This window comes from Epinephelus moara, chromosome 17 (genome assembly GCF_006386435.1).
Source record: "Epinephelus moara isolate mb chromosome 17, YSFRI_EMoa_1.0, whole genome shotgun sequence".
In the NCBI taxonomy this organism is placed as follows: Eukaryota; Metazoa; Chordata; class Actinopteri; order Perciformes; family Serranidae; genus Epinephelus; species Epinephelus moara.
In genome coordinates this window covers 22,388,501-22,440,841 of record NC_065522.1, presented here as the reverse complement: position 1 = coordinate 22,440,841, position 52,341 = coordinate 22,388,501, and the positions used below count along the sequence as shown (strand labels likewise).

General features: G+C 42.2%; 1 protein-coding gene across 1 annotated transcript; it reads left to right on the top strand.

The window, feature by feature from the left end:
* Nucleotides 1-4,455: 4,455 nt before the first annotated feature.
* On the top strand, nt 4,456-28,198 carry nat8l (N-acetyltransferase 8-like). Its single transcript, XM_050067120.1, has 3 exons — nt 4,456-4,993; nt 6,327-6,491; nt 26,041-28,198. The coding sequence occupies exons 1-3, from the start codon at nt 4,690-4,692 to the stop codon at nt 26,406-26,408; spliced, it is 837 nt and encodes a 278-aa protein (XP_049923077.1). The 5' UTR covers nt 4,456-4,689; the 3' UTR covers nt 26,409-28,198.
* Nucleotides 28,199-52,341: the final 24,143 nt, after the last annotated feature.

Sequence of the window (52,341 nt, the reverse complement as noted above, 5' to 3'; positions counted from 1 at the left end):
CAGTCAGTAGAGTCTCAGCATCAGTTACAGTTACGACTGAGCTACAGCAGCACGGCAAGCAGCATTAGCAGTGTCCCGGTACATAGCATTAGCAGCCAGCTCCTCCTCAGCTGTATCCCGGGAGCAGCGTTAGCAGCAGAGAAGCCGGACTTGCTCGAACGGTCCGCTGGAAAACCGAAGATTCAGATTCAGATTCAGATTCAGATTCAGAATACTTTATTAATCCCCGGGGGGAAATTGTTTTTGTTCCAAGATCAAGGATGCGGCGACGCGGCCCTGCCACGGCAGCCGCCCGTGAGCAAACAAATCAGTCTCCAGCGTGCCGCTGTCCAGCAACCTCGAATCTGTAGGGGAGGGGGGGCGGACACGACTCGCGGCAGTATTTTGGAGTGCAGTAAACGTTTTGGCCACATTCTTACATATGGCGCCTTTAAAGCATGTTTTGCTGCCTCTTGCAGCAGCTGGAGTCAGAGGTAAAATAACTTAATTCATTGGGTCGACTGGAACGTTAACTTATAATGATGCTCAATGCATGAATTGATGACATGAATCCATCAACACACATTAAATTTCACTTTAAAAACTTAGACAATCACTTTAGTTTTTATATGACATGCACTTTTAGTAATGAGTTGATCTTCAAACGTTAAAATATTAATTTCAACCAGATTATGTGAACTGCGTATATTCTAATGCTCACTCAGTGAGAGAAAGGAAAAAAAAAAGCGTTGTGGAGCGTTGTTCCTGTGGGCTCTGGCATCACTAAACCCCTGAGCTTGCCTGAGAAGGACTAAATGCACAAACCTGCTATTTTTAAAAATGGGGAGAGACTCTCACTGCAGCCTGTTCTATTTTGTTCTGAAAATGTCGGTGTGCAGCATCGTTCTGTGGACGATAAACAAGGTGCAGACTTCCATCTGTGTCATCGATAATTAGGAAATACAGTGAGTGCTGGACGGAGCAGTGAGTGACAACAACCTCACCCAAATTTAAGAATACAGTTTACAGTGGAAACGCTAGGGTCTAGGTACCATGTCTGAAGGGTCACTTTTAGTTCCAAAGGTACCATACCGGAAATGTTTGGTGGAAATGGGGCTTTAGACTCTTCTGGAAGTCAACCACTATTTATTTTCTATTGGAAACTATCAACTCCAAGTTATTGGCTGCACACAAATCCACCACAGATAAAACCTCATGTCTCTGTTTCATTAGCAGACACACAGAGTGAGCAACACCAACGATGCATCCAAAATCACATACTATGCACTACTTACTCAATATGTGTGCTTTCATTCAACATACTGTGGTGTGAATCAACAAAATGCTGAGTTGTAATTACCACATCATGTCCTCAGAGCCTGTATGCTGGTTGGACACACATAACCATGGCAACCCGTGCCAGACTAGGCTCTACTGGTGATTTAAACACAATTTTCAAACTGTATTACGCTTAGCAAAGTGAAATCTTACATACTTACACTAGAATTGAAGCATTATTGACATTACAGAGCTGCCTTGGTTGCATTTAATACTGTAATATTGCAAGAATAATATAATGCATATGCATATTATAAATAATATGCAAGTCACATACTTCTGGTGTCACTAAGGTTTTAGACATACTAAAAAGAATCTCACAAACTGTTTTAGCCTATAAACAGGATATTAGTCCTCCATTCCTGAAAACTGGGACAAATCATGTTCTGCCAATATATATATATATATGTATATATATATATATATATATATATATATATGTATATATTTTAAGAATTTACATGTATGAAATAAATGATAACTTCTTGAGATGTCAACTCTGTCAGATCTTACCTCTGACATCCATCATATACGTTACTAAAGAAAAAAATAAATCACTGGGATCACCTGTAAAATATAATTTCCCAGCCCAATTGAACCCAAAAAAGTAAGGTTTTGTCCCATTTCTCAAGAGTGACTTTAGTATGGAAATTTGGATGCAGCCCTTGTCGCTACTGAACGCCACCATCTTGGTATACACAATGGACGAATATGTGTTTCATCATGTTTCAGTGCCAGCTCAAATACCACCACTTTCGAAAAGTGACGACTGCCAACGCAGTACTTATGCCCAACTTTTTACGCCATCCTTATCATCCATAAACCCCTTGTAACCAATCGATGGAAACCCCTCAGTATAAATAAGAGCAGTCTGTATTCATATTCAAGCATTAAGGAGCCTCAGTCTGCTTCACTTCACCCTCTCCAGTCTGTCAAAATCACAGCATACTTCCAAACACCCGCTGCTCTCATTACAGGTCTAAAAACACATCACAATTATAACTGCACAGTTTGAACACAAGGCCCAACCAGAGACTGTTTATACATTCTCACAGAGACATGCGTAAAATCCATCAACCTCCACTATAGGGTTTTTTCCTTGTGTTTTATTCATATATCACTCAATTGTGTTCTTTGTTGTTGATGTGGAGCTGTGTCTGAAGATGGAAATAAAACTATGGGACAGAATAATGTTTTGGTGGATGCTGTATTATCCTCTAAATCATGGCACAGACTTGTTACTGCAGTGGAAATAGAGAGGATAGCATTTGTAGATATCATAAATATGTGTTTGATTGTTTCATTGGGGAGCATTTCATGAGTTGTTGTTTTCCAACATTTGCTCCTTCATCCTCAAAAATTAGATGTGTTCACAACTTTGCCGTTTGTGATCTCTCATTTCATGGTTGCGACATTACCGACGGCACTTGAAGGCTGCACTGCCAGGAGTCAACCAAAAAGGAACACTGCGCATGCTCAGAGCATCCTCCACCCGGTCGGCATGGTGAGATCCGCTGCAGAGCAGGTGCTGATGCGAAGACACCCATCTTTCGACGCATTGTTTTTTTTTTTTTTTTTTGTAGAGGGGAAATGTCCGGGCTGAGCAGAGTGTGTGAGGACTTTTTAACTCTGCGGGTTATCAGCCTGCCCTCCTACTCATCCTCCTCCTCCTCCTCCTCCTCCTCTCCCGGCGGCTCCATGCAGGGAGGAGGGGGGAGGGGGATACCTTAAGGAGGAGGGAGTGGGGGTGGATGCAGCCTTATCAATAGCAGGTTGCCCCGCGATGATCCAGTTCAAACTAGTTCTGCTGCTTTATATATGCGACTGTGAGGCTGCACACTGCCACAAAGAGCTTACAGACAAAACATATCTTCATCTCCTCCTCAGTGAAAATACTAACTCTAGTTTCCTTACCTACGGTGCCAAGTTTAATTGTGTTGCATAATATTGATTTGAGTATAATACCGCGTGGCAGTGATGCGCAATAACGCGCTGCAGACTTTATTTTATACTTAACTAGCCTATAGCATCCTATATGTTCATATTATTACCATCTTCCTCACCTTTGACGGTTGGAGAAACTACTGGAAATGTCAACTAAGCCTCCGTCATCCCCTCATCATTATACTGAAGCTGTCAAAATAAAAGCACGCGCAAATCATGGCAGCACTTTTGTTCATGAAAGCTTGACTGTATAATAACAGTCACGGTTAATTACAGGGAGTGTCGGGGGACAACAAAGGGCCAGATCGAGCATCATCATCATCACTACCGCCGCCGCTGCCGCCACAGTCGTGCGTAAAGCCGGTATTGTCGTCGCTGCATGGTGTTTAGGGAACAGTGCAAGTCGCTAACAGATGCGCTAATGGGAGGTTTCAGATGCGCAGCAAGGCGAGATATAATCTCCGTGTTAAGACTGATGTATGACAGCAGCAGGGTGACAAAGCGAAGGGAAGCCGTGGAGGAATCACTGCAGTGCAGCAGAGCTGTCAGTCAACAGGCAGAGGAGGTGGTGCACACATAAGGGCGACTACCAGCTGAATTTAAGGCTTTTATAGTGTCCCTTTAATGTCGATTCGTATCAGGATATGAGCCTGTGTGTCTCACATCAGGATCTTTGTCATTCCCTCATCCCCACAGTAGCCAGTTTATCTGCGCAACAACGGAGATGTCCACTGATCTGGCGCCTCAGACACAGTCCAAGGCGATAATCTAACTATGTTCACCTCAGATTTAATTATAACCCTAAATCATGACTTATTTTAAGCTCCAGTTTTTATTTATAGACAGCGTAAGAGCTTTTTCTAAGCTGCACTCGCCCTGTTATTTCCTCCTGTTTGACGCATCGCCCCCGCTTTACCTTGCGCTTTTGTGCTGCGTACCGCATCCTTTCTAGCCATGGTATCTCAACAAACCGGGGCTCCTCCACGACATTATGAAGACAAACCTGTTTCAGAAACAACCCCTCTACGCAATCTCACCATCACACCCCCTTCTCATGGGCCCACATCCTCAAAATACACACGAGCCTGCTCAGATGCGGAGAGAGAGAGAGCGGCTGTGTCTGCCTCTCCCTCCTCCCTCGTCCATCAGCATTTAACGGCGCACCGTTTCCACCAATCTGTGCAGCGAGAGGACCACCCCAACCCCTGAACCTGAATCTACCCGCCCTGCCCGCTTATAAATACTGCTTGAATCACACCGGCAAGTCTTGGTCGTCAGAAACGCTCAGGGTTGCAGCAGAACATCCCCCTTCGTCTTATCCCCCTCATCGTTTCTCTGTTTTTTAAGAAAATCTCACGCCATCATCCATTTTCACTCTCATTCTTCCCCCCTTTTTTCCGAACTGTAGTTGTTTTTGCGGCCAGTTGCATGCATTTTTCGTCTCCCAAAATGGTTTGCGAGACTAAAATTGTTGCGGACGAACACGATGCTATACCTGGGACCAAAAAAGAGTCGATCATGTGGAGCTCTCCTCCGTCCAGCGCGGCTCTGAACCCCGCCGAAGCCAAGGATGTGAGGAAAGATGCGGTTTTTATCCGCGAGTTCGAGCGCGGGGATCAAGAGGAGGTGCGGCGCATCTTTTACGAGGGTATTATGGAGAGGATACCCAATACGGCGTTTAGGGGGCTCAGGCAGCAGCCCAAGACCCAGTTTTTATATGCTCTTCTGACAGGTAAGTACCACCATTACCTTGCATCTCGCATCCCGGATTACTTATTCCTATGTTAGCTCTCAGACACACTTTTCTAACCCTAAAGACAACTTCACCATAATCCCTAACATCCAGGATTTATGTCCAAGCGCACATCGTATTGTAGGATAATATCTCTGCGCTTTCTCTTGGTGTTTGCAATGTGATTTATTTAAAGAGGTTGTCTTAAATCCCACACATCTCTCAGCACAAGCCGGCCCTGTAGGCGATGCACAGTGAAGTTAAAATCTGTTGCAGCGCCACAGTGTGCCGACGCGGCTCCCTTTCCGCCGGCACACACCGGCATGTTGCTCATCATGCAACAATAGGCATGGCCAGGCGCATGGTGCACGTGTATAACCGGCGGGCCTGCTTGATGATGTGATGACATGCCGGTGCCGTGAATGAATGAGTGAATGAATTTGAGGATTGGCCCACGGGGTGCGCGCACGTATACCCACATAAAAAGCGCTCCCCCGAGCACCCCCTCCAATACACACACATTAAAATCCCCCGCGGTGCGTGTGCGCGCTCCCCCCTCCGCCTCTGCACAGCAGCCAATGCGCCAGTCATGCACTGATCTCGTTTGGCTTTTGTTGATGTTGCCGGCGCAGATTAACGCCTCATGTATCGTGACCGGCGGCGTTACGCACGTCAAAATCTAACAATCTGTTAAATACTGAAAATATTGTTTTGGTTTTGGCATGAAAAAGTAGCCTGCTATGTTAATTTGGCTGCAAGGCACACAACATTAAAGTCCTGCCTGTAAACACCCCCAAACAAATTCTATTTCAGTGCGGTCTCTGATGATATTGAAAGTTACAATGCTTCATCAAGTCACTACCCTCTACATTACCGCGCTGCTGTTTGACACCACGCTGGGGTGCAGTGGAGTAAACTAACTACTAGGTTATTGCATGCCACGCAACAACATGCTATGCAGCATCCAGCCTGCTTGTTTGTGTTTCACTGTGCGCCCCCCAGCGTCACATCCGACTAATTACTCCAGTATGGCCTGAACTGGTTTGATGAATTCAACACTAACATGTACTGAAAGTTTTACCCTGTCAGATGTCATGCTCCTGATGTGCCTTACTTCACAGTTTGATGAATGCTGCTTTGCCATTTTGTGTCTCTCTTTGAAAATGTTCATATTGTGACAGAATTTGATGCTTCACTTATTGATGCTTACAAGATGTCATGTTGCCTCTGCTCTTTTGTTTCTGTGTCTGTGTGGGGTCAAATTCCGCCAAAATCAAACATGTGATTCTCTTTTCTGACAGGTTTCGTTTATTTTTCTTCCATTTCTCCATAGTAATGTGCTTTTTCGTGACCAAATCCGTCACGCTGACCTGCTGCACGCCCCTCATTCTCATGGGTGCGCGCTACTACTACAGCAGGAAAGTTATCCACAGTTATCTGGACCGTGCTCTGCACACGGACATGGCTGACATAGAGGCGTATTACATGAGACCCACAGGTAAGACGAGGGAGAAACGCAGCTGTTCTTGCTAATAATGAGATAAATTCACATTGTCTACTTTGTCAGTTGGCAATGCTCCTCCACCAGTGTTGATTTTATAAAGGAAGGTATGAGGTATAAAAGCAGTCATTCCTGCTTTAAAAAGTTAGGGCCTGACTTTGCTGCAGCTGGAAGGATAAAAGACAAACACCCTGAATAACTACATGAAAGGCAGTGTGACTTACACATACTTGAAACTGTGAAACTAGCTGAGAGTCTTCAGGCAATCCAGAGGCAACTCATCAAATATGCAGGTTCTCTCTTTGCTTCCCTTCTCCTGCACCCTCCTTTCCCACCCCTCCTCCTCCTCATCTCTTTCTCCTCTCCTTCCCCCCACTTGCTTCCTCTCTGAGCTCCACTTGGTCACGGCCAAGGAGGGGGGCTATTGATCGCGTGGGGGAAACTGCTGATACACTTTCTGCAGTACGCTCGGTGTCGGCAAGGCTAATTTCCTCCACTAAAGCTTCTAATTGGGAAAATCAATCCACCTCTAGTGTCAGCTCAAACTAATCATTCCCTCCAGGAGTCAAGTTTTGGGTGTGAGCGAACCACAAACACACTGCCCCTGTGACTTCTTGGGCACATTTATCCCCTGTTAACCCAAACCACGTGGCCGATATAAAAAGCAGGTGTTAGTTAAGCCAGTCAATTGCCCTCCCATTGTCTCTTTCTTTCTGACAGTGTGCCCTCCGGCCTGGTAATCCACTGCATGCACAATTGCAATTTAGCATTCCCATTATTGCTGCAGGGCCGAGATGGTTTAGAGGGGGTCAGGCACCACTGCTCTTGGACAATGCTAATGATTATATCCATGTGAACTGAATGGGCCCACGGGGACGGACACCTGGGCACCAACGTGCAGTCCTGATGGAGAGGCACCTCTCATGTCTCTGTCATTTGTTGTAGTGTGTGTGAAGTGTGTACAGAATGGCATGTAACATGTGGGAGTGTGTGACAATGTGCGGAGTGCAACACTTAAAGGCCCTGGAGACATATTATCTCCATCAGCTCTTTATTCTCAGTGATGGCGTCCCACATGAACACAATATTTTCTTCCAAAGTTAGAACAGTTTTTGGTATTTTACTCAGGGGATCTCTACTTTGTTTTTCTGTGCACTTCTCTCTGGTTTGAAGTGGGCGGGGCTCAGTTGGAAAAGTGATGTCATGTACTTCCATGTGCCATTTAGAATTTAGCAGCATTTGGATCAAAATCTGATGACAGTTGAGGAGTCTTATGTTGATAACTGAACCAATCAAACCTGACCAAGCTGAGTTTTTGACTTTTGACTTCAACTGTTGAAGGGTTACTCCATTTTTTTTCCAACTTGGACCCTAATTTTCCATGTTTTTGTGTTTAAGTGACTAATGGAGACAACAGTTTCTTAAATTGGCTGCAGACCATTTGGGGCATGTTCACAATGTCAATGTACGACCACTAAAAGTATTTTTTTTGCCACTGACAGGCTCAGATTGTTGTTCTGTCTGACAACATTATGGGAAGGATCCCTACAGAGATAGACCTTTCTGTTTAAGAGTAAGATCCTTTTTGTTTAACCAGAAACAGCCCTGAAGTTGCTAATGTCAAACCTCACCAGACTCCATTTAAATAAACAGTGATTTTAGTGTGTATAGAGGCAGCATATTTTCACATCTAACTGAGTGAATTAAGGGTTTATTTTAACCACACCAGAGCTGATGATTGTTGGAACAGTGTTAAGACAAACCAAGACATTTTTTGTGAGTTTCATTTTGTGTCTGTCAGCTTTGAATTAAGTTTGATTGACTATGATAAAATTACTGTTTATTTAAATAGAGTCTAGTGGGTTTGGTGATGGTAATTCTGGGTGTGTCCCTGGTTAAATAAAAAGGATCTTATTCTCAAACAAAAAGGTCTATCTCTGTAGGGATCCTCTTTAGAATGTTGTCAGATACTTCCAATCACAGTTTGAGCCTGTCAGTGGCAAAAACAAGCACTTTAAGTGGACGTACATTGACGGTGTCAACATGCCTCAAGTGGTTACATTACAGCCTGTTTCGCAGGTGCTGGCTGCAGCATTCTCATTCAATACTGGACCATTTTAAAAAAAATTGTTGTTCCCATTGGTCATATAGACACAAAAACATGGGAAAATAGGGTCCAGGCTGAAAAATACCAAACTTACTCTTTAATAAATAATATCAAAGGATTTTTCCCCAAAACTTTAACTTTGATTTTTAGACATGAATATTTAATGTAGTGAGAAAAAAGTATTTGAAACTGAGCTTTCCTGGATTTTAAGCTTTTAATTTGTCAATTGGAGAACCAATGGGAGCTCCAAAATCAACCAGGAAATCCTTTTGCCATTTGTTAGCTTGCTAGCACTAATAAAACAAGACGACTGATTCAAAGGAAACGTGTAAGAGTGACATTCCTGAACGCGAGGTTGAAAATCAGTCTTGTACTGTACTTACTTGGACAAGATATCATAGGGTATCAAACAACCAAAAAAACAGTTACATACAATTTGGCTCAGCAAACTAGCTTCTATCACACCAAGGAGCTAACTTAGAGATCCAGCAGAGCTAGTATGAAGTGAATCATCTAAACTGCACTGAAACAATATGTTTGGTTGTGTTTGCTCATCTGTCAAACAAGCAGAGCTGCAAACACAATCTCAGATCACAGCGTCCAGTATGAACACTGTTTAGGCATACTGTAGGAACAAGTCAAACAAGTTGGAAATTGACTTGAAATGGAAAGGAATTATCTCTGTAATACTGAGGGCAGGCTGAGGATGAAAAGTAAATACGGATAACATTTAAGATGAGCATAACAGGTCTCAAGTCTTTGCACTCAAGTCCCATGTCAAGACAGGCAAGTCCTAAACTTTGAGTTTCGAGTCCCAAACAAGTCAAATGCACTTTTCTCCAAATGTAATGCCATTTAACAACAAGGCAATAATCAGTTAAATGTACAAAAACCACAAAAACTTTTTAAATTTGGTATTTGTTGCATCTTTGTCTGTAATTCTCGACCTGTACATTTTGCATGCTTCCTTACATTTTTTGTTTACTACCGCATAGTTTCTGTTCGTGGACAAAATTAACTTTGGTATAATTTTTTCCAACTTGCACTCAGTAACAAAGTTAGTTCTTTGTAGTTCTCTCCTGCAGCTTGACTGAATGCTGTTTGATTGCTTCAAAGTAAATCTGGTGAATTAATAAATAAACAGTATCAATTTTAGTTGACTCAGGAAATGAAGGGAAATTAGTTGACACGTAGCCCACTTTTTAAATAACATACTTTTTAATTTTGGGGCTTGGGGGAAGGTATGAAGTAATTTTAAAGTCAAGAGGCTGAAGTAAAAGTGAAGTCGAGAGTCATTGGTGTTTCAATCCTAGTCGAGTTGCAAGTCTGTTTTTTTAACATTTTGTCAAGTCTAAAGTCATTGAATTTGTGACTTGAGTCAACACCTCTGTATAATAGAAACAATAATGACCAGTTAATGTCTGTTCCAGGTGGGAGGTGTAGGTATGAGAGGGAACATTTGGGAGTTTGTGTCTGAAAAAGTTTTTGAAAGGAGGCAACTTGAGGACTGTGTGTAAGATGTTTGTGTGTGTGTGTCTTTGATGGCATGAAATGCTTGAGGCTTCATTAAAAACATAGTTTTTAAACAGTGTTAGATGTCTTGGTGTGACAGATGATCAATTGGAATATCACAGAGGTTAAGGAGGTTTTTACAGGGAGTTGAATTATGCGCAGAGGTCTCTTCCTCTCCAAAACAACCATTAAAAACACTGATTAAAGCAGTTTCACGTTAAGAAATCAGTGTTTTTCCAATGCTCTCATTACAGAGGGGCAATTAACTACGAAGGTTAAGGTAAATTAGAAGTTATCGAAAACGATTCTTATTTTTAGGTGATTAAACACCAAAGAAAACATACTTATTATGTTATATTCCATTTCTGCCAATGTATCCCCCTAAATCCTACACACTGGGCCTTTTAAGACAGGGAGGAAGAGGGTAGAAAGAGGGAATACATTCCCTCAGTTATCCACTCTTTACATTTTGTTTTTGTGAATTGAATAAACCTTAATAAGTGGACACTGACCAGGGACTGCGTGGATAATAAAGGAAGACTAACTGAGCTGATTGGAGCCACATATCCCTGTACACATGGAACGACTACACCAATCAATACTCTTACCTCCTCTGTGTGTGTGTTGTGATCACTCACTCTGCTGCCACTTAAGGCCAGATGTCACCTCTTTCATTTGTCACATAATAAAGTGTGTGTGTGTGATTGTGTGTGTGTGGAGGCAGAGGGGCCGTAAAGCACAGTGAGGGAACAATGGCTGGGGGTATAAATATATACGGCTGTACAAAAAGAGATAAAAGCTAGTTTTCTGACATGGCTTTGTGCGGACATTGATCCTTATTGAATTTAATTTTGTAACGCTCAGTTTGAAATGAAATATAAGTGTTTGCAAGTGAGATTTAGTACAACTCTTCATTTCTAAAAGTCCATTATTCAGATTGAACAGTTCAATAAAAGCTAATTAACCCAATTAAAATACAACATCTGCTGGCAGAAATCTCTTTGTACACTCCGACTCCTCCTTCATTCATCCAACTGTCTTTCCTTTGACGCGATAAACCAATAATGACTCAATGTGGCAATCAATATGTCCACCAATGGTCTGTTAACAGCTACAGTGCCTTTGCTGAAAGAAACTGTGAAAGAAGATGAAATACTTTAATTGACTGAAAGTATATATCTCAGAGAAAACTGTCTCCTCCTCATACAGCACTCATCTAATCTCTTAGCACTTTTGCACTGAACAATAATGTGCACTTATATTAATCCATGTGGATGTGTCATCAGATAAATGGGCGCATGATTCAGACAGAACTTTAAAGAAAAATCTGATTTTGTCACACTTAAACTAGTACTGAGTCATATTGAAACTAGTGGAACTACTTGGAAGAAAACCACAGCTTGTGTTGCATTTGGCAGCGGCTGGCTGTGTAAAGAACTTCACTAAATTCGGCTGATCAGCCTATGCACACTGTGGTGATCGAAGCCAAATAAGATGCCTGTCTTCGGGTTGCCTGTGTGCCAAACTGGACTCCATCTGTTAAAATGGAGTCAATTGTGCTGACAAAACATTACTTGTTTGGTTCGTTGCAGTTTTGTTGTGTATAGAAATATATTTCATATTTCAGTTTCTAATTTAAAGGGACAACAGTCCATCCCAACATCCCAAATCCATATTTTACCTTATCTTTTTTACCTTACCTGTAGTGCTGTTTATCAGTTTAGATTATTTTGGTGTGAGTTGCTGAGTGTTGGACCTTCTTGTGAGCACTTTAATGTAGGAACTATTTTCTTTTTACTGGACTACAACCCGCAACTGCTTCATTGCACAGAAGGGAGCATAGGGTAAGGTATTGTTTAAGAAGATACAATACCAGTACCCTAAAAGAAATACCAATACCAATAAAGTGCTTCATCTGATATTTTTTTCTGCTTCATTCAACACCCATCATGTGAACGGAAGCATTTGATTAATTACTACAATTACTTTCGAATGCTCAGCATGCTGAACTGCCAACTCTGCAAATACACTGTGCTCAACATCACTGTACCACAGACTGTATGGATTGTAGCTGCAGCAGTAGTGAACCAATCACACGTAGCATTAAATTGAATGCTTGCTGTGATTGGCTGCAAGCAAAACCATACAAATAGTCATTTTTTCTAGACCTTTGTCTTGAATTCAGGTATTGTTTGACTGGAGAAGTTTCAGTACCACTTGGTACCACTCTGGTTACTAAGGTTCATACCTTAAAGGTACGGAGTATCAATACCGGGCCCTAAGGAAGCAAATATCTCCTCAAGGACAAGAGGCTCATGCTTGTGACAGCACGAGATGTTAACAGTAATAGCATCCTGGTTGGCTGAGCTGTAATGAGCTCAGTGGTGCTAGGTGAGCTAGCAGTAGATGCACGCTTTCTTCTGCATGGTTGGTGGGTGAAGTTACATAGAAACAAAATAGTTCCTACATGAAACTGCTCACAACAAGGTCTGTGGATTATCTTGAGTAACCTGGTCATGATTTCTGTAAAGAGACACTGCTGTTGAGTTTTTCAGATGTATGTTTTGGCACTTTGAGCACCACAAACTGAGTGCCATCTAGTTCCATTATACTGGAGAGAAGGCAGACATCTCTACAGTCGTTATCGCCAACACTCAGCAACTCACACCAAAACAATCTACACTGATAAATAGCACTACAGGTAAGAGGAAAAATATGTATTTTTGATGTGGGGGTAAACTGCCCCTTTAAGTCTACCTCTTATGCAGACACTTTCTAGGCAAGAGCAACAAACACCAGCTTTGTGAATGTGATTGCTTATGGCACTTTCTCGGTTGTGCTAACTTGCACCAGTGTTTCTCTTCGTATCGAGGGTCTGATTCATGTCAGCACCTATCTCGTCAAATAGTGTTGTTCAGTTATCTCACAGGAAATGGATGTTTATGAATTACAGCTAACATTACTGCGACTCTCCGTCAACTAATCCCAGAGGGCCAAAAGGACGCCGAAAGCCGGTCGTATTTTAAACAGCTTTTCTGCAAATCAGCTGTAAACACAGAAAGGTTTCCTCACATGTTCAAGCAGCAGGTGGACGACGTACCTCCCTCCCTCACACTCTTAACTTGCCCGATCACTATAGGTCACTCTGAAGCAGTTTAATGCCTAAAAAGTGAATTTAATATAATGAGGGCGACACACTGAGCCAAATCCTCCCTGGCTGTAAGAGATACCCACTCAGTAATACTGGCTGTTTAATGAGGCTTCATGACCACTGCAGGGTCTCATCAACGCAGGAGACATTATAAAACCCTGCCGGTCAGGCTCATTGTGGCTGTGTGTGTGTGTGTGTGTGTGTGTGTGTGTGTTGAGCTTCCTCCACCGGTACCTGCTGTGCTTATTTTAGCTCTGAACGACAGAAGAGGCAGTCAGACAGAGGGAGAGGGAGAACGCGTGAAGGAAGGGAGCTGGATAGAAAATGGGGGCATCTGGGGGAGGAGTGTGTTCCTCAGCTACATGATATATTTCGTGTGTGTGTGAGAAATAAACAGTTTGCTTGTTAGCACACAGACAAAGGGATCTCCTGGGTATATTTCTGACTCCTCAGCGCCTCAGATTAATAAAGCATCCTTCTTTCTATTCTTTCCTCTCCTGTCCCTCCCTCCTGTTGCAGTTTGAGCCAAAGCATTTTTTCTCTGTCTCCCACCTGTATCGCTCCTTCTCCTCCTCTTCCTCTCTATTTCTCATCTGCGCCGAAGGTGCAGAGGAGGTGCTGCAGTGGCCAACTGGGTTATCCATCATCCTGGTACAGAGGAAGTGATGTTTCCTCCCAGCCAAGGAAACAGCCTTCAGTGTCTTTCAAAAACCTGAAAGAAAGGTAGAAAAATGTAATTTACTATCCTTTCGTTCATTTATCAGTGGCAGCAGACAATTACATCACCAGGGGAAACAGCGAGCCTGGCTCTCTCTAACTCTCTGGCAGAGAGTGAATAAGGGTTTTTCTCAAAATGCCAAACTATTCCTTTAACCATGAGGCTAATACGCAACAATAGATTAAAGCTGAATTATTAATTCCCTGATAGTTGATGCACATAATTCTCGATGATCACCACTCCAAATTCATACAGGGTAACTTTGTTAATATTCAACCTGGACCCTATTTCCCCACGTTTTTTTTTTTTTTTTTGTCTTTGTGACTAATTTTTTCAATAGGTCCAGTATTAAGCCATTAAATTCCCAGCCTGTCACAATGTTAGCCATGTTGCCCTTTACGTCACAGGCTGACTCTGCTGTTCTCAGCCTGAACATACTGAGAAATTGGAGAAGTCACTAGTCCATAACTTCAGCTGTACGCTTCTGGTACATGAACACGTGTATCTTTGTCGTCTGTTCAGCGTTTTGAGGAAGCAGAGCCACTCATTAATAATGCATTGCAGTCTCACTACCCTTTTGTTTCACAATCTGCTAAAATCAATACTGAACAAAGACAGTCACTGCAAAGAGTAGATGACGTGTCAACTGCAGCTTCATTAATTGCAGCATTGTGCATTTTCTCACTATCTCTGGTGACCAATCACAGCGCTTGATCACGGCAGAACAAGCAATCTAAAGCCTGCTATTGATAGGTGTGTGATGACTTCTTGTGAGCTATATAGATTAAAAGTGATTTCTGCAGTTTGAGCCAAATGAGCTTGGTCCTGATTTACACAGGAGCAGCAGAAGTCGGTCTGGGTGTAATAGGTTAGAGTCACATTTTGCACATTGGTGTAAAGGCGGGGGAGGGAGGGGCTCAGGCTGTAGTGGGAGCAGTCATGTGAGCAATGGCATACACACAGTAGAGTGTAGCATGTGTGTAAAATGTGCACATGTAGCTGCATGCTTGCATACAGACAAACGTGTGGATGCGCTGATGGGTAGGAAGGTAGTAAAACCAAAAGATGATGAGTTCCTCTGAGCTAATGGAGATGTAACAGGAAAGGGTGCATGATGTGTGAGTTAAGTGTGACACCACGCAGGTCAGTGCATCACTCTCCCCTGCACATTGGATTTAGCTTAAAGGCCAAGCTGTTGGTCAAGGCCTCTTCAACTGTATCCAGGCTTTAACACATATTAATTATTCATTTTCTGTAATTGCACGGTTGTGTGTTTGTGTGCACATCTGGAGAGTGTGTCCTGTGTCTGACGGTCACCTCCGTTCATCCTCATTTGTCCGTGACGGAAGAAGAAACTGCTGATGCGCGGGGTTACACATGACAGGCTAATCCATACTCTCTGCATGCTCTCTGACCTGAGGTGTGTATGTGTGTGTATGTGCGTGTGTTTGTGGAAAGGCATGAGGCAGGGTGCGTGTGTACATCAAAATAACCTGAATCTATGCTTTTCTCTTGTAGCAGCAGATTCTTGTTCACTCCTTACCCACGGGCTGCAGCTGCCTGTCTAGATGCTGTGAAGCTAAAGCATCCATCGAGGCTTTTGGGACATGAATATATTAAAGGGTGTGTTTGGCATTTTCAACCTGGACAGTCTTTCCCCATGTTTTTGTGTCAAAGTGACTAACGGCAGCAACAGTTTTTTAAATTGGTCCAGTAGCCCTCTCGCTCGATACTGGACCGATTTAATAAACTGTTGTTCTCATTAGTCAAACAAAAACATGGGAAAATAGGGTCCAGGTTGAAATATACCGAACTTACCCTTTACAAAGCTGCTTCTGGTCCTATAGGAGGCCATGTGACAGTCAGCCCCAACAAAGCATATTATATGTGTCTCTTTTACAACACAAGACACAAACTATGTGGTAAAAATTGATTGTTGGGATAGAATTGAGTGCTCTATTATAACCCAGTGTTGCATCACATGTATACTACTGGAAATATCACCACTAGCAGCAATGCCTACTTGCTGTTTAATGGCTGGTTGAGTCAGATTAATCATGCAATGATGCAACAGTTTCAGCTCCTGAAACATAAATCACTGGTGCTTAATGTGCCCTGCAGCAATGATTCACATGCTGTGGAGACATATAAAATAACACATAAAAAAAAACATAAATTCACTGGTTAATTAATAGTAGACCACTAAACACAGAGGACAGAGTCAAGCCACTTATGAGCTTTCGTCAAGGCTCACACCCACAGGGTGCTCGAGACAGAGAAGTCAACGACAGCTCAGTGAGGCGGCGTCTAGACTGAACGCCTATCGAATGAATTAGGCCTCTAGGTTTCATCTGAAGGAAAAGAGAATAATCTCGTTAGACACCATAAAACTATCCCTGTGTGTGTGTGTGTGAGTGTGTGTGTCCGATTTTTCGGCTCTTATACGGGGTTCATATCACAACATCAGCCGGTGTTTAACAATCCCACACACATGCACAGAGCCATAATATCCTCGTGAAGTAGTTAAAGAAATTAGATCTGTCACATTAAGAATACAGTAATCATATTTTTGCTTGTGTGAGAATCGTTACGAATGATTTCCAGAGCTCTTCCTCTCTTTCACTCGCTGCCTTGATTTATTTCTTGTCTTGAGATCATCTGTATTCTTCAGGTCCCCTCCCCCTCTGTAATAATGGTAGATTTTCTGTCCTCCCTCCCCCCGTCGTGTTTGCATGCCCTCGCAGTAATAATGGATCCTTTCAGGCTCATCACTATTACTGTTAACACAGATGCCTCGCCTCCCTCCTCCTCTGCTCACTCACTCTTTCTCTCAGAAAGGACAGATGAATGACTTGTTCTTCTTCTTCTTCACTGTCCCGCCTTTCCTCTCTTTTTCTAACTCCTTTTTCTGAGTGAGTAAACTCATTCATACGACTCTCCAGCCTCAGTTACACACACTTAAACATGGATGGCGCACTGTATTAATACTATATTAAGCTCTGCTCTTCAGCAATGAGCTGCTGTGTTGGAGCAACAGGGGGCTCAGTGACTTGCTTCAAAGCACAACAGGAAAATGTTGAGGTCTTTTTGGGCTTTTTCATTTCCTCTCCAATCAATCTTGTGGTGACATGAAGGACTAACAGCTTCCCCCTCCTGAATTGTATAAGTACTAGATGGAGGTAGATGGGAGTGGGAGGAAAGATATGAAAGAGAGAAATTAGCTTCGTCCAAAGATATCAACAATTCCAAAACCTTACAGTACGATTACAACTTGAGGTAAGGATGGACATTTTGATCTTGATATTCTTGGCAACTCTCATACTTCCCCCCACAACAGACAGGTAGAATACTGTCTCTACCCATTGTTCATTCTTATGACAACCTGCCAAACTCTCAACACACCTTATTTATGACAGAGGACCCGTCATGTCTATCTAGAGAGGAAAAATCTAGTCTTGATCATCCCATTCTCTCTGTATCTGTGAGGCTGTACTTAAGCACAGTGATGCTTTGAGCTAAATGCTAACATCAGCCAGCATGCTAACTTACTGAGAGTGGTCATCATTTCAACTGGTCAACATGTATTAAGATATTTTTGAAAACAGATATTTTCCTCTATGTTTTGACGTCTCGTCCACATGCAAATGGAGTTTTTTTTAATACTCTGTGTGGGAAGCATTCACAATGACGTCATCTCCTTAATTCACACGTGTCAGCTGTTGCTTTGTGCGATGAGTATGCGACAGGAGCAATTACAACAATAGTGGATTACTGGTTTGTCAATGTTTTGTCCACACTGCTTGGTCAAATGACCACTTCACACTAAACTTAGCTCTGGTGGACCACCTAATGAACAAACTAAGCCCTCCTCAGCACCCAGTGTTATTTGATCTCCCAGAAACTATGGTTTTGAATCAGGCTCGGTTGAAGCAGCAGATGGTGGGACAATTTTGAAAGTGCTATTGGTGTCAATGAGGAGCAGAAGGGAAACTTTCGCATGCCCAGAACATCACTGGTAACGTTGAGTGAGTTCAACGATACTTATATCTAAAGAATTAATGGTTATTAGATCTCTGTCGTTTTGTAAAAGATAACGTTCGCCTGTACCCTACACTGTCTTCGTAATAAGAGAAGACTGCAGAAAACAGCTAATGATGGCCAACTTTCAGAGTTGTTTTGCTATGTAGTGTGTACGGAGGGGGGAATGTCCCTTTTTAAGAATATCTGTATACATGTCAACAAGGTCTAATGCAGACCGGGAGCAACAAGCTAACGTTAGTCCCGCTCCTAGCAGCAAAAAGCCTACTGATGTAATGTTAGCACGAGCAAAACCACCTGCAGCTACCGCCACCGCTAGTACGGAGAAGACCATTAACGAACCACCTTATGACCCTACCGATACAGCCACCAACATGAGATTAAGAGCAGTACTTGCGGGGCATTGGTAGCTTAGTGGTAGAGCAGGCGCCCCATGTACAAGGCTATTGCCACAGCGGCCCGGGTTCGACTCCAGCCTGTGGCCCTTTGCTGCATGTCACTCCCTCTCTCTCTCCTCCTTTCATTAGTTTTGCAGGTATATAATGAAAAACCAAATTATCGGACAAGCTGAAATTTTGACCTGATGACAGCTCTTGATTGAAAGTTAGTATAATTTATCCTGAGGATAGTTTGTGCACCAGGGCAAACTTTACATCAGTTGTTGAGACATGACGCTAAAAACCACAAATAAAACCTGCTGGTGTCGCTAGAGGGAAAGTCAGGTGATCATCAAAGTCATTAGGATTCACCCTCTGAGGACCATGAATGAATCCATCCTACAATTGTTGGGATATTTCAGCCTGGAACAAAGTGTTGGGCCGACTGACCGACCGATTGACATGGTCATCCCCAGAGTCATGCTGCTAGCATGGCTCAAAAGCATTAATTAATCCATTTCATATTCCAGAGTATCACACAAAGATGCAGTTAGGAGTTAAGTGCCTTGCCCTGGAGAGGTTTTATAATGGCTGGTGAGGAAAACAGGGGCCTAATTAGAGTAACTTCCTGTGTCTAAAATCCCAATTTATGATGTAATTTAGGATTTTTGATATCACAGAAACATGTTTCCTAACTGCATGTAGGAAAAAACGTATCTTAGAGCTGGAATTTAACTATTACAGAACAATTTCCCAAGTGAGGAATCCTAAGTTAGGATGGTTTGGACCCTGCCCCAATGGCAATGACAATGAAGATGGGAAACAACATGAACTCCAAAATATAATGATCGAAAGGCAACTTTAACCATATGATGACGATTTAAATTTCCCAGAACATGCACTAATGGATATATATCGACTGCTAAGACCATTAATTTTGAGTCTGATCAATGTGCTATGTCAGGCTCTGGGGAGGCCTATAAGAAGGTATTGGGCTCTGCTAGTGGTTGACTGAAGTTTCAGATTTGTCTTTAACATCCTTCATCTTTCAACTCCATGTAGCTAAAATTGAACACCTGTCTTTTTTTTTTTTTTTTTTAAATCCATGATAAAAAGCTCGCTAGCCAGTGCCAAGTGAGAGCTATTGATATTATGGCTTATTCACCTTGAGTAGCCTACTGGTGCACTCTAATTGAAGATACAAGAAGTCTTGTGTACAGTCTAAAGATAGATACAGGCATGAAAAGAGGAGGGTCGATTGATGAACCGAATGTACAGTTATAGTCAGGATTCTTTAAGATGAGATGAGATAGGGGGTCTGAGACAGGATAGGGCACAGTCATGAGTGTAGGAATTGCTTCTGTACAGTAATAGGAATACAGGATATTTACTATCTTTGAGACCTACGTTCAGGGCTGTCCCCTGAAAGTTGGAGATTTGAATCATCAGTCAGAGACAACTCAGTCAACTGGGATTGCTTCAAGTAGAGCAGCTGGTTTTTCTTTCGCACCATAAGGCTCTCAGACAACGTTATCTTCTGCTTTTGCTTAAAAGTGGTGAATTTATAGCTCACAGCAACATAATGCGATACAGTCTCTGGCTTTTGTTTGATACTGTATCTAGTGTCAGCAAAAAATGCTGTACACTTCTGATCTGTCATTAGCGTAGTTGGCTTGTTTGCTATATTACATAAATGTCGCTGTCACACTGAACATCATCGAAAATTTTTAATGAACAGCCAAGTCTGATTTGACTGAGTCAGGTACAGCCCTGCTCAAGTTAAGATTGGACAAGCAGTAAGATATTTTTCAATAATGAGGCCCCAAGAGAGTGTCAATCCTTCAAGTGCCTTACATTTCCCAAGTCAGTCTTGGGATTCCAAATGGCGACCCAATATGCTGCACACAGTATGCCTTAAAGCACCCCTTATTTTTGATCAAAGATGACATTTCAGTTGTAGATGTACAGACTCTATGTAATTCTAGAGCATCTTAATCTTATATATATATTGACTTTCGGAGCATAAGATTACACCTCCTCCTCTAACTTTCTCTCTCTCCCTTTTGTTCTTTCCATTTCTCTCTGTGTCGGCTCTATCTCCAGGAAGTGCAGCTCCAGGCAGGAATAATGATAGCTCGCTAAATCCATGTAGTTTAATAGTCTGATAGCAGCGTCAGCCTCAGCAGATGCGATGCTCCTTGAGCAGTTATGTCAGGAAGCTTAGAGGTCAATATACCCTGCTTAGCTTTCACAAGAAAAGCAGAGTCAGAGGGGGAGGAGGGGCAAAGAGAGCTTTTTTCTAGTGTTGTTTATTGTCCCATGTCAAGTGTTTTTGAGACACAGAGTTAAGTAATACACACAGTCAGATGGGCGAGATAAGCAGAGGGATAGTTGGTGTGCGTGCTTTCCTGTGCTGTCCTCATTACTGGCACAGGCTCAGTTCAGACAGATGGTCAGGAGGGCTTTATGGAAGTGTATTCCCCCCTCCTACGCCAATGCACACACACGCACACACACACACAAGCATAATAATACGGACAGAGTGCCACAGGAGTTGACACTGTAGGTTTAGCATCTGCCTATGATGAAACATCATTCCATAGAATAAACAAAGGCCACGAGACAATTGACCATTTACAACTTTGTAAATCTGAGTCATGCAGACAATCTCTTTAACAGTCATCCATCAAAGCTCCACATAATTACCTTCACACTTTGTTGGCTCCCAAATGGCAGCAAGAAATGACTGATTGATCGCCTTTTTTTTAAGGGTGAAGTACTTTCAGAAATGTCATTGTTTTCTGCAAGTGCATAAATTGCCCACGTGGGTGAAAACAGTAGCCATCTGGGGACCAAGAGGGGAGGTACTGTAAGAACATGGCTGTTGGAGGAAACTGAAGAAACCATCATATCCCCCTTACATACTGGAATTGGCAATAAAATAAAGGGTGTTTTCGTTTCTTGAAATGTTCAAACATTAGGCTAATTAGAGACGATTTTCCTGCATAGTATTCACGATTGAATCAAAAGCATTCATGGTTAGAAGGCCTGTTTTGTTAATCAAATTTACATCGAACTTTGGAGTGCTGTACTTTGTTTTGTTCAGAAAAACGAGGACTTTCCAATGATCTGGGGAGCTTCAACTCACAATGAAAAAAGTTGTTGTCTTCACTGTTAAAGAACCTTCAATGCCGGTTTATTTTTAGGTCAGGATTCCTTCAGCATTTATAGTTTCAGGAGGGTTTTACCAGGAGTCAAATTTTCTACAGATGTTTCCTTGTCCTCCTTTAAATTGACCCAGTAATGAAACCCAGTCAGGCTGTTCTCATGCACTGTTTGTAAGTAAACCTACAAAAAGTAATGCACCACAATTGGTATATATCGCAAGTAATCAGGAGCCAGTAATTTGTGTATAACCCACGTTACTGGAAAGGCTGCCTTCACGTGACCAGTTTGCTAATGGGCGTAAAGGAGGAAGGAGTCTCTCTTAAGAGTTAGGTTGGGGTGGTGGACTGGTCAAACAAACACAGGACTTTCCCCCAGGAGACCGGTGTCTGGATCAGTGTGAAACCAAGCGAGCTTTGAGTTATTTTAAGGTAAATTTTCACCATGTTTGTTTTTCTAAACAAAAACAACATAACTTTACATTAAGTACATAACTTTAGAACATAACGTCAGCCGTGGGGCGCTGATTCGTTAGATATCATACGAACCCTTATGGTTGCATTATTGTAAGATATTATACAAACTGTTGTATGAGGGTACTCTGGTACCCGGAGGTCAGGGGGAGCTGCTAGCAGAGCTGCTGTTAATGTAAGCTCAGCCTTTTTTTAGGTGCTCGGCTTGTTTTTCGGGTAAGATTCCTTGAGTGTTTATTGTTTACGTTTTTACCATGAGCCGAATAATCTGCAGAGGTCTCCTCCTCTCCAAAACAAACAGACCCCCCTGATTTAAGTGATAAAAACACTGAATAAACCAGTTTTACATTAAAATTTCGCCGATGCTCCTCAGCTGCCTCAGGACGTCCAGTGACTTGATACAATTAGAAAGTAGTTGGCCGGGAATGTTTAAATGTCTGGCTGTCTGGCTGGCGCTTATGGAAAACTCAGTAAACTGCACTGTCATCTGACCTACATTTCCTCAGAGTCAGTGAGCGAGACAAAATTTTGAATTGCTGAAGTTTTCCTACGAGTGTCTGCATACCTGATAGCAGAATTTGATTTGGCCAGACAGGGTGAATCTATAAAGTCTCAGCTAGGCGAACAGGATGCTCTTATGTGTGGTTTCTAGTTATTGGGAGCATTATAACACAGTTAATACAAAAATTCCAACTCCCCATAGACATTAGTGAAACACTGGTTGCAGATAGTCTCCCGGGGATGCCAAACCCCTGTCTAGCTTTCAGGGTGGGGGGGTACTCGGGTTTTCCTGTCACCACAGCAACCTACATATGACAGTTGTTTGATTCAGTAACAGAAGCCTGCGGATCAGCTTAACACAGGCCTGCAGGGGCATCAAATCCCTCCTAACACACAGGACTCCAGCAGAAGCATGATGTTAATGTCACCATGTGTTTGTGTGTGTGTTCTTGACACCGTGTGAGAGTGGGAAATACAACAGGAATAAAGGAGAGAAGAGGTTATGTGTAAAGGCAAGGAGAGTAAGGACACAGAGAGAATTAGGATTCAGAGCTCATGGACAGACGGACACAGATTTTTACGGTCAGCCGCTGCCAGTCACGGAATAGTCAGATTACTTTATCTATAACAAACAGATGGCATTTTAGTACAAAACCGTGTCACCACTGCCAACACATGCCATAAATACTGCTGACATTGATGGAGAGGCGGTTTGAACATGGTTACGTAATAAAAAAACAGGAGGTCGAGAGGGTCATTTTCCTTGAAAGATTATGATCAGTAAAGGAAATTAAGCAGGGGCACGCTCCTAAGCCCTACGTTTGTTTTATAAACTGCCTGATTGAGATTCAAAGGGGAATTATTTCAAAAGAAACATGTTGGTTGGTGACCATAAATAACGGAGGGATTCCAAATGTGTGTAAATTGTCTACCTCTGAAGTTAAAACAAATGCAGACATTTAGGCTAAAGACATCTGCAGCTAGTGACACGGCCGTAGAGCTGCAACATATAATGATCAATTGACAGCTACAACCCTGATTCCCAAAAAGTTGGGGCACTGTTTAAAACATACATAAAAGCAGAACGCAATCACTTGCATATCCTTCTCGGCATAGTGTAGAAATAAGTACTCAACAAGTCTTTTTAACTTATTTCCAATGCAGCTAACTGAAATTTCTTTCATACTTGAAGAGGCTTGTGATTGCAATGCCAGCTTCAAGACACTTCCTGTATGAAGACGCTGATCTCTCAGTGTTTAGACGAGAGTTTGGCCCATTTTCCACACAGACGGTCTTTAAAGTTCCTGCCGGTGAATCTTGAGAGAAAATTTCACTTTCAAGACTTCAACAATTGGTGTCCTCAGTCCCCAAATGCTTACTGACTGCTTGTAAAGAAAAAGGTGATGTAAGACAGTGGTAAACATGCTCCTGTCCCAACTCTTTTGGTTCAAATTCAGAATGTGTGTACATATATTTACAAAAAAACAATAGAGTTTATCAGTTTGAGTATTGAATATCTTGTCTTTGTGCTGTATTCAATTGAATATAGGTCGAAAAAGGACGTGCAGATCATTGCATTCTGTTTTATTAATGGTTTACACAGCTTCCGATCTGGTTTCGATATTTCTCTATTATAGTAAACTGAATATTTTTGGGTTGTGGACAAAACAAGACCTTTAAAGACATCGTCTTGGGCTTCAGGAAACACTGATCAACTTTTTCTTATGATTTTCTGACATTTTCTAGACCAAACAAGTATTTCATAAATTGAGAAAATGATAGGCAGATTAATCAGCTGACAAGGGAAAACCTAAACTCTTTCAAAAGCAAAAAGAAAAATAATTCACAGCACAATCATTCAATGTCAACATCTTAAAAACTGCAGCATGAATATCGATCAACATTAAAATGGGAAGATATTAAAGCTCTCAGTGATATTGTGGTGGAGGAGCATTGTCTGCTGACATTTTTATTTGTATTGGTCTAACCTTGTTTGTCTGTATATGTGTTAGTCTGTTTATCTGTCTGTCTGATAAATCAACTCTGTGATACAGCAAATACCTCTACAGTATGAGCTGCTGTAAAAAATGTTTTTTCCCTGTCTATGTGGCTTTAACGTCAAAATATGAGGTTTGTATTAAACAGTGAAAACAAAGCCATATTTCTTTATCTAATCCCCCAAAATGTGTCTGTCTGCTCCAATACACTGTGATCCCTTAGTGACCAATGTGTAATGCCTTTCATTCAGCACAGAGTGGCCAGTGCCATTAAGCACTGGTCCAACACTGGTCTCTGCCCTCCTCATTCATCGACTCCCTGCATCCCTTCTCCTACTCTCTCTCCTCTCAGAGCATTCATTACAACATGATACAACATGCTGCTAATGGAAACACAGGGTGTTCTCATTCGACCACCGTTGTCTTTCCATTTGTTCCTTTCATCCATTCACCCAACATGATGCATGTTTGGTTAAATAAGCCCTCAGTGATTTGTGTTCCATTATATAAGGGCGTGAATTTCTCCCTAGTAGCAAATGTTTTACTACAGAAACATACTTGGATTCAACATTTCCAATTTCCCCAAATGTGGTCTTAAACTTCACAGTATATTGGTGCAGCTGACTGTGAGGGTCTCCATTAACTCTTTGTTTTAACTGATTTATAAATGGACAGTACAGCGATTGAACTACTAAACAGCATGCTTAAAGGCCTTAGGCCCTGTTCCTTACCTTTATATCTTAAAGGAACAGTTTAACATTTTGGTAAATATGCCTATTCACCTTCTTGCCGGTAGAATGAGAAGATTAACACCACGCTCGTGTCTGTATGCCAAGTATGTGGCTACAACCAGCTTAGCTTAGCTCAGCATAAAGACAGGAAACAGTCTTGGCTTGACTGTCAAGAATCCATCAACCAACACCTCCAAAGCTCATTAAGGCCCCTTTCCTACTTGACATATAAACACCAGCTAACATTTAGTTTTTTGATGTAATGGGAAAGGTTATAATCGGCCTTCATTCCAGGGGCTAATGACTCTGCAGTAGTTACTTAGGCCAGTGATTGCAATGCATCATCCAGGTGAACACACCAATTTTAGCTCCTTTGCCAGTGCAATGCAATGACAGGCTGCCACAAAATAGCATCCGACTCCATCCAAGCACCACTTGAACATCAATACAAATTAGTTGGCACCAAGTTTAAAAGAGAGACAGCTTAAGTAAGAGAGTAAAACAAGAAACTGATTTTGTCACTGTTGGAGAACTTGACTAGCTGTTTCTCCTTGTTTCAAGTCTTAATGCTAAGCTAATCTAACTAGCTGCTGGCTCCAGCTTTGAAATTACTGCACAAACATGAGAGTAGAAATCCTCTCATCTAACTCTCGGCAATATTCCCCAAAATGTTGAACTATGCCTTTGGGTGTTTATCTTTAACTCCAGCCTTTGCAGTGGTCTGCTCAATCAAACCAAGTCAATTAATCAAACTTATTGTGTCTTGTTTCTGTCAGGCTCCTGTTTCTGGGTCGCAGTGCTTGACGGACGTGTGGTGGGGATCGTGGCGGCACAAGGCCATGAGGATGACAACACGGTGGAGCTTCATCGCATGTCAGTGGACTCACGCTACCGCGGCAAAGGCATCGCAAAGGCACTGGGTCGTCGTGTTCTGGAGTTCGCCGTGCGCAACAACTACGCTGCTGTGGTCCTCGGCACGACGGCTGTCAAGTTGGCTGCCCACAAGCTGTACGAGTCGCTGGGCTTCCGCCGAACAGGCCAGAGCGAGGACTACAGGCTCCCCGGGATGACCCGCTCGCCGCTGGAGAGGCTCTTCTTCCAGATCCGCTACAGCCGCTACCGCTTGCAGCTCCGTGAGGAGTGAGAGGTGACAGGGAGAGGGAGAGATGGAGAGGGGGAGATGGAGAAAGAGAGGGACAGAGAGAGAGAGAGCAACGACCCTCCTTCACCCGAGAGCCCCGACCGCATCCTCTCCTCTGACAGCTTTTATTTATTTTGTGTCATTAGAGATAACTTCGAGTACTACTTAACACTTCTACTATTTCATCTTTAAAGTCACTAACGTTTTCATTACTATTATGCTTTTGTTGCTGTTGTTTTTGTATTATACTTTTACATTTTAAATAAGAGTTTTGTTTCTTTTCCTCTATTTTATTAAGCTATTTTTTGTACCTTTACCCCTCCCCTTTCACTGTGGGAGAAAAAAGATATTGGCTTTTATAGAAGACATCCAACTGGCACCCCAACTAGGCACCCTCCCCTGCCCCTTTGGTTTAGAGATCATGTGACTTTGATCAATACTCCCCTTCATTACTACTCCACAATGCCCTTTTTACCCCTCCCCCATTACCTCAAGCCCTCCCCTCCCTCCCACGTCTCCTAATTTCCCCACAGCAAAATTCAACAGACGGGTTAGACTCAGGAGAGTGCAATGAGACATTTGCATTCTGAGTCATTGGGGGTGGACAGAGCAGTGGATGGGTTGGGAGGGGCGGGTACTGAGAGTAAAACACATAAGAAAAAGTGGCGGGGGAGCTCGTGGTACACACTGTCTTTTATAAAAGCTCTTCAGTGTTACATTTTGTGTGCACGTTGTGGACAGTGTGGTCGTGCACACACAAACCAAGTCATTTGGCTTTTAGCCAGTCTCTCAAGACACCATATTGAAGCACAGCGAGAGTGTGTTACTGACCCCCGTAGTGAGAGAGAAGGATGACAGAATGGTTACCGGAATATGCACTGTGTATCATCCTGAATCAACACAGTGCATCTTCCTGACAACCCCTCCTCCTCTTCACTGTCCTCACTAATTATTTGATTGGATCTCTCTGCTTCCTTTCTATTGTTTTATTAATCCCAGCTTTTCTCAGAGGGCCTCTGATTGGTTGAGGGTGACAGGAGGGCGGAAGTTTCTCGCTGACAGATCCCATGATACAATATAGCTGCATGTCAGAGCTTGTGTGTGTGTGTATGTGAGTATGTGAGAGTATATGACTGTGTGTGTGTGTGGGTGTGTGTGTGTGTGCTTGATGAGGCCATGGTTAGACATTAGGCCTCAACAGTGTATGATGAATTTTTTATTTTGCGTGAACAGACGCGCACCTTTCTTGCTACGAGTCAAGTGTTATCTAAGTAAACATTACTACTTTCTATGTGTACTTATAAAATGTTTACTGATTGAAAGGTACATTCTAACACTTTGAATATATTTGACTAATAATTTTATAACTTTAAACACATATTACCACATTGTAATATGCAAATTTTACTGTCAAAACTACGACAACTACAAGTAGCTAAAAGTAGACCACACTCCACATACTTAATCCAGGTTATTGGGGATCAACTTGGGTAAGACATGACTACTAGCAATACTTGCAAACCTACAGTACATAACTGAGCACAAACAGCAAATAATTATTTAAACCAATATATTGGCATTAGTATTCCCCCTCCCCCATGTGTTTATATTGTGTATACAGTTGAAAACTCATGTAGCGAACAAAAAAGTTTCTCCCATAACACCTCTCTCCATCTCCATCCTCTGACCATACAACCAGCAGTTGATTCAACCATCCACAACTCTGAGCCTAAGTTACGTCATCACACCATTTGTAAAAAGTAAAATATAAAGAAAAATACAACAAAAAAAAATCACATAAGATGGAAAAAAAGACAGAAAAAAATTGAATACAAATGTAATCGTCATGAAGTTAGCAATGACCCTCCTTGCCTTGCCACCCTCCCCCTTCCCAAACCTCCCATTCACGAATCTGTCTGCAACCCTGGGCTAGACCCCACACCCTTCATCTGAACCCTCCACTGACCTTTGACCCTCCCTGTCCCAGGCCACACCCATTTCCCCCGCCCATCTCTGCATGCGCCACAGAGCCTTGCTGCACTGCTTTTATTATTCCATTTGAAGCTTGTTGGACCAACCCTAGACCCCGCCCCCTTACTCTGATGTCATCTAGGCAGTGTGACGTGCTGGGACAGGCCAGTGTCAGGTTGCAAGGCTGATGTATGGTTGTATGCAGAAGACACAGGCAGCGAGAGAGAAAATGTGCGTGTGTGTGTGTGTGTGTTCAGAGTTGGTGCAGATACACTCACCAGCTGCAGCACTGTCTGGATGACATCATGCCTGCCAGCCAACCAACTGTAGAATGCAAAAAGCAATGCAAGTGTGGCATGCCTCTGTACCCGGTGTGTGTACGGTGCCTGCCCTGGAAAAGTGTAGAAGAAAAAAAAACCAACTAATTTATATACGATATATATAAATATATACATAAAAAGAAAATAAGCTTCTTTTTTTAAATGAACATATAAAAGAAATGTGTGTTTCTTTGTTTGGAAAAAAAATTGTATCATTTGCATGAAATGTGTCTTTGAATGCAAAAATAACTTTTAGGGGAGAAACTCCTAGCACATGGCATACAGTGGAACCATAGACTTGTAATTTTTTATCATGGTTTATTTTATTTTAAGGGATTATAATTCTCTAGGAGTGTGAAATTAATACCAGCCGCAAGTAGAGTTGTTCTGATACCAGTATCTCTGATACTGCCTACTGCTGGATTGGGTATCGGCAAGTACGTGAGTCTATGCACCGATACAATATCACATGATATATTTATAATCTTTAACCCCCCTGAGGTCGTCAGTATTTTTTGGAAAATCCTCGCTGTGGTCTAGAAACTTACTTTAATTGGCCTCCACTTTATTGTCATAGTAAAAAAGATATGAAAGAGGGGAAAGAAGGCAAAGACCCCCAGCAAAGTGCCCTGGGATGCACCCCGTTTTTCCATTTTTAACACATTTTATTTGGCTTCTTGACATGGAAATGGGTTGGTAGTATAAAGCTGTCTTGTTTTTTGTAAACCACAGAGACACCAGACCAGTACTCGTATTGGCCGATATGCAAGTTCATTGGAATCGGTATCAGTAAGAACGAATTTGTATCAGAACATCTCTAGCTACAAGCCAGTGCTCACTCATCTTAAGGAGATGGTTGCATCACACTCTAAAGGCCTCACTGAAATTGCAAGCGGCTACTGATATTCAGATTTATCTGTCACTGGCAGGAGGACAAAAAAAGTTAATTTCCTTCCTTGATCACAGTGGGAGTCCTCTTCGATTAAACCAGCTTGTGGTAAGGGTCCCAAACACTTTGAAGATCATCAATGGGCATTGGGCGAATGATGCAAGAGATAAACATCTATTCCCATGCAGTGCGTAGTGCAAAATCTTTCATCCACCAAGTCCTTTGCTAAGTTTATCATTTGCAGATAGAAGGAAACAGTTTTTGGGAATCCTCTAGGATGGGAGTCAGTTTCACTATTCATCATGTGAGTGGGACGGGACAAGAAAAAAAAAGCCAACGGGAGCGGGTGGGATGGGAATCGTAATAACAATAGGTCTGTTTTTATAAATAAATATGCAGTTTTAATATGAATGAAACTGTGCAGTAGAACCTGAAGTCATCTAAGAAAAAGATGGTGAGAACATAAAATTAAAATCATTGCAATATCCCCCAAACGAAACATGAAAAGGGATGGGACAGGAGCCATTCTTCTGGGATTGGGACAGGAGTTTTTGTGGGAGTGGTAATTTGCAGTGGTCAAATGTTTAGATTTTGCTCCAGGTGACACAGGTTATTCCTGTTTCCTGTCAAAAGTGTCTTCAAACGCCATACTGAACCTCCACCTGTGTCAGCTACATGCCTAAAAATATACAGTACACACCTCTTTCTTTTGCATCGAACTTTGGATTAAACCTTCGACAACATATTTTTTTATATGTAGGGATGTACATTCAGAATCCCAACAATGGACAAAAGTTGATTTTAGCTACTTAAAGCCATTGAGATGCTTATGTATGTCAGCTCCCATGTTACTAAGGCTTCTTCTTCCCCTTCCCTTCCTTTGTTTAAACCTCGTCTAGCGGAGGTTTAGCTACTGATGAGTTCTTTGTCCTTTAAATCAGAGCCAACTTAAGATTTCTCTATAAAATCCTACAAAGCAAAAGCAAGGCACAAATGCACTGAAAGCATCAGACAGTATTGTTGTAAAGAGGCATGTTTTCATAGGGCCAACATGTGGACGATGCCTCGCACCACCTTCATGCATCTGCTTTGAACTTGGTTGTTGCTGGAGAGTCAAAAGAGGACCAGACTGTGTTTTGTGACGTTTCTGGAGCAACAGCCACCACTGGCCTTCTTACAGTAGCTACAAACGTCCTACTAAGCCAAGAAAGACATTAGGTAACAGGATACAACAGCCAAAGTAAAGTATGAACACTATACTAATTTTTTGCTGGTTTGCTTGGTCTGTCTTTACATAAATCTGGCGACAGCTTTGTGTGTTCCACCATCTTGTGGCGCCACCATTACTGCGGTGGGAAGTTGCAGTGTTTGCAGCTGCGTGAGAGCAGCAAAGGTTGTGGATGCTGTAAATCATCTAATTGATGACAAACTTATTGACTGTGCCAAATAAAAGTCGCAACAGCGACACATTAAACTGAGAGTCACCAGTTAATTTCATAGTCACATTTCAAGTTAGAGGGTCTTCAGCTTCTGTTCTGTAACATATTTCCCAGTGAAGTGGAATATTTGAGTGGTTTACAGTAACAAAAGGGATTTCATTTAAGTCTGTCACATTTGATTGGACCACTAAAAAGTAGTTGGGCTTAGAATTTAGCACGATACAGAGCTACAGCAAAGTCAGCTGCTGACCAGACTGTTGGCTCCACACACACCTCCCTCACTGTTAGATCAGGATGAGGACGAAGTAGAGAAGAATAAATTAAACTTCCCCCACAATATGGAGACTGGAAATAAAAATGATTGGAAATGAAAACAAAGGTTTTGCCTACTGATATCCAAACTAACATATCTTTTCAGCGCTCTCCATATTGCTCTGTGCAGTTTTATATGACTGGTGTTGCCAACTAGTCGCCCAAAGTCTCATTAGATTTGATGAACTTTTGTAACCCCCCTGAGGGCAGGATGAGTCATCAAACATTTTAAACTGTTTTATCTGATCTTACAAAGTGAGAAAAGACTGTGAAATTGATGTAAAACATACTCTGATACTGATTTATTGACATTTATTTGGCATATAAGAGAAGATAAACAATCAGTTTACACAGGAAACAATCAATTTAACTGAAACACCAGACAAATTATACGGGTCACTGCCCTAGAAAAAGCAACTAACATTATATTTCTCAGTGACGCCAAAGTTAGCTGTATGAGGGAATTTGTTCTGTGGGACCACCGCAGCCCCTAGACATTAGCCCACTAATGTTAGCTACGTTAGCTAAGCAGTGTTAACTTAGCTGCTATTACTTGTTTCACAGTTAGTTGAAGTCTAACACTACTGTTGGAGCAGCTGAAAACTGCACAGGCTCTTCCAGATATTGTCAAAAGTAATATTACACAAAAACTAAAGGTAAAAATAGCCATCGCAGTAATGGTGACTTGTTTGCTTGAAGTGCTTTGCCAGATTCGTCTGTAAAGAATCAGACCACAGAGCAGACAATAAATGCAGTTGTGCAAACTAAGTGTCAGTGGTGCTGTGGCTTTAGATTTTCTCACAGAAACACAACAGCAGAGACACGTTTGGAGTTTTAAATAACTTATGTCAGTGTGTTTGGGTCCTCAATGTTTGATTCAGCCCACTCGTCACACTAGACTTGTGTGAGGTCTGAAGGTTGAGAGTGAGAGGTGGGCTCTGCTGAGGTGGACTGTAAAATAAACTTGTCAAAGAATGTGAAGTCTGTCAATTCTGAGCCATTTCTGCTGCTGCCAATCTCAGTTTTTGCCTGATGAAATTTAAAAATGCTCCTTCATGTATTTTTGGGAAAAAATTCTTATCCTTACTGGTATATATTCTGAACAAAGGTAATATCTTTCAAACCGCCTTTGCCAAGGCCTTATGCACTGGAATCAAACACTGGAGTTAAAATATCTTGTGGACTGCATGGCTTAAGGTAGTTACAGGGTGATTTTGAATTGTAAAGATGAAGTGCACTGACGACAATGCATTTATTTCTCGTCTGAGCAATGTCTGTTTTCTACTTCATGTGAATGCTATGCCCTGTGACGTCTCACCTCCCATTTTAAACTGGTAACGCATACTTGATGTTAGAATGTAGTAATTAAACTGTATGCAACTTCTACCAGAGTGTAATTAGTTACAAACCATTCCTCTGAAATGTTCTGCTGATGTACAATCCAAAAACAATCCCACACTTTTTTTTAAATTTAGTTTTCTGTGATTTGTTTGAGTGTGAGTGTGCTGTCCTACTGGTTGAGGTTTGAGAAGGTATGCTGCATAAAGGCCTCTCGTGCTGGAGAAGGCTCTTATACTTTAGAGTGCTTTAGAACCCAAAAATGATCATCTGATGCTCTCTCTCTGATGGCAGACACAGAGGCACAAGCTTCAGTAGTTTTTAAAATCCTGGTCACATTTAATTCTGGCTTTTAAAGTAACCAAACAGTCAAAATATCAGTATTTGTCAATATTACATTCAGTTGATCTGCTGGTGAAGGAGCATAGAAGTCAAAACTGCACAAATGTACAGATCCTGTGGGTGTGTTACTCTGAAGGTGTGTGTCCATGCTCGGCAGCCTCGGGGGCGAACACTCACAGGCATGAATGTAAACTGCCAACATTTAAGGTCTTAGAAAGATTTTTATGTTTTTAATCTTTCTTGGTTGCTTTTTTACTTTACGAATGAGATGAACAGGGGAAAAAAAGGTGAAAAGCAGCTATTGGTTCTTTCATTAAGTGACTAAACCACTACATTAGACGTTAGACATTTTGTGTGATTGTAAATAGCCGTATCTCTGCCTATTGTCAATGTATTATTTACCGCAATCTGTCATCTTTGCTGGTTTTAACCGATCCTAATGGAGTTCATTTTTGTCTCAGAAGATGGCTGTCACCCGGAATGTTCCACCTAACGAGGAGGGCGAGGGGTGAGGGAGGAATGTGCCACATTGGCAGTTAAATGGGGGGCTGTGTGTGTGGTGGTGGTGGGGGTGCGGCGACAGAGCTCCACAGCATGGACTCCCTCTCTCTCTCTACCTCTAGTGAGGATTTTGCTCCACTGTGGCAAACACAGGACTCACTCTGGACTGAGGCCACAGGTGCCAAGAACACATAAGCACTTGTAGCACAACTGTGTCTTGTTTTGCTAGTTTTGATTTTTTACATTTCCTATGAAGAGTATGGATAAAGTTTCTCTTTCTCCTGTATTACTGACTGTATGTATCATAAGCATATATACAAGACATGATACGTTAATGTATAATTCATGCTACGACCCATGGCTAATTTTTGAGGTGAAAATTTGCCAAAGGTGACAGTAACTGCTGCATTTTTATTCCTTATGTGGCTATATTTTGTTCAACACAATCCTGTTGGTATTATTTGGAAAAAAAAATCCTGCCCACGTGCCATCTAATCAAGCAATAAATACAAACAAACAGAAAATCACAAAATAATGACACTATCAACAATGATTTTATTAAAAACATGAAATGCTGCATTGATGTTATATTCCTTATACTGTACCAATTAGTGGCAGTGATGCCATCACATTATCAGCATTGCAACATTACCACTCGTTACATCGGAGCCTGGAGGGGTGTTTGATTGTAAAACGTTTCTGTTTTTTTGTATTTTTCTTTACAAAGAGGTGTCAAAGACGTGTTTTTTAAAAGTTGAAGTACACAGGTGTACCTCTGCATATTTGTACAGATGTCAATAGGAGAATAGGGGGAAATGACAAGAGAGGGATGATGGATGCTAAAGAACGAGCAGTTCAAGCAGACAGGGAAAAGATGGCGCAGCCAAACTCTGAAAGTGCAATCTGCTGAGCATATATTTAACCTGGAAGGCTTCTGGTTAACTTGTAACTGCTGAGATGTGCACTGCAACTTCTCTACCACTGCTCTGTCAGTACAATTAAACATAATCAATTCTAAACATGCTGCAGCTGCCAGAATCTCAACTCTCAATCATGTTGACTTTTCTCACAAGTGAGATTCAAAGTCTTTTTTTGAATCTGCAAGTTAGTTACTGTAAAGTTGTAAAGTATATTTTACTGTAAATAGCATCTGGGGGTCATTTTTACTCCTTTTGTAACAGAAACTGTGGATTTAAAAAGATTTAAAAATATATTTTAAAAGATATTTACAGCACTAATAAAAGATTCCACAGTAATGCAGGTGTCTTCATCTGTATTACCTCATAACAATCCTGTACTGACTCATGGCTGCCACTTTCAGGGGCGACGGAGCACGCCATCTTAGCCTTGGTGTCTCTGTCCCGCAGTGATGGGTTCAGACACAGCCTTCCTTGTCCCGCCTGTCTGCTTGAACTCTCAGGTCACCAGAGAGAGCCTCCAACACTGCAGCAGCTCTGCAAGCTTGTGGCACACACCAGCCATGGCCATGAATGTCAGTGGCCCTGGACTGAGCTATTTAGCTACAGCAAGCTGCTGCAAAATGTGCGGGGCTCTCTCTGCCCTGGAGCCCTGTCATGGCTGTTGTCTGTTGCCAGGAGACCGACCCGCACAAAGCACAGCAGGGGATTGATATGCAGCCACACTGTGGGGAGGCAGGCAGGTCAACCAGCCGGCCGTGATAGAGGAGTGGAAGAAGGGATTGATAGATAGATGGATGACATGGATTTAGGGGGGGGGGGAATTAAATTGTAACTGAGGGAACTTTGGAAACCTGGAGTTTGGAGTGGGGTGCTCTGGCTACAGTGAGGAATTTGAGAGTGGAGGCCCTGAGGCATGTAAAGTAGAGCAGGGAAAAAACAGTGCCAGGGGCCCACTGGGTAAGAGAGGCCCCAGGAGGAGGAAGAGAGGAAAAGCAGGGTTAAAATTAAAGACAGAAGAAGATTCTCATGTACAGTAGTAAGGTCAAGCGTGGTGTGGTGATTTAGCAGATTTAGTGATTCCCAGGGAGACAGTGCTGAAGATGAAGAGGCGTGCCTGTTGGTTCAACCGGTCTGCCCGACCTCAGTGAGACTGCAGTGACAACCTGGTTTTTATTGGGGTCTATTAGCTTTCAGTTCCCTTTCTGCCATTCCTTTGGAAGACCGCTGTATTACCGCACCGGGATTACTCTTATTATTGTGATTATTAACCCTTTCTTTTATACTGACAACACTTGGAACACTGTATAGATGTAAAGATGGGATTTCCTGCATTATGATTGAAACATGGATGTACATATATTGTATCAATTAAAATGATGATGCATTAAGCTTTTATATGTCGCAAAAGTGATGTGATTTTTTTTTTTTTTTTGCCAAGACAGCAGAGCAGAGCAGAGAGGGGAAACGATGCACACTGAGAATCATTTGAGATAACAATCAGATTTCATACAAGTGTCAGCAATCACGGCCGCGAGGATATGTGCTGCAGTGTCTACTTACACATCTCACAGTTGCCATGGCAGCGAGGGGAAGCTCATGCTGTTGCCCTTGACAACTGGAGTCTTCAGAGGGACACTCGGCTCCTGTTAAGAGCACAGGTCATTGAAGCGAAGGCATCACTCAAGTTAAATGAGCATAATCATACCCTCATTCACACCTTTGAAGTGATACTAATGTTCAAGAAATAGAATAACGGTCAACATACAGTGATTCTCCATCAGGTATGTCACAATTATCCTCTCCAAAATAAGTCTTATTCACAATATAATCCTGATATTCATCAAAATATGCTTAAAACTCTTCAAATGGCACTAAAACATACTGGAATCACTACACCTTACATTTAGTTAATAAAAAACAAGTAGGATTCAAATTTGGTAGAAATCTTAACAGCCAGGATTTTCAACCATTTGAAATGGGGCCAATCACCTACTTCATATTGCCAGGAAGTCTCATGATTGAGATCAAAATCTCTTTCACAAGTGAGACCTGCCCAAGGTAGCAGCCGTGCAAAATTACAACATATTAAAGTACAACATATCCAACATGATATACAGAAATTCACAGTGAAACAGAAGAACACCTATTTAACATAATGGCTTCTTAAGGCTACATGCCTCGATCACCTTATTCTTTATGATGCCCTTAAATTCCACAATGGATTTTAAAGTTTCTAACTTTACATCTTTTGCATCATAGGAAAATGCAGTTTTCCCCGGATCTGTCAAAACCTGTTGTACATTAAAAGCAACCAACAAACTTCACAGCTCAACAGACCATTTTAGAGCAATTCCAAACAAAATCTTAGATCAGGAGTTCTCAGAGTCTTGATTACTTATATTCGATTTGATATGAAATATGCCGATGCTTGATTAAGATCTTTTGCGGTCTTTGAAGTTGGTGTGTATGCTGTCTGTCTTTGCAGAGTCTCTTTTATTGTTGGCTGCCCAGCAGTCTCTTTTAACTGCTGAACACAATATTATAAATTATAAATGATTTGTGTAAGGACCATAGACTGTAAAATAACAGAAGTAGCTACTGTGATGTCAATAATTGGTTTGTGGTCTCCCGTTTTGAAGCATGGAGTCCGGCATTTCAGTCGTCACCATCTTGTTTTACTTGAAGCAAGAAGTGACCAGATTTGGACGAGAGGCTGGAGCTGTGGGGGAGTGAGGGGTAGATCTCACTGAGAATCCGAGGACACTATCGGCTGACAGCCTGTCACTCAAAGTTCTGTAGGAACTGACTCGCTTCTGGAGCCAGCCTCAAGTGGCTATTCAAAGAACTGCAGTTTTTGGCACTTCTGTGCTGGCTTCAGCTTCGAAGGTTGCTGCTTGGTAAGGACATTCAAGCTAAAATACACTTATATGCTGATGACACTGTCATCTATACACATGCCTCTCCACAGTTCAGGTTGTACAAGAGCTTCAGACAGAATATCAATCATTGGAAACTGCTCTGCTGAGTTTCAAATTAGTTTGATAGCTCAGAAAACAACATTTACGGTATTCTCAAAAGCTCGCTCACAGTAGCTTGATGATTTTAGCATAGTCATGTCTGGTGGTAAATTATTGAAAGGATGCCCTTGTACAAGTACTGTGTATTTTGTATAACTGAATTTCCCCTCAGGAATTAATAAAGTATATCTTCTTCTATTTTTTTATCACAACCTGCCATAAAACAGTATTGTCCAGTCCTTATTCTCCATCATGCTTTTTTTTTTAATTTAGTAATGAGGAATATTAATAGGCAGTTTGTAATAACTATTCTATCCCTTATATGATGTACTACCACTAAGCAGAACACAAATAGAGGAGTTTAGAAAGCCTTTAAAAACATCTTTATTAGTTTTGGTTTTACCTCCAAACCTACTTCGAACACCCCTACTCCATAAGTGCAGAGTGCCCTCTAGAATTTGCACATTGCACATTTTCACAGTCTCACGCTCCCCTCTCAAAGGGGGGAAGGCCGTGCACCCTTAAACCACAGAACAATGAGAGAATAGAGGGGCAGATTTCCATAACACTGTCCATTGCTTTGGCATTGAACTGCTCATACTGACCTGGTGAGAAAAGCTTCCCTCACATCAGCACATGGAGAACACATTCCTGTCAGTCAGTGGGTTCAACCGGAGAAGTGGAGGGCTGGTCCTCTGAAAAAGAAGTGAAACTAGAGGAATGTAAATGCATGACAAGACAAAGTGTTGGCAGATCTGCTGGGTATCCCACATGCCACCTTTGTACCCACCGAAAAAGCGACAACTGCTATAATTAGCAGCCAAAATGAGGTGACATTTTAAATAGGTAATAGGGGTTAGGCTTTGTTGAAATGTCACAAAGTGTATGGTTCTACCTAGACCCATTTTGTAGGCTTTAAGGGTCTTAATTGGAGGACAGTACAAAAGGGGGCCAAAAGAGTCTCGCTGCGGCTGCCAGAGACAAGGAAACTCGGTCAGTGTGCCTGGAAGCTGGTGACTGTATGTGAGTGTATTCATGGTGGCTGCGTGGATAAAAAAAAAAAGTGGGCGTGCGTGTTTCTCAAGTGTGTGTGTATGCTTGTGTACGAGCATTCAAGGAATGTGTGTGTGACAGAGGCACGAACAAGACAAAGGGGAGAGTGGGCTAGAGCCAAGTGAGCGGATAAAAGATGAGCTGGAGAGAAGCGAGGCGCTGGATGCACACGGCTGAGCAAAATTAGATCATCTGCTTTGAATCAGCTGAATGCAACCAGCAGAGATGAAGCTCATTAGAGAAAGCACCCCTGAAAATATCACATCATTAAAATGCTAAAATATCTGCTAAAGACAATGGACTTTTTCTAAACTTTCGATTGCTCTTTTCCGTCTGAAATTTCCCTCTTAAATCAACACTGACAATTAAGGGTGACAGGAATAATATCAGGAAACAATGACTTAAACTCATTGGTAACGTTTGTTGAAATTCAACCTTATTATGCTGCTTCTATTTTTCTACACTTCAGTTAATAAAAGCATCGGCTTTACATTGTCCTAAAATGTAACACGCAAATTAGTTTGAAGACTTAATTAGGGATTGGTGTGTAGTCTACATAGAAAAATCCTGCACGTGGAGATGAAACTGGCTGAGAAAGGTCATTGGGTTTATGAGGAGGGAACCTTTCGGAGACGCTTCTCAGCAAGATTTATTCAACATGAACAAAGCGTAAAAACAATAGATACAAGGAGGTTTTCTATTGAACACAGCATACCATATTGCAAGTGTAGCTCAACCGTTACGCCTTTTTAAAAACCATATCAACAACAAATTTTATGAACCAATAAATACCAAGCACTCTCTCAAAGATTCACCTTGGCAACAAGGCAGAGAAAACAGCGTTGGTCTTAACAAGAGAGTGTGAAAACGGAGGAGGAGAGGAGGAGGACAAGGAATCTTTTTTTTTTTTTTTTTTGCAGGATGGAGGAGAGCGATCCAGTCTGTGGCTCCTGCCGTTGCCCCCGGATACGGATGGAGTGAAAGCAAGAGCTGGGAGCTGGAAGGAGCTGCAGCTGCCTGGTTTCCATGGCAATGTGGATGCAGGACAAGCGAAGAGAGAGGGAGGGACAGACTGAGCGAAAAGAGAAAGACGATGAGAGAGAGAAACTCGGAGGCAGAAATATGAGAACATACCAAGAGGGAGTGCGAGGGAGCAGAGCAAGAGAAGTGTATTAAATACAGCAGCGTGGTAGTGGAAGAGGCAAAAGGGCGGGGAGATGGAGAGAGCAAAAATAAGGGAGGGAGGAGGAAGCACTCAGAGAGAAGGAGACACTGGAGGGATGTTAAGCTCAGACATGGATCCCCAAGACTTGCCACTGGAGACTGCCACCTTCAGGGGGACCTGGAAAACACACACACACACACACACACACACACACACATGAAAAGGGAAGGGTGTCAGTGTGTCAGCATACATGTGTAGATGTCCTTCTCAGCGGCCTACTCCGATCACCTAACTGCTGCCTGACAGAAAAACAGCCACAAAGCTGATGAAAAATCGTTACAAAATACTTAGTTAAATAAATCTGTTGCCCTGTGGCTTGTTGTCCATATTTTATTAGTCAGTAATCCACTGAGTAAATATTTGTATTATCGAAAAAGCAGTTACCTTCTCCATGAAGCTTCTGGAAATTAAATTTGGAGAAATTTGGATGAAATCACACACACATACACCCCCACACGTACACACACACACGATCACGCATACAAGCAAAGATGCATAGGAAATGAAACATGCTTCTTTTGCTTAGGCTTGTTAATTTATTATGAATATTTATTGTGTTGTGTTCTATAATTACACACTAAAAAGCTGAAAAGATGGATCACTATGTAATAGTGCCTAAGAATGATTTCTGAGTGTTAAAATTGTGGGTTGATGGGTGAAATATCTCCATAATATCTTCCACTGTACTTAAGAAGAAAGTGTTTCAACCACAGCATTTGCAAGTAAAGCTAACACTATAAATAAACCATGAGCCCATTTCTTGGACCATGTTCCCTAGTGATGCAGTATGGTAGTTATTATGTACATCTACATTTGCCTGGAGCCCGTGGCAACAAAAAAAGTCTTTGCATGCAGTTTGAACAAAGATTGAACACATCAGCTGACACTGTTATCCCACTGAATGATTTTAAGTTCAGGCTCCATTTAGGCCCCGACCCATGCTGCTTCTTTGCACCCTAAAACCCATTGTCTTCATGGAATATCAGTCTATGATATACACACTTAAAAAACAGCACCTGGAAGAAGATCAGCTCTGAACACAGGATTTATGGTAAGTAGGCTATGATACGGTGCTTGTTATGGTTGCCTGACCTTGCATTTTTCAGGCAGTTAAAGACGCGGCATGTGTCCCAGCCTAGCTTACCTTAAGATGGACTCCCAGATGGTCTATGTGCTGAAGGGACTCCATGGTTCTCCTCACCAGTGCTGCACCAGAGTACATGCACAAGGATGTAGATGCACGTATTAATGGTAATAATAGTGACCATAGTCATTGCATTGTAGGTAATGAAGGCCAAGGGTTTGACATGGTACAGTTCATTAGTGTCAAGTGAAATAGCTGACAACTGATATTGAAGGTTGAAAATTCACCTGCAAACTGTTCCACCTGGGAGTCCTCCACTTCGTACAGCAGCTCATCGTGGAGCTGTGCCACCAGCCTACAGTTACAGACACATTCATTCTTTATAGACATACCACCATGAAGGCTTCAACTAAGTTCTATTGTATTCTTCATCCTGCTCACCCAACATACCCTGACATATTTAATTCAGGTATATTTTGGCTCTTGGCTTCAAGTGTGTTTACTCTAGCAGAGTGTTTGGCGTGTACCAGCAGCAGTCATTTGGGAAAACTCCTCAACTCTACAAATTTAGCTGGCTGGTAAAGTGGTGAATGTTATTTAAGTGTTTTGGCATGACAGACTCAGTCAGTTGCTCTTCATAAATATAAAACTTGGCAATGCTTTGCTTGTACAGATTCAGAAGGAACTACAGTGTGAAGAGCTGGTGGGTACTTTGCCGCTGTAGTGAAGGAGACAGTGTTTGATATGACATGGAAGCAGTAGCTCATAATATGAGCATCTTGAGTCAATAGGGCCATGTCTAGCGGTTGTACCTGGCAGAAAGTGAGCTGGAGGAGGAGACCAGGTTAAAGATTCTGATCATGGCCATCTTACAGAGATCAGCAGCAGAACCTGCGCACACACACACACACACACACACACACACATAAACACAATCAGCAGGATGAATGGATGGTCGTTAAAAAACTAAACTACGGAAGCTGATTTATGATTAAATTAGGTGTACAGTAAAATACTGAACTGAGTTACAATGATTGACTTTATTCACAAACTGCTAATTTCTCACAACTGCCACCTCTCTGATTATCAGAGGAAAAACAATAAAGTTGCACACTAGCAAACGAGCTATCGGTCAACTTACCTTGGACCACAAAGTTGACAGCTTGCCTCTCAGCCTGCATGCGGATGCCCCAATCATTGGAGTTGATGTTAGGGAGGGTCCGTCGACGACCCATGATGGAGAGCACATAACCTGAACAAAAAAAAAGAAGCAAAAATGCAAGATGTTTAAATTCCATAATCAATAGTCATCATTCTGAGCACAGTTCATGCGTGGTAGTCATGCCTTCAGTCAAGCAAATCTGTCCTTGAAGGCTGAATCTCTCACACAGCCAAGCTTAAAATAGTATTTATACCCATTCAGTCCAGCAGCTACGCTACTCCTTCAAGATTCACTGTATATATAGATGGATAACAATAAAATCTCTCTTGTCTTGTATTAAATGTGAAACACAGAGTTATACTGAGATTATATTTAGGAACTGTGTAAATGTTGCATTTTAGTGAAATCAGTTAACGTCATACATAGAGAATTCTTTTTCTTTAGAATCATACAGAGGCCAACTATTATAAAATATCAGGACATGTGTCACAAGACATATAACAGGTTTATCATTTTTTTCAGACATTTTTTATTTACTTGCAGCTTTGTATCATAATAATGTGGGTAGTATGTGTAAATGAACTGTGGTAAACTTCTTTCCATCTCACCAGCTTCAACGTTTCAAAGCATCCAGCGGATTTTCGCTGGTTCTAGGGCTGTTGCTCAAACTATACATTGTACTTCCACATTTTTGTATGCCCTCCACCATGATCACAAAGAGTATAGATGTGGATCAAAAGAGAGACCCACTCCTCTTTTCCTTTTCAGAGCAGGGCTGATCAAATATAAACCAAGATTATGTTACTGTATTGCCTATTTATTGCCTACAATGTCCTCAGAAACATCTTTTAGTGCTCTGTTTGGCTGTGATAAGTGAATTTGTGAACAGGAGGTGGGGGCCATACTGTTTCCTGTATTGTGAAAGTGAACACTGAAAATGAAATCAAACAGTAAAACTAAGCAGTGCTCATTAAATATGTACCAAGATGTTGTAACTGTGTTGCCTATTTCTTGCCTTAAATGTTTTTAGAAACATTTTTTAGCTACTGTTTAGGTGTATTTTGAGATCGTTTGTCACCAGTCGGACGCCATATTGTTTCCTGCTTCAAAATAGACAAGCTCACACAATAGCTGTGTTCGAAATCGCTCCCTATCACGGATATAGTGCACTATATAGTGTGTTCGCCATTTTGTACTGTTGTTCGAATTCTCCGCGGTTAATTTCATTCACTATATAGTGGACTATAAAATACCCACAATGCACAGCAAATGTGAGTGAACAAACAAAGTACCCTACATTTTACTCCCATATACCACAATGCAATGCGGTCGTCTTTTGCCAGAGGAGAAGAAGAACAACAACAACTTTAACTGTGCCAATAGTTTGCTTATATCAGCTAGCATGTTAGCTTAGATTTTTTTAGGCTAATTACCAGTTGACATCGGCGAAACAACAAAAGGCGCCTTAAACGCCTAAGATACGTTTGCCTTCGCCTCCGTCTTTGCCTGAGGAGCAGGACTTGGGTCAGCAGCATCCAAACTATCACCGGAATCATTATTTTAATACACAAAAAGAAAAGAAACGAATAGGATGCTAGCCGGTAACGTTAGCTTATGAGCTAACAATAGCCACTTAGCTCGCACGAGCCAGGTAGCTTGTAGCTCGTGCACTATCGTGGGCTATTACAGCTCACAATGCAGACACACAACCGTAGCTGACAAAACCAAACGTCCACACCGTTGACATTTCAACAATTTATTCACAAAAAGTACAACCACCATACAGTTAGATCATCCTCAAAGTGCCTGGTTTGTTTACATGATGCTCAGCGCGTCCACGTGCGTCACAGGAGTATGCGGCGCAGCTACTGACGCAATGACGCTCAGAAAATTTCAGTCAGTGTCCAAAATCTCGTTCAGTCGTTCCCCATGTAGTGCACTATATAGTAAACACGAAATAGGGAATAGTGAGTGAGTGAGTGAGTGAGTGAGTGGATGGTTTCGAACACAGCTTATGTCATCCACCAGTGGGAGCGTTTATTGGTAGGGTAGGTGTAGGTTTCCTACCTTTACGGAAAACCGAATGCCGCAGCTGTTTCTCTGTTTTCTCTGGTCATGTAACACTAATTTTAAAATTATTTTCGTCTTTCTGCTGCATAGACAAAGACATCTTTCAGTGAAATACTTCTTTAAAGCACACAAATAGAGCATGGTCATCCACAACAAAGACACCACAGACTGTATGGTTTGTAACGTTAGCTGCTGCTGCAGAAGTGTGAGCCCCACACTGGAGACAGCTGGTTAGAATCCAACCCAACACACACAGTGACAGTGCTAACTGTTAGCATCACACGGCTAACGTCACTGAACAGTCATTAGCGTGCTAACAACAAGTCGAGCTTCTTCAGTGTTGATGTGAGTTTGTTGGGACCATTTAACGGCTGGGTGTCGGATGTTAGCCGCTGCTGCTGTGGTAGCTCATGCTAATCAGGCAGACATTGAACTGACTGCTAGCTGGGGGGAGAGTGGCTCTGAAGACTGCAGCAACAGAAAGTTTGCTGAGTTGGGATAGTCCAAGATCAAACCCCTGGCGTAAAGAGGATCAAATGCAGGTATGGTTTGACAGGAGAAGTTTTGATACTAGTTGATACTGGGGGTTTTTGGGCAATAGCTTTCAGGTATGGAGTATGGATACTCAGCCCTTAAGAACAGTAGCAAAACTGTCTGAAGACTGAATTGAGTTTTGGCGTACAACTGTGTGTGCAGCATCAATCTCTGGATGGAGACACTCACTCCTTTCAGTTAAGTGACTCATCCACAACAACATGCTGAGCAGAACTAAAGCCACAGAGTGCGATTTGAAGAGAACAGTTTCATGAAAAGTCATTTGTTGATACAGCATTATAGGTGATCATGGTAACAGCAGGTTTACAATGAATGAAGCACATGCCCACCCACCCTCACACACACAAGGGTGCAACATGCACACACGCACGTACACACAAAACCTGGTATCCACATGATTCACGTACAAAGGCAAAGAAAAAAAAAAGCACCCTCACATTCCCAGTACAGTGACACACTGGAGGGCAACACAAGAATGTGTGGTGACGTGATACGCACATTATACACAAACACACACATTTTCAAATGCAGGTATGCAACACACACATTCACACACAGTGGACCAGTACATTCCACCAGCTGGACAATGGAGAGGGCTTTACAGCTAAATCCCTCTAGTATCCCTTATTATGGGGAAAGCCAACCAGGGCATGAAACCTGAATGACCCTCTTCCCTGAACACACACACACCCACACGTACACACACACACACACGATCACACATACAAGCATAAATGCATAGGAAATGAGCACACACTGGACAGTAATAAACACAAAAACCGTGTGCTCACTGCGAACTGACCCATGACACATGCGTGTGACCTTTTCACCAGGAATGTGACCTTTGTTCTGGGGCCCGATGATGGAGAAGTGAGGTCTACGCGGTGTCACACAAACGTTGATTCCAACTATGGACAGGTATGTGAATCACACAATCGGCAGCTTTTTAAGTCAGTGACACAGAGGTGTGAGGGCCAGTGTTTTTCCAGCTCAGACTGTTTGTATGGACACAGTGGTAGCTCACATGATGGGCAGCGGCACTAGAAACTAGGACGGGTAAACAGTTACATAGCATCATATATCAACTTTTGGTGGCTTTGAACTAAAGAACAAATGAGGAAAAATAATCACAAAATGAGTTTTGAAAGGCCCTGACAACCTATTTTTATAATCAGCCCTTTAGTATTTTATGTTATGTAAAAGTTAGTCACGTCCTTCCATACACTAATCGTGATTTAGTGATATTTAAATATTTAAATTACATCCAAATAGTCCTGATTAAGCAGATTAGTTTTGAAGTGTTAAACTTGTCATTACACCTTATAATGTTTTGTTTCTTCAAACTTTTAATTTAGATTTTGCCGTAATGACTTCTTTGCCTCCTGAGGCCAAATAGCAATTAGTGTAATTTAAATCTAAACACGACATATCATCCCTGTTAAACTGATATGGCAAACTTGTCCAACTGTTACGAAGCAACGTTATCATACATTTGGAGTCTGTGTTTTTAGTGAACTGGTGAATGTAAGTCCTTTAAGTCTTTTTAGGCTCTGTTTTGGGTCACTACCAACTTCTCTTTAGCTGCTAGGCCGCCGCACATTACGCTAAGACAGTGAACTAAATCAGTAAAGTTACAGCTGGACAACTTAATGAAACCAAGGGGCTTTACGGGCTTTGAGTTAAGTCTGATGTTCATTACACTGAACATCATTTTGGTTATTAGAAAATAAATGTTGAGTATATCTCAGCACCCATTATGAAAAATCAGTACTAATCATTGGCAATTACAAGTGCCCTTAATTAAAAATGTCAAAATGTTGGTAAAGTGACATTTCGGAAAACAGGAGTTGACTTTTCTCATCTTGGGTGTGTGTGTGTAGTGTTTGGACTGAAGTTGTCCACACAGCGCTGTGCTACCGCCATTTGTGCGGCTCATTATCCACAACAGAGCATAAGAGGACGAAGCAGCAGCTACACTGCAAATCCCTTTTTTATTAATGACGAGCCTTTGCCAGCTCCACTGTGTGCAAGCTGAAGTATCTGCATGCGTATGTGCATGGACAGTTTGACAGAGCGTCAGAGCCAGGATGTGTGAGTGTTCGCACAGCGGGGTGTTTGCATGTCTATGCAGATCTAGGCTACCCTGTGTCTGCTGTGGCCTTCAGAAGACTTTCATCTCTGTGATTCCCCCAGTTGTTATAAAAAGAAAAAAAAAATCCTGGTTGTCTTTTTATCTCAAGCAGTCTTTACAAGTGAAGGAACGGCATTCATCCCAAGAGCATTGATGGAATGCGCATGATATGAAGAACAACAGGACCGGCTTACCCAGTGTGGTGGCTTTATCTCTTATTAATATCAAGGACAGCGAGTGTGGACCATTCAGAGAAGTGTGGTCACAGCAGCTCTGGCTATGAAGTAATCTATTGTAGTTTATATAATAAAGCTATCACAATATTCCTGGTTTTTGTCCTCAATGTTGTCCCATTCCTTCTGTGTTGTTACATTTCTTCCTCCATTACATCCACAGCCTTTTTCCTCTTTTCTTCCTTCTCTGTCATTACACCCACACTGTGATACTAACCTCACCTTCATGTTGCCCTTTCCAATACAATTCCAACAAATTTGACAGCAGCTGAGCCCGCACTGTTCACATCATCTCTGCTCAGCCTGCCAGCATCTAGCAAGTTCTGAACAAAATATCGCTGTATCAGATACCAATCAACTATGAACTCAGAGCAGTGCAGAGTGGACGTGGAGCCCGGGCATGCATTAATATCTGCTCCTGGAGTCAGAGTACAGCTAAAACAGCCAGGAAATTTAGTGTGAGACTGTATGTCTACCTCCCAGTCAGCACAGGTTACAGAGGGCTATGTCATCGATCAGCTGCTGTAAATTCCTGCTGTGGAATGAGGGGAGAGACAAAAGGAAAAGAGACATGAAGACAAAGATATCAAAGTAAGACAGACAGGAAAATGGAAAGACAGAGAGGAGAGAGGGAAATGGAACAAAGAGAAAGAGTGAGACAGACAGGCAGACTGAAGGACAGCAAGACAAAGAGAGAGTGGGACGAGCGGGGCAGATAAATCCCGGCGCCGTCTCCGATGGGAGGATCACCATGGTGATGAGCTGAATTAAAGCCGACTATGGTGCGCAACATCACTTCCACTGTGATCTGTGCGCGGCATTTTGGAAGAATGAGTCCATTACGTCGCTTCGATTAGGAAGCTGACACCGGAGAATGGGAGGCGATGAGCGGGGAGCGGGGCGTGTCACCGGTGATAGGTTGCTGTGGGTGATGGAGCACCTGTCTGTGCATGATGGCGGGTCCTTATTTGTGAGCAAGGTGTACGCCATCCTGGCTGACATGAAAAACATCTACTGCCCTGACCTAATTCTAGATGTTTACTACAAAACAAGGTTATTTTTCAACTCTTGTTATACAACATTAAATGACTAAAGACCTAGTTTTCCATGCAGGAACAGCCTGAGAGAAAAGAATTTGTGGCACAGATTTCAGAGACAACACAGAGACTAATTTAATTGTGGTGTAATTGGTTTATACCATAACTGTTAACTTCGGTAGTTTTCAACCTGGATGTTATTTTCCCATGGTTTTGTGTCTAAGTGACTAATGGGAACAACAATTTCTTAAACTGGTCCATTATTGAGCGAGAGCACTGCAGCTGGCAACCGCAAAAATTGGCTGTGATGAAACCAGTTGTAGCATGTTTGTGCTGTCATGTAGGTCCAAGAAAAGTGCTTGTAAATGCCACTGACAAGCTCAGATTGTCATTTTTAGTGTCTGACAACATAATGGAAAGGATCCCTACAGTAATAGGCTTTTTTGTTAAAGGTTAAAATCACTTATGTTGAACCAGCAACAGCCCAGAAATCACCATCACCAATTCCACCAGTCTCTATTTAAATAAACAGTAATTTTAGCGTGTATGGAGCTAACACATTTTAACATCTAACTGGGTGAATTAAGGGTTTATTTATCAGAGTTGATGATTGTTGGACTGTGAAAAGATGAACTAAGATGGTTTCTGTGAGTTGTATTTTGTCTCTGTCAACTTTAAATGAGGTGTGTTTTACGATGATAAAATTACTGTTTATTTAAATGGAATCTGGTGGGTTTGGTGATGGCGATTTTGGGGCTGTTTTTGGTGAAACAAAAGAGGATCTTACTGTTTAAAGGTCCAGTGTGTAGATTTGGTGGCATCTCGCAGTGAGGTTGCAGAACTGAAACGTCTCCCTTATGCCAAGCATGTAAAAGAACTACGGTGGCCCACGTGATACAGCGAAAAGCAAATGGCCCTATCTAGATCCAGTGTTTGATATGTCTGTTCTAGGCTACTGTAGAAATGTGGCAGACTCCATGGAAGAGGATCTGCTCCATATGCAGTTATAAACTGCTCATTCTAAGGTAAGAACACAATTTTGTCCCTAAATCCTCGACACTGGACCTTTAACGAAAAGGTCTACCTCTCTAAGGATCCTTTCCATAAGTTGTCAGATACAGAATAACAATCTGTGTCTGCCAGTGGCAAAAACAAGTACTTTTAGTGGACATATATTAAAGGCCCAGACACACAAAACCGACACAGAATGGGCAACAACAAAAGCTGACTGTTGCGTTGCCTGACATCGCCTGGGTCTCAGTCAAAACGTTGCACATGAGCTCAGCGCAAAGACTACAGCTGATGGCCAACCAGCACAAACGCTCTGCACTTGCCTGACAGGAAATAACTCTCCACACCAGCAGACAGTGGTTGTCTATATTTGTTACTCAAAAAGGGAAACCAGAAGACCATCTTGATGCTAATTAGCCAGATAGCACATTAACAACACAATCCAATGCTGAAAGAACAAAGAATATTTACCGTGCACCAGTGAACAATAACGCAAACAATCATGAAAGGTTTCTGCGTAAGAAAAATAATCTTATCTGATGTAACAAGTTGGTTCTGGTCTCACTCCCTCTTGAGTTTAGCTGTTTTGGTTACTTTCCTCACTTCTGGAGGATCAGACTGATTTGTCAGCCTGTCAGTGAATCAGACTGATGCAAAAAAAGCTGAAAAGGGCAGATGAGAGGCAACAGCGCAGGACACACCGCACCAACTAGATGCTCACAGACAGCTGACCATTGGATTCATGTTCAGGGCCTCAGAGTGGTTACATTTCAGCCAGTTTTGCGGTTGCTGCAGCAATCTCGCTCAGAACTGGATCGATTTCAAAAATTATTGTACCCATTAGTCACTTCGACACAGAAACGTGAGGAAAAAAAGGGCCACGTTGAAAAATAGCAAATTCAAATTTCCCTTTAATTAGGAAGGGAAAAGCCGATACAGCACACATAAGATAAAGTGAAGATGGGATTTGATACCAAGCCAGAATCTGAGGTTGTAACCCAAACACAGGCCTCAGCGTTGAAGTTGGAGGATCTGTCTTGGTGCAGGCTGACCTCATCCCTCTGCCTGTCAACACTGGGCCCATGTACTGTGTGCAATGAGGGTTAAAGTGCAGACTTTACACTATTTTGTGTGAGCGTGTTTAAGTCTCAGGTGTGCTGTGTTGGCAGTTCAGTCCGAATATAAATAGAGTGTCCCGTCTGAAACATCAGCCCCTTCCCACCCTGCCCCCATCCATCCCGTCCCCCTCAAGTATTGACCCACGGCAGTTTGTCTCATTCCTGCCAATGCAAGCACATCTTCTTCTTCCTCAGCCAAACACACACAAATCCATAGAGAGCGTGGGTGTATGTGTGAACGCCAAAGAAATTCTAACTACATAGTTTATGTCAAAAGTACAGGCCCAGACACACACACACACACACACACACACACACACACACACACACACACACACACACACACATTTTTGTTGTTTGTGGGGACATTTTCTGACATCTCCTATTTGTAATTCTCAACATTGACCTCTACTTTCCCTTATCTTAACTGTGACTCTGACCTTGCTATAAATAAACATTTTGCTATTGAATTTCGGGAAAATATTCTTATACAGTTTGCAACACATTTTCATCAATACCTTTTCCGTTAGGAGTATTGAGAGTCAATATAACCTTGAGGTAATGCTTTGTATGGGAGACACAGTGGGAATTTGAATGTATTCAGACCTTGTTTGTGACACTGCTGGATGGTCCTCTGGATGAAGGCCTGGACTTCTTTGTAGGTCTGCAGGAAGCTGTCCTGGAATCGGCTGGCCTGCTCAGCGCTCACCCCGAGGATCCCTGATAGACGCTCACGACCTGCAGACGACAACATATTATGAAAGTGTGTTTAATAATGCAAGCTTACATCAGTGAGAGAAGTTACAAGGGATGCCAGGCAGATGTAAGATAAATGTGATTAGGTATGATTTTTAGTCATCATGATTCATATTGCACTCAATGACTTTGAGTACCTTCCTCACACAACTAAGTGTTATAAGAGCTAGCTGAAAAGTGGGCAATATCCGCAGTATGTTAAAGGAACAGTGATAAATGTTGAGGAATACACTTATTGGCTTTCTTGTTGAGTGTTAGACTCCAGAAAGTTACTACACCTGGCATATAACCCCCCTATAACACTGCAGTGTGCCGTTTTTACACTTGCTTCCGGCTTTCTTACAGTGCAGACGCTCTGCTGCTTGCGCTTCGCTTTGCTTACATTCTTTTGTGGATATACTTGTTTTTTCCTGCTAAAAGCTACAGAAAGTAGATCCTGGATACTTATAAAGCATTGGGACCTTAATTTGTGAGAGATACAGAGGACTACTGCCATATTTTCACCACTTTTTCACAACTTGAGTACTGTGTGAGCAGGGCTGAGGCACAGTGCAAGCCTGAGTGGAGCTGACTTGTGAAGCAACCTGTTGCAACTTAGCTTGGTTTGCTAAGCTAATGGCTACATCCAGCCCTCCCGATGAAAACCAGTAACTTGTTAAGAAAGACAGGATCATTGCCAACCTCAAGGAAGACATCCGAAGGCTGTCAGCGGAACTCAAGTCCCAATCTGAGCTGCTGACAAACACCCTGGATGTGGCTCACGAGCAGTCTCTACAGATCGCCTCGTTAAAAGCTGCTCTTCAGGACACAGTAGCCTGGGATCCTACCTCCTCTCCTCCGCAGCCCAGCAGTTCAACGCCCTGTCGTGAGCCGCAATGGTCGGAAGTGGTGTTATGGATAAAAAAAAAAGGACCTCGCTCGGCGTCGGTCTCTCATCCCACCTCAGCCTTTCCAACAGATTTGAGCCTCTGTCATCGCGGGTCGAAGCGCCGGACTCCGATGAGCTCAAGGATGATGCAGCCCGTCCCACGTCTCCCCAGTCCAGGAGTCATCCTCTGCCGGCAGCTCCCCTCTCGACTAACAGCTGGCAGCCTCCCCGCGCGGACAGCTCTGTGTCCCCCCTCGCACACACCACGGAAACAGAGCGGCAACAGAGGAAACAGAGTCGCTTAACTCATAAAGGTGAGACTATGAAACTGAGCAATAACAAAGTTAACGGGTCACAAACCAGTGCCAGGCCAAGAGCCAGAGATCATTCTGCCAAAAACAAAGCTAAGAGGATAGACACTATTCTGATTGGGGATTTTATAACGAGGCAGGTGGAAATGGCCAGGACTGAAAATCTAACTGTGAATAACACATCAGTCAGAGAGGTGGCAGCTATGCTACCAGACATCATGTCTACACGGCCACATATTAAGAAGATTGTTATTCATGCTGGCTCATTTGACA

Excerpts from the sequence above, each read along its gene's own strand:
- nat8l (XM_050067120.1), top strand. The coding sequence starts at position 4,690 with ATGCATTTTTCGTCTCCCAAAATGGTTTGCGAGACTAAAATTGTTGCG. Across the intron at positions 4,994-6,326 it reads TTTATATGCTCTTCTGACAG|TAATGTGCTTTTTCGTGACC; the intron begins GTAAGTACCACC and ends ATTTCTCCATAG. Across the intron at positions 6,492-26,040 it reads GTATTACATGAGACCCACAG|GCTCCTGTTTCTGGGTCGCA; the intron begins GTAAGACGAGGG and ends TGTTTCTGTCAG.